This window comes from Scyliorhinus torazame, chromosome 14, assembly GCF_047496885.1.
Source record: "Scyliorhinus torazame isolate Kashiwa2021f chromosome 14, sScyTor2.1, whole genome shotgun sequence".
NCBI lineage: Eukaryota > Metazoa > Chordata > Chondrichthyes > Carcharhiniformes > Scyliorhinidae > Scyliorhinus > Scyliorhinus torazame.
Genome location: NC_092720.1, coordinates 55073494 through 55145582, shown reverse-complemented (window position 1 = coordinate 55145582; position 72089 = coordinate 55073494).

Below are 72089 nucleotides of genomic sequence, written 5' to 3'. Positions count from 1 at the left end.
AAGATTTTACAAATATATAAAAGAGGAAAGAAAAGCTAAAGTCAGTAATGGTCCCTTAGCGGATGAGACTGGGGAATTAATAATGGGCAACAAGGAAATGGAAGAGACTTTTGTTACGGACGCCAGACCAGATCCCAACAGTGGCTAAGATACTGGACCATAACCACAAAAGTTTGTTTTATTTTAAAAAATTGCGCGGAAAGAGCAATTCGCTCCAGAAGTGATTGTATGAGAAATGGGGCTTGGTTATTTGTACAAGCAAAACTTTATTATCACAAAAGAAAAATAATATGTAAACTTGAAAACTTTTTTTTTAAATAAACATTTATTGAGGTATTTTTTGATATTATAACAACAACACGGGGCAGCACGGTAGCCTTGTGGATAGCACAATTGCTTCACAGCTCCAGGGTCCCAGGTTCGATTCTGGCTTGGGTCACTGTCTGTGCGGAGTCTGCACATCCTCCCCGTGTGTGCGTGGGTTTCCTCCGGGTGCTCCGGTTTCCTCCCACAGTCCAAAGATGTGCGGGTTAGGTGGATTGGCCATGATAAATTGCCCTTAGTGTCCAAAATTGCCCTTAGTGTTGGGTGGGGTTACTGGGTTATGGGGATAGGGTGGCGGTGTTGACCTTGGGTAGGGTGCTCTTTCCAAGAGCCGGTGCAGACTCGATGGGCTGAATGACCTCCTTCTGCTCTGTAAATTCTATGAAATAACACAATAAACAATGTACATGAAACTATAAACATAGTGCAAAAGCCATCTCCCTCCCTTACAGGTCCCACCTTTACTAACCCCCTACTCTAAGATAAACTAACCACCCCCCTTCTGCTGACGATTAATTTTCCGCGAAGAATTCGACGAACGGTTGCCACCTCCGGGCGAACCCTAACAGTGACCCTCTCAAGGCGAACTTGATTTTCTCCAAACAGAGAAAGCTAGCCATGTCCGATAGCCAGGTCTTCGGCTTCGGGGGCTTTGAGTCCCTCCAAGTTAACAGTATCCGTCTCCGGGCTACCAGGGAAGCAAAGGCCAGAACGTCTGCCTCTTTCTCCTCCTGGATTCCCGGGTCTTCCGACACCTGAAAATCGCCACCTCTGGACTCAGTGCCACCCTTGTTTTTAACACCGTGGACATGACATCTGCAAACCCCTGCCAGAATCCCCTAAGCTTCGGACATGCCCAGAACACGTGGACATGGTTTGCTCATCCTCTCGCCCATTTTGCACACCTGTCTTACATCTCAAAGAATCTGCTCATCCGGGCCACTGTCATGTGAGCCCGGTGAACGACCTTAAATTGTATCAGGCTGAGCCTGGCACATGTTGTGGACACGTTGACTCTACTGAATGCGTCTGCCCATAGATCATCCTCTATCTCTCCTCCCAGTTCCTCTTCCCACTTGCGCTTCAGCTCCTCGGTCTGTGTCTCCTCTGACCCCATAAGTTCCTTGTAAATATCCAAGATGCTCCCTTCTCCTACCCGCCCTCTGGAAACTACCCTGTCCTGAATCCCCCTTAGAGGTAGGAGCGGGAAGATTGACACCTGTTTATGTCGGAAGTCCCGCACCTGCAGATACCTGAATTTGTTTCCCCGCGCCAACCCAAACTTCTCCTCCAGCGCCCTCATACTCGGAAAGCTCCCCTCTATAAACATATCCCCCGTTCTTTCAATCCCTGCTCTCCGCCATATCCGGAACCTCCCATCCATACTTCCCGGGGCAAACCGGTTATTATTACAGATAGGGGACTAGACCGATGCTCCCTCGGCTCCCCCATGTCTCCTCCATTGCCCCCAAACTCTCAGGGCCGCCACCACCATGGGGCTGCTGGAGTACCGTGCCGGCGGGCACGGCAGAGGCGCAGTAACCAACGCCCCCAAACTGGTGCCCTTGCATGAAGCCACCTCCATACGCTCCCATGCCGACCCCACCCCCACCACCCACTTCCTGATCATGGCTATATTCGCCACCCAGTATTAGTTACTAAAATTTGGCAGCACCAGCCCGCCCTCTCCTCGACTCCACTCAAGCATTACCTTCCTTACCCGCGGGGTCTTGCCCGCCCAAACGAAGCCAGTGATCACTTTGTTGAGCCGTTTAAAAAGGACTGCAGAATAAAGATGGGGAGACATTGAAACACGAACAGGAATCTCGGGAGGACGGTCATCTTCACCGTCTTCACCCTCCCAGCTAATGACAATGGGAGCGCATCCCACCGCCGAAAATTGTCCTTTATTTGGTCCACTAGCCGGGCCAGATTTAATTTATGCAGCCGGTCCCATTCCTGCACCACTTGAATGCCTAGGTACCCAAAGCTCCCCCCTACTAATCTAAACGGCAGCCCCCCAATCGCCTCTCCTGTCCCCTCGCCTGGACCACAAACATCTCACATTTCCCCATATTTACCTTATACCCCGAAAACCGGCCAAATTCCCCCAGAATCCTCATGATTTCTTCTATCCCCTCTACTGGATCTGATACATACAGAAGCAGGTTGTCTGCATCGAGTGAGACTCTGTGCTCCACCCCTCCCCGGACCAGCTCCTTCCAGCCCCTTGAGACTCTATGGCTAGAGCGAACAACAGTGGGGAGAGGGGACATCCCTGTCTTGTCCCCCGGTGCAGTCCAAAATAGTCCGATGTTGTCCTATTTGTCCGTAGGCTTGCCACAGGAGCCTGATACAGCAACCTGACCCAGTCAATAAAGCCCCCTCCAAATCCAAACCATCCCAGTACCTCCCACAGACAATCCCATTCTACCCGCTCAAAAGCCTTTTCTGCATCCATTGCGATCACCACCTCCACCTCCCTACCTTCCAGGGGCATCATGATCACATTTAACAACCTTCTTACATTGGCCACCAACTGCCTACCCTTAACAAACCCCGTCTGGTCCTCACCAATAACGTCCAGAACACAATCCTCAATCCTGGAGGACAAAATTTTGGCCAGCAGTTTGACTTCCACATTCAACAGGGATATCGGCCTGTAGGACCCACAAGGCTCCGGGTTCTTATCCCGCTTCAGAATCAGCAAAATCGCGGCCTGTGACATCGTCGGGGGCAGTACCCAATCTCCCCGAGAACCTTTTATAAAACTCCACTGGGTACCCGTCCGGCCCCGGGGCTTTACCCGCCTGCATGGCCTTCAGACCCTCCACTATCTCTTCCAATCCGATCGGGGCCCCCAGCCCTTCTACCAGCTCCCCGTCCATCTTTGGGGAATTCAGCATCCCCCCCCCCCCCCCCCCCCCCCCCAAGAGGTGCCTCATCCCCTCCGGCCCCATAGGGGGATCCAACCTATACAGCCTACTGTTGAAATCCTAAACGCCTTATTCACCCCCGCTGAATCTCCAACCAGGTTCCCAACTCCGTCATTTACTTTCCCTATCTCCCTGGCTGCCTCCCACTTTCTAAGCTGCTGAGCAAGCATTCTGCTGGCCTTCTCTCCATACTCATAAATCGCCCCCCCCTCGCCTTTCTCAGCTGCTCCACCGCCCTCCCGGTGGTTAACAAGCCGAACTCCGCCTGTAGCCTCCGCCGTTCCCTTAAAAGCCCTGCCACTGGGGTCTCCGCATACCTCCTATCAATCTGTAGTATCTCCTTTACCAGTCGGTCCGTCTCTGCCCTGTCCACCTTCTCCCTATGGGCCCGTATCGAGATCAGCTCCCCTCTGACCACCGCCTTCAGTGCTTCCCAGACCATCGCTGCTGAAATTTCCCCCGTGTCGTTGACCTGCAGGTAGTTCTGAATACATTTCCTCAGCCACTCACACACCCCTTCGTCATTCAATCGAGATCAGCTCCCCTTTGACCACCGCCTTCAGTGCTTCACAGACCATCGCTCCTGACCTTCAGGTAGTTCTGAATACATTTCCTCAGCCGCTCGCACATCCCTTCGTCAGCCAAAAGTCCCACATCTAACCTCCATTGCAGGCGCTGGTTACTGTCTTTACTAACCTGCAGGTCAACCCAGTGCGGAACATGGTCTGAGAATGTAATCGCCGAATACCCCATGTCCACCACCCCTGCCAGTAAGGCCCTGCTCAAAATGAAGAAATCAATCCGGGAGCACACGTTATGCACGTGTGAGTAGAAGGAGAACGCCTTCACCCTCGGCTGCCCAAATCTCCATGGATCCACCCCCCTCATCTGCTCCATGAACTCTTTTAGTTCCTTTGCCATCGCTGGCACCCTGCCCGTTTTCAAGCTTGATCGGTCCAAGCCAGGGTCAATAACTGTGTTGAAGTCCCCTCCCATGACCAATCTGTGTGAGTCCAGGTCCGGTATCTTCCCCAGCATCCTCTTTATAAACTCCACATCATCCCAATTTGGCGCATACACATTTACTAATACCACCTGCACCCCCTGCAGTTTCCCACTGACCATAATGTACCGACCTCCCACATCCGAAACTATTCTACCCATGTCAAACATTACCCACTTATTGATCAGGATCGTGACACCTCTAGTCTTTGAATCCAGTCCAGAGTGAAAGACCTGACTGACCTAGCCTTTCCTCAATCTAATCTGGTCAGTTACTCGAAGGTGCGTCTCCTGCAACATTACCACGTCCGCCTTTAGTCCCCTAAGATGTGCGAACACGCGTGCCCTCTTGACTGGTCCACTTAACCCTCGAACATTCCAGATGATCAGCCTAGTTGGGGGGGGGGCTCATTGCCCCCTTCGCCGATCAGCCATCCACTTTTTTGGGCCCGCCTCCTGCCCATGCTCCGCGCCTCCACCAGCCTGCCCCCAGGTAGCTTCTGCCCCCAACCTCCTCTCTGTCCCTTGGCCCAAGTCCCTCCCTCATCAGCAGAACATTTACCCCCCTCCCCCCCCCCCAGTAACAACACTCTGTAACCCAACCCCTTTGATAAACCGAACGTATGCACATCCCCCACTGCGCTTCCATGAGCTAGCCCTCCCAGCTAGCTTGGTGGCCCCATCCCTGGTGCCGGATGGTCTCCCACCTATTGTTCCCCCCTCCCCCCTCCCCTGAGAAACAAAAAGAAAAAAAAACATGAACGTTGCAGCAACGTTCAAAAGTTTTCAGTCCATCACCAGTCCTTTCCTTTTCACGAAGTCCAGCGCGTCCTCAGGCGACTCAAAATAAAAGTGCTGTTCCTCATACGTGACCCAGAGACGGGCCGGATTCAACAGTCCGAACGTCACCTTTTTCTTAAAAAGGATCGACCTAATCTGGTTGAAGCCTGCTCTTCTCCTGGCCACCTTCACACTCAGGTCTTGGTAGACCCGCAGGATACTATTGTCCCACTTCCAGCTCCGTGTCTGCTTGGCCCACTGTAGAATGCGCCCCTAATCCAAATACCTGTGGAATCTCACCACCATTGCCCTCGGGGGGTCTCCCGTTCGCGGCTTCCTCGCGAGTGCTCTGTGACCCCTGTCCACCTCCAAGGGCCGGGAGAATGCCCCATCCCCCAGTCGCTTCTCAAACATGTCTGCGATGTACGCCCCAGCGTCCGCTCCTTCAGACCCCTCCGGGAGCCCAACGATTCTCAAGTTCTGCCGGCGGGACCTATTCTCTAGGTCCTCCACCTTCTCCAGAAGCCTTTTCTGCTGGTCTCTCAGCATCCCCACCTCCAACTCCACCGCAGTTTGATGTTCCTCCTGCTCAGCCAGCGCCTTCTCCACCTTCTGGATTGCCCAATCTAAGCTCCAGCTGCTCAATCGTCTCTTTTATCGGGTCCAAGCAGTCCCGTTTCTGCTCAGCAAAGCCTTCCTGAATAACTTGCATCAGCTGCTCCGTTGACCGCTGGATCGGCAAACCAGAGGTCCGGTCCTCCGCCATGCTGTCTCCCGCTGCAGCTTCAGCCCAAGCCTTCTCTGTCTTTCTGTTTCTATCTTTACGAGCACTTCTAGTCCTTCTCTCCATGCACCAATGTGGGAATTCAGTACACAATTGCCTCTGTCTTTAGTTTTACAAGTCAAGTGCGGTAGAAAATCAGGGGAAAAGGTCCAAAAGTCCGACCCGAGCGGGAGCCACCAAATGTGCGACTTACTATTCATAGCCGCCACCGGAAGTCTCATAAACTTTAAAACTTTGAACCTAACAAGAACAACACATGATTTCCCATTAACCAGCAGATAAAATGAACATACAGCTCTCAACTCCCATTTACACAGGCAGACACAAAGAAACAGGGCCATGCTATCAATATGCAACTGACATCCAATTTATGGACAAAAGAGGCCATCAGACTCTAATGGGCTAATAGTTAGTCAGAGAAGAGTGTCCCGGAGGACAGTGGACCTCAAGTGAATCACCTCAGCAGAACAGGGGTATCCTGTGTATTCCCATTAATGAATTAAACCTGAATGGGATCATGTGAATCAGGCCAGGTGTGGGCATATACCTCTGACTCAGTGCTAGCAGTTTTACCCTCAGGATGTTAACCCCTAAATTGCCCACTCTACATCCTCAATCCAATTTTATTACATCTCCTAGGCCTCACACTTTGAACAAGTGTTATGTGTCTGTTGTCAGTAGAACAGACAGAAGATATCCTAGGAATATAAAATCAAGAGGAGAAAAGAAATGAGGAACTGAAAGCTATTAGTATCACTAGAGAAAGGTATTGGAATACTAATGGTACCAAAGACTGACACATCCACTGGACCCATTGGCCTGCATACTAAGGTCTTAAAGAAAGTGGCTTCAGAGATAATGGATGTATAAGCTGTAGCTTCCCAAAGTTCTAGAAAGTTCCCAGCCGATGAGAAAACTAAAAATATAACACCTCTGAAGAAAGGAGGAAGGCAGAGAGCAGGGAAATGTAGGCCAGTTAGTCTCGCATTGTCATTGGGAAAAGGCTAGAATTCATTATTAAAGAGATAGTAGCAGGACATTTTTTAAAAATCATAATATAATGAGGCAGAGTTAACTTGGTTTTGTGAGTGGAAAATCATGTTTAACATATATTTAGAGTTCTTTGAAGATATAACAAGCAGAGTTTATAAAAGGGAACAAGTAGATGTACTGTATTAGGATTTTCAAAAGGCATTCAATAAGGAGCCACATAAAAAGTTACTGCACAGGATAAGAGTTCATGGTGTTGGGGATGCTATATTAGCATGGGTAGAGGATTGGCTAACTAACAGGAAACAGGATATCAGCTATTGGACCACATCAAAGGTGGTTAATCACTTTCTTCAGAGAAAAGAGGAAGTGAGAGCACTTAACTGCCTTTGATGAGGTCCAAGAGCTGTCAATCAGTTAGATGCTTATAAATATTGTGGTTAATTTGACAGCAGGCTTCTTGAGAGCCACTCATGGGTGAAGGAAAATGAGACTAAACAATCCAGACAGCTGGTTGTGTGTCAGGTGCCTATCACAGCCTAGTAATCTTAACTTCAATTTCATGTGAATGAAAGCCTTACGGATCAAAGATTTGAGGCGGTTTAAACCCAGCTGATGCATTTTTTTACTTTCTAGGAATTGACCGCTGCTGCTTTTCTGTCTGAGCAACAGGTGGCTTTTAAAGCAATAATTTATTTTTCATTGTCTCTGCCTGGACTGCTGTCTAGCTTCCAAGCAGGTATCCCTGTAATGGGGGGCTTTCTGTTGGGTTTCTCTCTTACGGGTGGGCTTCCAGGCAGGAGACTCTGTAGTGGGAGGCTTACAGACAGGGGTCTCTCTTTATGGGGGGGTTTCTGGTGGGGATGTCTCTTGTGGGGATGTCTCTTGTGAGGTCAGGGTCTCAGTATTAGCTGCATTAGGAGGTGACTGGTCGAGCAGTCACTGCGGGTTCTCGGGTCAGCCTTGTGCTGGGGGGTAGTGATCCAGAAAATCCCATGATGGGGGTGCGGGATTGCATTGCGGGGGGGGGGGGGTGGAGCTGCCGGGTCGCACACTCAAAATGGTGACCCGATAGCAGGATTTGCAAGGGAATTCCTTGCAATCCCCGCTATGCATGCGATTGCTAGGCAAGGGATAGCGAATCACTTCTGGATTCTCGCTCACAGTGCAAGCGCAAATCTCTGGCGGGACAGCATAGTCTCCCGAATGGAGAATTTCAGCCAGGGTAGACACTGGGAAGACAATTTGCTCTCTTGGGGGAATCTGGAACTAGGGGTACAGTTTGAAAATAAGGGGTATCCCATTTAAGACAGAGATGAGGAGGAATTTCTTCTCTCAGAGGTTCATTGGTCTTTGTAATTCTCTTCCCCAGAGAACAGTGGAGGTTGAGTGATTGAACATATTCAAGGCTGAGTTAAGACAGACTTTTAATCAACAAAGAAGTCAAAGGTTACGGGACAGGCAGGAAGGTGGAGTTGAGACCACACTCAGATCAACCACAATAGTATCAAATGATGGACTAAATAATTTTGTATGATTTTATAACCCTGAGATAATTTTGGATCTGTGTTTCACTGTGGGTACGATTCTCCGGAAAGATTTCTAAGTGTGGTAGCAGCGGGAACTGCCACGAGCTTCCCGGCGCTTGGCCCAGCAAGGCTGGCAATGCTATTCAACGTTAATTAGTCCACTTAATGAGGCCTCACAGGCTTCTCGCCTCAAATAAAGGCTCGCCAGCTGATTCGCCAGCACCACACTCGCCCGCCCCCCGCTAACAAGGTCGAGCAGCACTTAAACAGCACTTGCTCAGCCAACCCCAGCCAGCTCGCAACAATGGCGTCCAGGAGATCCGCCCCAAGGTTCGGGGATACAGATTTGGACAAGCTCCTTGACGCAGTGGAGGCCAGGAGGGACGTCTTGTCCCCCCAAGGGTCCCGGGTCAGCCACAGGGCAGCCAGTACTGCCTGGGATGAAGTGGTGGCGGCTGTGAGTGCCGGGAGTGTGAGCAGGAGGACTGGCCTCCAGTGCAGACAACGCCCACCCCCGCCCCACGAAACCTTTCAACCCCAACGTAAGCATTCAGCCCCAACTCTGCATGTGACCCCCAACCCTCCCTTCTCCCCCCCCTCTCCCTTCAAATGCCCCAACCCTTCCTTCACAGACCCCTTCCCACCTCTGTGAACTATGCGTGTGGCTAATGATGCCCTCTCCGTGTCTCCTCAGGAAATGCTCTCCCACAATCTCCCAGAGAGGGCTCAGATTGGTGGTGGTGTTCCAGACATAAGAATCCTTACCACCTTTGAGGAGTGGGCCCTGGAGGTGATGAGAATGGCCAAAGACAGAGCGGTCACAATTGCGGAGGCTGGTGGATTTCGCAGAGGTGAGGAACTACCGGACCCCACCGGAGGACCTGTCAAACGTGAGTAATGATTGCCTTTCTGACTGACCCATCCTTCCCAATGGCCACATGTTCATTCTCACGCAGGTCTTCCTGCTCTCAGCTGGGAATGGCCAATGCACTTTGGACTTGTCCCAGTCGCTGGTGACCATTGTTGAGGCCTTGCAGAGCATGGGCCAGTCACTGAGGAGCATCGCCAAGGACGTGGACACGATGGTGCAGGCATCGGGGAACCACCAGGTTGGCAGAGTCAGATGATGCAGGAGCAGCCTGGTTTCGAACCAGCTGCCCCTCCGGCTCAAGGTGAACCACAGGGCCCTAAGGGCACCGAGCAGGATGAGGGGGCCCTGGGTGTCAACCCGGATCCGTCCCATGGAGTGGTGACGGTGGCCATCAGCACTCCCGCGTTCTACCCCTCTGATGAGGTCATGTCTCACCGCCAGCACACGGAACAGGGCGGCATGGCTGTACATGTGCTTCCGACAAGTGAGCCGGGGCCCTCCAGAGCCCCCAGAGGATGCCCGTCACGTGCACCGAGGGCCACGCAACATAGTAAGCAGCTGGCTGCCTCCACCTCTGATGTGCAACCTGGGGACAAACCGAGACGTAGTGTTAGAGCTAGAAAGGCAAAGCACATCGATGATCACTGCCTGTGAGCAAAGATGGCCACTCCCCTCCTCGGCTCCCCACAGAAGCCCTTCTACCAGGTCCATGTTTTTCATAAGGAGTACTAATCGCGCCAGCGTGACCACTTGCTGGGGAGGCTGCTGAATCACGGGAGGCCGTAGATTATGGGGTGGCTCTCGTTAATTGTATAGAAATACGGCTTAAGTGGTGATAATTGGTTTCTCGCCACACTCTTCTGAGCGGGCTGGTTGCATCACAAACTGTTTGCCGCCTGGCATGGTTCTCGTTTTTGGCTTCTCCCGCTATTCACTGGCCTCATTTTGCTTGAGGGAGCGTGTAACCGAGGTCGGAGAATTGCGCCCTGTATCTTCAATCACATTGACTTTGATTTTACTAACACAGACATTTATTTCTCAGTGGGAAAGGAGTGAGGTTAGAGTGAGCTACCAATCCGCTGTTCATGCAGGTTGTGTTGGCATTAGTTTGGGTAGTATAGACTTATTCCAAACAGTGACTAAAATGCTGCTCAGAGAGAGAAGCGATGGGAAGATACAAAAGCAGGAAAGACACAGGTTATCAGGAAAATGAATAGTTACTGAAGTGGGAGCTGAAGGGGAGGTTAAAAAATTGATCGAAATACGATTCATTGGGGAAAGGGAAAGCAAATGTTGCTTAGTGCTGGGGGATGATGGGGGGAGGTGGGAAGTGCCTTGCTAAACTACTGTTCAATGGGGAGAGACACACTGCAACAGCAGAACTCCTGCTGCTTGGGGGGGTTTTATAGAACGATTGTTGATCAGAGAAATTGCAATGCAGTTGGCATTGCGTATCACAGCAACAAAGAGCACAAGGGCAACGGGCCGATGATCGTACAAGCCAATCTCACATACTCTTTAATGAAATGTTCCACCAAACAATAAAGAGGATGGACAGGCAGGCTACCAGAACAGATATGTGAGTGAGGCGTCTGACAAATAGGAAGGCAGAGGCTGATGGGCAAAGCACCTGCCAAATGTACTGAAGACAGTAGGCTCATTGGGGGAAGGAGGTGTGGGTTTTTTTTTTAATTTAGAGCATCCAATTCATTTTTTCTAATTAAGGGGCAACTTAGTGTGGTCAATCCACCTACTGTACATCTTTGGGTTGTGGGGGCGAAACCCACACAAACACAGGGAGAATGTGCAAACTCCACACGGACAGTGACCCAGAGCTGGGATCGAACCTGGGACCACGGCGCCGTGAGACAGCAGGGCTAACCACTGTGCCACCGTGCTGCCCGAGGTTTGGGTTTGCATGGGGCAGCTACCAGGGGTGGGTAATTGGACTGCCAATGTATCAGGTCAAATAGAGTACAGACATGAATGTTAAAACAGAGGGTGTGGTAAAGTTGGAGAACTTCAGGAAGGGGCCGTAAAAGTTTAAACATTTATTTTTTAAAAGTACATTTATTCATACATCTTCTTTACTTATCTATACTGACAAGGGTGCTGGCTTTGACAACTGAGATTGAAATGTTAAAGCTGCTCCACAAAGACAGAAATAACCAGAGCATGCACCCACATATAAACTGGAATCCTTATTTTAATATTAACTCTCAATATGCAAAATAGCAGCTGTTGTTTTAACACATAACATTTTGAATCTTGTTGAAGCTCCTCATCTTGTACTCGTCAAGATAAATGCAAGAATGCCAAATTTCAAACCATCACAACAATTTGTACTACTGGAGAAAAGGGTGCTGATTGGTCGACTGTAATTGGCTTAGACATTGCTATGGTAAAAGCATCGGAGAAGTATTGGCTCTCCAAGCTCGCCAATGGCTCAAGAATGACATATATCTTGAACACGTTCCTTTTGTATTCAGAGAACAGGTTCCTGTGAATAAATTTATGTCACTTTGAGCAAGTATAAATGAGCAATGTTACTAGCTTAACTGATTATCTTAAATAGTTTGTTTAGTGTAGCTACAAGGTAGCTGTTTAACAAGTGCTGCCCAATCGCAGTCTCACCTCTAACAGTAGGCATTTGCTTTTGGGTTTTGCAAACATGGCTGGTTGCGTATAGTCTGTACTCTGCCTATTACAAACAACTGAGGGACAGGCTGTTTCATTCAAACTGTCAATCTCTGGGGTGCAGTCTATGCACTGGCATCGCACCGCCAGTGAAACTGATACATGTTTCTCAATTTTGTGTTAGGCAGAACATCGTTTGAACAAAGAACAATACAGCACAGGAACACGCCCTTCGGCCCTCCAAACCTGTACCGGTCATGATACCACCCTTGGCCAAAACCCTCAGCACTTCCTAGTGCCGTATCCCTCTATACCCATCCTATCCATGTATTTGTCGAGATGCCTTTTGAATGCCGTTAATATATCTGCTTCTACAACCTCCCCTGGAAGCGCATTCCAGGCACTCACCATGCTTTTTGTAAAAGACCTGCCTCGCACATCTCCTTTAAACTTTTCCCCATGGACCTTAAATCTATGCCTCCTAGTGACTGCCCCCTCTGCCCTGCGAAAGAGTGCCTGATCGTCCACTCTATCCATGCCTCTCATAATCTTGTAGACCTCTATCAGGTCCCCCCTCAACCTCTGTCATTCTAATGAAAACAGTACGGGTCCATTCAGCCTCTTCGCATAGCTAACACCTTCCAGACCAGGCAACACCCTGGTAAACTTCCTCTGGCAGCAACCTGTCAGCAGAAGATACATAACATTGCATCACATTTAGCATGGAATGTGCCATCCACAGGTATACAGGAAAATGTTAAGACTTTTAGGAGAAGTTTTCGCATTGATTGGATTGGATTGGATTGGATTTGTTTATTGTCACGTGTACCGAGGTACAGTGAAAAGTATTTTTCTGCGAGCAGCTCAACAGATCATTAAGTACATGAGAAGAAAAGGGAATAAAAGAAAATACATAATAGGGCAACACAACATATACAATGTAACTACAAAAGCACTGGCATTGGATGAAGCATACAGGGTGTAGTGTTAATAAAGTCAGTCCATAAGAGGGTCATTTAGGAGTCTGGTGACAGTGGGGAAGAAGCTGTTTTTGAGTCTATTCGTGCGTGTTCTCAGACTTCTGTATCTCCTGCCCGATGGAAGAAGTTGGAAGAGTGAGTAAGCCGGGTGGGAGGGATCTTTGATGATACTGCCCGCTTACCCCAGGCAGCGGGAGGTGTAGATGGAGTCAATAGATGGGAGGCAGGTTTGTGTGATGGACTGGGCGGTGTTCACGACTCTCTGAAGTTTCTTGCGGTCCTGGGCCGAGCAGTTGCCATACCAGGCTGTGATGCAGCCTGATAGGGTGCTTTCTACGGTGCATCTGTAAAAGTTGGTAAGAGTCAATGTGGACATGCCGAATTTCATTAGTTTCCTGAGGAAGTATAGGCGCTGTTGTGCTTTCTTCATATACTATGAAGTAGTACAAACATAGAATGGTACACAATAGTTTAGAATGGAATGTTACAATACACTATGATTACCTAATAGGTGACTAGAAAATCTCCTATGGTACTGCTTATTCTAAACCAGATGATACTTGAAGGACAGGAACATTACACAAAACATAATATTATGTAGTATTCTGCTGCTAAAATGGAGGTTGCCTGTCCCTTTAATGGCTATGGGGTATAATTGTCCTACATTCTTGAAATAAACGTTCATGTTAGTCAGGTCAGCTTACAAATCAGAATTCTGGCTTTGTTTGTGGGAAGGTCAATTATAATGCTGCACACTGGTATTTAGCTCTAGTATTAAGTGTGATTCAGATGTTTAAATTAATTTGGCTGCTGGAAACCCCATGACAAGAAGCATACATGTGATACCAGATTTGCATCTAGCCTTTTCTTATTTCTATTTCGAGATTCTGAAGCAAGGAACAATATTTTAAAGAACTTTCCCACTAGGAGAGCAACAATGAGGCACCATTACCAAAGGCTTGAGAAGAACATGAGACTAATCTGGAATCACAGTGGAAGTGAGGGAAGATCGTGTTACTCATGCAAGGTTTTGAAGAATAAAACTGCTAAATGATCTTTATCCTTGCAATTTTCTCTGGTTGGACAATGTCAATCCTATCACATGTGAAGAGATGAATAAGGAGGAATTTCTGTTTTGCTTATCCAGAACAAAAACCATAGTCCTCAATGTGACCCTACCCAGAGTCTATCTTGTGAAGAGCCGTGTGTGCCAAAGAACAGGTGAAAGTTCCTGATGGCAATGCGAGGCAAGGCTTGAAGCACTTTTATGATGACTCCACGATTCAAATGGGATGTTGCATATAAGGGCAATGCCCTTTAAAGTGGTGCATTGAAATCCACTTGTATTTATCTGCACTTATGCAATTTATCTTAAATTATGATAATTAGAACACAATTGACATCTATTTTTCTGAATTAACATTCTGAACTAACAATCTTAACTTATTGCTAGATATTCCGAAAACATTGCTAGACATTCTGAAAACTTTTAATCCAGCTACGTATAATGTAACTGTTCCTTTGGTAGCAATACAATCTAGAAGCCTATTTCATTTTTACACTCGGGGCGGTTGTTTTGGCAATAGCATTTGAGAATCAAATGTGATGCTGGAACTCAGTGTCGCAATAAGTCATAACAGGTATAAAGGAGTGCAGGAACAGACTTAGCTACATACTGCAAAGGTTGAAACTTGGCTAATATATTGTGGTTTCAGGATTTGTCAGGGATTAGATTTGCATTGCAATGAATTCACTTTCCTCATCTCTCTTGTGTATGTCGCATTTCGGTATAAAAGATGTAACACTGAGTCTTCTTAAAATGAAACAATAGAATATTAACTATTTAGCAGTTGTCAGGAAAGTCATGTGTTTCTCCTTTAAGAATACCTTTCCTGTGTGGCAAAGAAAACAGATTGAAATACATCACAGTCACAGGACATAAAAAAGCAAGCTTCCCCACACTTGCAGGTGTTTGGTTTCATTACTCCAATGAACTATAGCTGCTGATGAGTTTCTCTTGTACTTTTGGTTTCCGAGTACATGTCTGAATGCAGTAAAATTACTCAATTAAACACATCTGTCCCTTCATCAAGAAGTTTTGTTCCTCTTCGCTGAAAGCTGAGATTAACCTGCCGCTCTGAATCCACCTGGGCAATACACTGGCAGATTGTTTACCATGCAGCTCTGTCAGAAGTCAGAGGTCAAGCTGGCTTCACCAGTGTCAGTTTTTTTCCTCTATGCACAATTAGCTGTGGAGCAGATCACAAATACACTCTAATTACAAGTCAATTATTGTAAATGTTCAAGCTCCCAAAGGGAATGAAGGAAAAAACAACTCAGCATGAGTACATGAGTATTAGGAACAAGAGCTGAAAATGTGTTGGTTGCCAGAAACAAAACCAACAACCTTTTGACAGTCATTCTTGGTTGCTTCATACCTGTATAGCATCTTAAACTTAACTATGCGGATACTTATTTTATTGTACAATTATAGTAGAATCCTCAATCAACATACAACTTAATATTAACTAAAATAAAGAAGCTATGCATTAAACAAAGGCAAGACAGAAATGGTAAGACCGAGGCATCCCATTCTATTTACATACAACCTGGTGAAAGTTGCTCTCATATAAAACTGAATGTTTTGATTAAAAATGTCTATTACAGATTGCCTTCTTCAAATATTCTTTTTAACCTTATCTTAAGATGAAATTCATGCTCCATACTGTTGGTAGGGCTAACATTATATTAACTAAATGTTAGCTTACATTAGCCTGGCAGGATATGAACAACTAAAAACAGCTTGCCACTGGATGAGTTCATCCACTGTTGTGAGCATTCCCTCACGTTTTGGCTGATTTAAATAAATTAAATAAATTAAAGTTCAAAGATGTGCAGGTTAGGTGGATTGGCCATGCTAAAATTGCCCGTTGGAGTTCAAAGACATGCAGGTTAGGTGGATTGGCCATGGTAAAATTTCCCCTTAGAGTCCAAAGACATGCAGGTTAGGTGGATTGGCTATGCTAAAATTGCCTGTTAGAGTCCAAAGATATGCAGGTTAGGTGGATTGGCCATGCTAAAATTGTCCCTTAGTGTCCAAAGACGTGCAGGTTAGATGGATTGGCCATGCTAAAATTGCCCCTTGGTGTCCAAAGGCATGCAGGTTAAGTGGGGTTCCGGGGTTCCATAGATAGAGCAGGGGAGTGGGCCGAGGTAAGATGCTCTTCCAGAGGATTGGTGCAGACCTTCTGCATTGTATGGGTTCTATGGATAAAGTCTAAAGATCCTGCTTAAACCGCTGCATATAAAACAATAAGCTTATTGAATTTCAATATTTTGAATATAATGTACTTAATTCAGCAAAGAACTAGGGCTGGATTCTCCAAAAATGGGGCTATGTCCCTACGCCGGCATAAAAACGGTGGTGTTTCACGCCAGACTTTCGATAAAAAAATTTACAGTGATTCTCCTACCTGCAGGGGGCTTCAGCTGCGCGAACTGGCCCCTGCACTTCCGGTTGCGAGTCCTCGCATGCGCACGGCGGTGGCCTGCAGCGGCCGAGCCGAATGCGATGGCGGACTCAGCCAGCGGACATGGACCAACAAAGAAGGTCCCAATGATCTGCCCCGCGCTGCTCGATCTAACCCACCTGATCGCCGCCCCGGCCACCCATAAGGCCACCCCCGGTATTTGATCCCCCCGCCCCCCACCAGGGCGGCCGCGGACTGAGTCCGCAGCCGTCGCGCGTGAGTCCCGACCGGCCAGATAGGGTTAGAACCACGTCATCGGGGATTCGGCCGGTTGGGACTGGAGCATCGCTGGGAGGGCCTCTGGCAATGGCCGCCCAGCCGCGTCGCATAATTCACGCGATTCTCCGGGCCCAATCCTGGCACAAAAGTGGATTCTCCGCTCCGCGATTCCGGTGCAGGGCTGCGGAGAATCTAGCCCCTGGCATTCATAGAATTTACAGTGCAGAAGGAGGCCATTCAGCCCATCGAGTCTGCACCGGCTCTTGGAAAGAGTACCCAATCCGAGGTCAACACCTCCACCCTATCCCCATAACCCAGTAACCTCACCCAACACTAAGGGCAATTTTGAACACTAAGGGCAATTTATCATGGCCAATCCACCTAACCTGCACATCTTTGGACTGTGGGAGGAAACCGGAGCACCCGGAGGAAACCCACGCACACACGGGGAGGATGTGCAGACTCCGCACAGACAGCGACCCAAGGCATATAACACTTTGGCTGACTAATGATATTTTACAATCCTCACAATAGTTTCAGTAGCATTTTCATCAGATGCTTACAGCAAAGAAATTGACTATTTTTAAATAAGACAGCAAAGAAAAATGGTTCCCCATGCAGATTCTTTCTCCTGTCTTCAATTTTCTTTTCAGTAATTTTTAAGAAGCTATCAGTTTTTAATCCTTTATCGAATTTACCTTCCCAAAATACAGAATTAGGTAGAAAGGAAAAGATGGAACAAGCAATATTATGATTAGAGGCAGCATTTAATTTGCTTCAATTGGTTACTTTTGTTTTTCCATTTTATATGATTGGATTTTCTCACATTTATGAGCATGAACTTACATTCTTAGAATCAGATTATTTTTTCTTGTTTGGCAAAATTTCTATAGAAAACTAAAATACAAAACCCCAAAATAAAACAGCAAGCAGAAAAAACTCAAACCTTCAAGCAATAATTCATTTTTTCACTCAATCAAATGTTCAGAGTTATAACATAACTTTAGAATGATGGTTCTAAAGCTTAACTTCCATTCAAAGGAGTTTTGGTCAGATCTCAGTCCAACTCAGTTGATGAGCTTGTCAAGTTCTTGGCTGGGTCATTTTGTCGCAGCAGATTGCAATTCCCTCTCCGTAGAATTATACAAGTTGACCGATAATCATAGACGGTCATTTATGACGCTCACACCAAAATCTGCAGCCCACACTATTATGATTAAAGAAACTGAATAATAAATAAGTTTTTTTTTTCTTAATTTGTTCATGTGATGTGGGCGTTGCTGGCTGGGCCAGCATTTTTTTACCCATCCCTGAGAACATTTAAGAGTCAAACACATTGCTGTGGGTCTGGAGTCACATGTAGACCAGACCAGGTAAGGGCGGCAGATTTCCTTCCTTAAAGGACATTAGTGAACCAGATGGGTTTTTACAACAATCGACAATGGTTCCATGGTCATCATTAGAGCTTTGATTCCAGATTTTGATTGAATTCAAATTTCACCATCTGTCTTGGTGGGATTCGAACCCATGTCCCCAGAGCTTTACACTGAGTCTCTGGATTACTAGTCCAGTGACAATACCACTACTCCACTGCCTCCCTTATTCTGAGGAGGAAACTGAGATAAGGGAAAAATGTGGTGATACACAGTACGACCGGGACAAACGGTATAATGAATGGATGATAGCATACTGTAGGTCTCCAGGTCCTATTGTATATTCAGTTTACATCTTAATTTAATGCAAGTGTATGCCGCAGAAGCCTCCAGCTGTGGTCCATAATTCTGAGTTCTAGCTGTTGTTGGATGTCAACATTTATAAACCCTCCCCCCAAAATGCTTTCAATTGTGCTGAGGCATCCCCCTATCTTGGCTCACCTTTCAGTCATCAAAACTTCTGGGGGGCAGCCAGATAATACTAGCTTTCCATGAACACCCTTCTGCTGGAGTGCCAATTCATGGCAACCCTCTCCAAATGATGTAGAAGGGTAAGGGCATTCCTGACCAACTAATCACAATGGTTATGCTGACCTGTGCCTCCAACTGTTGTATCCCTTTGAGACTCCCACTAAGTATCAACAGGAGTTTTGATACGACCATTCCCTGTCCCTGAGCCTGTGAAAAGCTGATTGTCAGGTGCAGAGGAGAGAGAAATCTACTCTGCTGTAACTAATAGCTGTGGATGTTACCTAATAATTCCAGGCACTGACACCACGATAGAAAAGTAAATATTAAAATGTATTTTTGGCCTTTTACTATCACTGCCGCACAATAACAAAAAATAAACTTTGCTGTTCATTGCCTCTTTGATGTGTTGATGGAATAATATTGCTGTTTACTAATATCGTAGAATATTCCAGAGGTGGAAAAGGTTGTGGTTTTAAGTGTTCTGAGAATTTTGCATGAACAAAATTAATTATTCTACCAAAATATGTTCAAAGTTTATTTTTAAAAACACACCGACAATCTTTGTTTACAGACTATTTATTTGTTATTCAAATATTTTTTATGATTTACAGGCACCGCATTATTTGGTGTATAAGTTACTTAGGTTGAAATCTTTGGCTCAAGTATTACTCTTTGAACAATCAATAATAAAGTAAATCACCCATAAGCAGATGTTGTTAAAATAACCCGGATACTTGGCTCACTTCACTTTCAGTTAAATCATCTGTTGATGTCAAAACATGAAAACTTGTAAAACCCTAATTTTGATCTTGTGTTTTCAAAAAGAACACAAGCCATGTTTATCTTTACACGATTCCAACTGGATCTCCTTTTTTAGTGGGGAAATTTAATCATTTATTTTCCAAATAATCCTATTATGGAATGTAGAGTGGCTTAATAATTCTGCAGATCAAAATACACATTAAGTTCACAGGTTATTTTAACATAGATTTAAAGAAATAGGGCTGCCTTTGGTCAGGTCTGATGTAGTTCATTCATCTGGAGGTATGCAGTTGAGTCTGCCTCTGCTCAAGGTATTCTAGTGTCTGATGGATTAGTGCTGATCTGCACTGATTGCTCACACCTGCGTGTCTCAGTGGTTGACGTGGTAACCTGTGTTCCGCTCTGTGTGCAATCAGCCATGAATGGGTAAGACCCTCATCTGCGATGTCTTGTGCAAACAGACTTATCCAACAGGTTGGACCAGACACCTGCATGAGAAGGGGGAGTGGGGGTGGAAGGAAGAGATGCAATCATAGATTAGATTATCTATCCATATCACAGTCTTGCATCAGCAATTACAAGTCTGTTCTCATTAAACGAAACTAAATCTCTGTGGACGTCATTGTATTATGAAACTGCATTGAATCTCGGACATTATGATTCCGCACTGAAAAGTTTGAGTTCCAAAAATTACTACCTTGCCTAAATCGCACATCAAAGGTTGGATCAACTCTGAAATTGCCCACCATTTGACCTGAGTTGCAGAACTCAAATTGGCTCCATAATACATCAGATCCACTTCAGTGTTGCTTTCCGCCAAGATAAACTCAGTGTTTTGACATCAACAAATGATTTAACTAAAAGTCATGCTGAGTGTTTAGAACCAGGATATTCCCTTATGCTCTATTTGGATATTGACACTAGGCCAAGGCCTCAAGATCTCTGAACTCCTCCAATTCTGGCCTCTTGCGCATCTTTTAATTTGATTGGTGCCGTGCCTTCAAATACTTTGGCCTTTGTCTCTGGAATTTTCTCCCCAAGATGCTCTGCTCCTCTACCTTTCCTACCAGTTCCTTAAAACCTATTTCTTTGATCAAGCATTTTTGTCAATTATCCTAATAACTACTTATGTGGCTCAGTGTCAAATTTCCCTTGATTTGCTCCTTTGCAGCATAGATAGAATCATGGAGTGATAGAGGTCTACAGCACAGAAAAGGCCATTTGGCCCATTGCGACTACGCCAGTCAAAAACAACCCCCTGACAATTCTAATCCCATTTCCAGGCACTTGGCCCATAGCCTCGTATGCCTTGGCATGTCAGGATATTTTTGTTAAAAGTGCTATATCAATACAAGTTGTTGTTGTTGATTCACTACTGAGATATAACACTCAATTCACCAGGTACACTGGTGCTCATTTTTATCAACAGCTCTCAGCTAAATCAGTGGATGGGAGACAATTGAAAACACAGCTTAGGCCCTATCCCAACAGCAATAATCCAGAAGGCTTCAGTGTCCTCCCCATGATTCTAATTAGGGGAAAGTGCCAGGCATATGAATAATGATGTAGAAGGAAAATTAATATTAGTTTTAAGAAAGCATGGTGCAGAATAAATTGCCTTGGAAAAATTACAGCGCTTCAATTATAATTACACTCTCTGTACCATGGTTGATTCCTCTTTGGAGAAGCTTAAGCTGCCAACAAATAAAAGTGCTGCTCTGTAAGCAAAACATGTTCTTAGTTAAGTATCTATTTTTACATTTTTTAAATATTAACTTTTATTAAAACATTATAAAAATATCCCTTCATAACCTTGGCAGGGTTATTTTAACTTTTGGTGATAATGTGAAGCATAGGATATTAGAATGTTAGAGACCTTTCCAGTATTCCCTTTCTATTACAGACAATGGAGAACAAGATCAGAAGAAGGAATCGATCCAATATCTGTCATTTACCGAACCAGGCTCCAACGTTTGTTAAGATGCTGGATGAGAATCTCAAACAATTTTTGAATTTGTAAAACTGTGAGGAAAGGATACTTCACCCCAGGAGTGATAACTCTGACCAATAGGTATTGTTTATGTTAAAGCAAACTTTAATTTAAACACAGAATTAACTACATTAATATCAAAGAAATGGCTTTGCAATTATCAATTACACAGTTCGTAAATAATTGGAAAAACTTGAGCGTGCTATCTATACTTGTGAATAATTCCAATTAAGCAATCTAATACAGTTCAAATGCCACTTATAAAAAAAGTTAACAAAACAGGTTACTTGCTTAACATTGCAGACTTTTGGAGAGAGTTCCTTTCAAGAACAGATCCAGTATTCTTCTGCTCAACCTAACTGCATTTTGCAAAACCGTTCTTCAATGTACTGTCCTATAACAGACTGCAAAACTACAGACAGACCTGGCTCCTCCCACTAATTACATGATCTGTATCCCACTAATTCCCATGCCCTGCTTAGCTAGGACTAAATACAATCCTTCATAAATTATCTACACTCCAGAGAATCACATAAAACAAAACAATGTTCCATTAGCCCTTTATCTGTAACCAGGTAAGTTGTTGGAATGAATGATCACTTCACCTTTTACAATTCTTTAATCACTGCTTTACTAGAGACACTCCTGTATGTATTTTAAACCAGGGTTACTGCAACAGGATATAAAATATACTATATAACAAGGTTTACATTCATTTTATTAGCCCAGAATGTCTTATTATTTTGATTCCTTTTCCAGGCTTGAGCTTCAATTTTCTCCACTCATCTTGTAACACTTGCCTATGGCCAGGAATATCCAGGGCAAAAACACCTTTACAAGGTTCACAAACAACACTATGACAATTTGGCTCTCTGAGCAGAATTTAGTGTCATCCCCCATGATGCGTTTGGTGGCAGGCGGCATGTCGTCAAGTTGAGCATGGGAAAGCGACCCGCCACCTTCCTTCCTCTGCCCTGATTAACTCCATGGTGGGAAGGCTTGTAATTGGCCTTCCTACCCACCCGCAATTGAGGCCCTTATTTAGGCAATTAACGCCCACAAAAAGGCCTCATCTTTCCACTGATGGTATTCACCTAATGGTAGGCAGGGGACTCACCATGCAGGAAGCACAGCACTGGAGTGGGGCGGAAGGGTGGGTGGGGATTGGAGGGTGCAGGGTGTTCTCTGTCAAAGTCATTCAGTGCCAGACCGAGGGCTACATATTAAGAAGGGGATTGGAGGGCAGCACGGTGGCTCAGTGGGATAGCACTGCTGCTTCATGGCGCCGAGGTCCCAGGTTCGATCTCGGCCCCGGGTCACTGTCCGTGTGGAGTTTGCACATTCTCCCCATGTTTGCGTGGGTTTCGCCCCCACAACCCAAAGATGTGCAGGGTAGGTGGATTGGCCACGCTAAATTGCCCCTTCATTGGAAAAAATGAATTGGGTACTCTAAATTTATAAAAACAAAGAAGGGGATTGGAGGGGCTGCTGAGAGGCTACCCCTTCACCTTGCTGTTGGCCCCCTCCCAAACCTTTGCCAGAGTGCCCCACCCTGCAACTCCCCTCCCGCCATCACTCACCTATGACTGGGTGCATGACAATCCTAGGTCTCAGGTGGGTGTAGTACCAGCAGCAGCCACCATCTCTCTGGCGGCAGTTCTTGGGGGAGGGCGGAGTTTCCGCAATCGGTGTCTTGACCCAGTTAAGCTGCCTAATTTCGTGCCTGATTGACACTTTAAAAAAAATAAATTTAGTGCACCCAATTAATTTTTTTCCAATTAAGGGGCAATTTAGTGTGTTCAATTCACTTACCTTTGTGGCAGACCATCCCAAAATGAAGTGACGCGGGGTTCTCGCCCATTCTCCAGCTGGCAGGTGAAACCCTGGGTGCGATTCTCCAGAAAGATTTCTAAGTGTTGTAGCGAGCGGGAATTGCCACGGACTTCCCGGCACTCAGCCTGGCGAGGCCGGCAACGAATTTCAATGTTAATTGGTCCACTCACAGGCTTCTAGCTGCAATTGAAGGCTCACCAGCTGATTCGTCGGCACCATGCTCGCCAGTCCCCGCTAACAAGGTCGCGCAGCACTTAAACTGCACTTGCTCAGCCAACTCCAGCCAGCTCACAACAATGATGCCGAGGAGACAAGCCCCAAGATTAGGGGACACAGACCTAAGGAGGTTGGTGGATGCTGTGTAGGCTGGGAGGGATGTCCTGTTCCCCCGAGGATCCCAGAGGGTCAGCCATAGGGCAGCCAGTGCTGCCTGGGACGAGGTGGCGGTAGCTGTGATCGTCGGGTGTGTGACCAAGAGGACTGGCCTTCAGTGCCAGAAACAGATCGACAATCTACAGCGGGCAGCACGAGTGAGTAGTGGAAGAGGTCAACCTGGAGCTGATGGTGACGTTAGGGGCGGCCGGGACATTCAGAGGGAGATGTCAGCATCACTCCAGCAGATCCATAGCAGCTGGAGGAGTCCCAGAGGCTACGGGCTGCTGGAGCTGTTGCCGGCAATGAGTGGCACTGAGATCAATATTGCTAGGATGGCGACTGCAGAGGAGAGCCTGGTGCACGATGTTGGCAGCATTAGTGGAGATATCCAAGGCATACCACAGATGGTGACAGCCATGGCTGAGTCTTGGCAGAATGTGCAACTCGCTGGGGGATGTCACCCAGTACCAGGCTGACCTTGATGAGATTCTGCGGTACATGTACCACTCTCAGATGGACATGGCCGAGGTGCTGTGGAGCTTGTCCCAGTCTCAGGTGGGCATTGCCGAGGTGCTGCAGAGCATGGCCCAGTCACTGAGGAACATCACCGAGGGCGTCGACACAATGGTGCAGAGCAAGGGGAGCCGCCAGGGATGGCAGAGATGCAGTGGCAGCCGGGGTTCGAGCCAGCTGCTCCTCCCCAAGGCGAACCCCAGGGCCCTGTGGGCACCAACCAGGAGGAGGGGGTGCTGGGTGGCTACCCGGACCCGTCCCATGGATTGGCGACAGTGACACCAGCTCCCACATGTTCCACCCCTCTGATCACAGCCAGCACATGGGACAGGGCGGCACGGTTCTGCATGTGCTGCCGAAAAATGAGTCTCCGCACTCTGGCCTCAGAACCCCCGGAGGATGCCCGCCAGGGGCATTGAAGGCCACGGGATGAGGAAGGCAGCTGGCTTCCTCCACCTCTGACATGCATCCCGGGGATAAACCTAGTTGTAGTCGTAGAGCTAAGAGGACCAAGCACATTGTGGATCACTGAGGGCACCAGGGGTGGGGGTGAAGGTGCTTGAAGTGGGGGAGGGGGCAGCACCATCAGGAGGGTGGGGAATTGTATAACACGATAAACACCTTTGTGCACAAATAGTATGATGCGTCTGTCACTTTTTTCCGCAATGTGCGCTGACCTTCAAAACCTTGGCCCATCTCTCCATCCCCGTGGCGCTCACCCACCCTGCGGCCACGGACATGTCCCTTGAGCTGTGTCCCATCCCTTGGATGTTGGCTGCTGCATGTGTGGTGTTGCCTCTCACAGTTTTCAGGCTCAGTGTCTACGCATCAAGATGTGATTGGGATGCTTCCACATGCTACATGGCCCACCCACGGGAAACCACATGGGTTGTGTGAAGTGCTCACTTAACTACAATTGCCAATTCCCGATCAGCAATAGCCTTCAACCGCATGGCCAGAGGCGTTGAGGGTTATGGGTGGTCGGTGGGGCAGACGGGCAGGGACAAGGGTTGCCCCCAGAATGGGTACATGTAATTCAGGGTTTGGCATGGTGGTGCTGCGTGCAATTGACCCCCACAGTTGCCCCCCCCCCACCTCACCCCCTCAACCTCCCACGGCGGCCCACCCCTGCGGAGGGTTGCCCGCCCCTGCGGAGGGTCCCCCACCCCAGCCGAGGGTACCCCACCCCTCGTCGAGCACTGGTGTGGCAAGCCCAGCGCCCACGGGCTCTTTGCCAGTGAGCAAAGATGGCTACTCGCCTCCTCTGCTCCCCATAAAAGCCCTTCCACCAGGTTTACATTTTTAAAAAGGAGTACTAATATGCGTCAGAATGACCACTTGCTGGAGAAGCTGCTGAATAATTTAAAAAAATAAATTTCGAGTACCCAATTATTTTGTTATCCAATTAAGGGGCAATTTAGCATGGCCAATCCACCTAACCTGCACATCTTGGGGTTGTGGGATGAAACCCACGCAGACACAGGGAGAACGTGCAAACTCGACACGGACAGTGACCCAGGGCCGGAATTCAAACCCGGGTCCTCAGCACCGTCGGCAGCAGTGCTAACCACTGTGCCATATGCCGCCCGAGGCTGCTGAATCACGGGAGGCCTTTGGATATGGGGTGGCTCTAATTAATTGTATGGAAATAGGGCTTAAGTGGTGATAATTGGTTTTGTTGCCATGCTACGGCAAGATCCCGATTTTGCCTAGCGGAGCGGGCCGTTGGCATCGCAATCTGTTTGGCGCCTGGTTCGGTTTCCGTTTTCTGCCTCTCCTGCTATTCACTGGCCTCATTTCACTTGAGTGACAGCACAACGAGGCCAGTGAATCGCGCCCCCTGTTTCCCTCCATGAAATACAGCCTTACATTTGAACTTTGATCAGATTTTATTCCCACAAAGCAAAGCCCTCTTTCTGTAAGTTGTTTATCCCACTCACATCACCACATTCAATTCTGAATCACAAGCTGTCTAAGATTGCAATTCTGACCCAGAGCTTGAAAAGTTAGCATCTAATTGCAATGTAATAAGTATCTTTAATAACAGCTCTCTAATTCTTACCAAGCGGGTGACAAACCAGTTAATTGATATGAATGTCATTAAGGTAATGGGGATAATTTTCACCTTCTCTGTTTGGGCAGTAAACTGGGAGAGCAGATTGACTCCTGTAATAGAGCAGCTGGACTTTCGCTTCCATTATAATGGACAGTGATCTGCTCCATCAGTTTCCCACCCAAGGTGTGAAGGTGAAAATTTCTCCTCACTCCTACATTGCCCGAGTGCTGAATATTTGTAGATGCTGACTCAACGACAATCTATAACAGTCAACTGGGCCGTAGAGACACTGGTAATGTCTGGAATGGATTTTTTGGAGGTGAGTGTTGAGCAGCACCAAAACATGCTACGGATGCTGAAAGTGTGGCAATTTTTATCAGAAGGATTAATTATTTAGAAGACATAGCTGAAGGTCCACAATAAGTTGAATACCTTAAAAATTACAAAAGCACTGTCTAGCTATTACTAATAATAATTCAAATATGGGCAAAAACAGTTAAATTTTCAGTGTAGTGCAGGTTCTGGCAGATAATGTAGAAGACATGAAAGTAACGAGGTTGTGCAAGTTATGTTACAAACGCAATGATGGGAAAGACAATTTATTGCAGGCAAGACTTTGCATGAGCCAAATCCCTTTGTTTCAGTCACCCATATTCTTATGTTTAAAGGAAAACACTTGCTCATGATGGGAGGCCGAGTGTAGAACAAGTGTTTGCAAGAATCTAACTCCTTAGGGGGAAGCAAAAATCTATTTTATTCAGTAGGGAAGAGTTTGGAAGACATTGAAACTGGAAATTGGACGAGTACGCAGATATTGTGGCCTACTCCAAATTCATATGATCGTATACATAGTGATTTAATATTCTAGGATTTTCATGAGGCATTATCCCAATGTCCAAGTATACCCATGTTTGGACTAGCACAAATCAATAGTCGTGACAATACAGCTAGTTGGCTCAGTGGCAGTACTCTTACCTTTGACTCAGCAGTGTGTTTTTTTATTCATTCACGGGATGGGAATGTCACTGGTTAGGGCAGAATTTATTGCCCATGCCTAGTTGCCCTTCAGAAGGTGGTGCTGAGTTGCCTCCTTGAACCACTTGCAGTCCTTGAGCCATAGGTACACCTAATGTGCTGTTAGGCAGGAAATTCCAGGATTTTGCCCCAGCGACAGTGAAGGAACGGCGATATATTTCCATGTTAGGGTGGTGAGTGAATTGGAGGGGAACCTCCAGGTGGTGGGGTTTCAAAGTATCTGCTGCTCTTGTCCTTCTAGGTGGTCGTGGGTTTGAAAAGTGCTGCCTAAGGAACCTTGATGAATTACTGAAGTGCATCTTGTCGATGGTACACAAGGCTGCCACTGTCCATTGGTGGTGGAGGGTTTGAATGTTTGCGGAATGAGGAGCAATCAAGCGGGATGCTTTGTCCTGGATGGTGTCTTGAGTGTTGTTGGACTGAGTTCAAACACCACTCCAGTAACTTAAGCACATAAGGTCAGCCACCATTACAGCAATGGAGATACCATGCACTGATGTAGGTTCATCACGGTTTGCCTCTGTTACAGGCAGTAAGTGTTGTGCATATGTTAATCTAGAAAAACAGCAAAAGCTGAACAACAGCATTTTTAAAAAGCTGACACAATCCTAAGAACCTGAAACTCAAAATCAGCTCTCAATATCGCCTCAGACAACGATTCAAATGATGACTAGAGGGACACAGATAACATGAGCTGTAAGTTTGCCCAAAATTTCAATGCTTTTATTGCAGAACATAAATGGTGCAGAAATGGCAGTGGTGGTGATTTTGAATTATAGGAGGAAGATATAAATGCCTAAGGCATGGGAATTATTTTCGGGAGGGGGGTGGGGGGGTGGTCAACCTCCTGCTCCCCACCCCAACACAGTTTTTAAAATTTTGATTGACATCCTGGAGCCTCCTGTAATTCTGAGGGTGAATCTCACTATATTTTGTAATTACATAAACACTCCAAACTCAGTCCTTATTGTATTTCCAAACATTGGCAAGTACAGTAAGAGGAATTGTCAAAGGAAGTTACTTAATGCATTTACAGCAAGGAACATTCACATTATCTTAAAAATGAAGCAATAACTAGCATTGCACAGCATAAACCTTTATTTGAGACAAATATGTATTGGCAGTTTCTTTTAAGGACAGTTTTAGAAACTGTGTTTTTTGCACTTTTTAGTTTATATTAACCTCTTTAGAGACTAACACCAATAAATAAACCATAAATGGGTCTCTCAAAAACCAAGTTTGTACTCAACAATGAGGGAACATAAAAAGATTTCGATTTTAGATGCAGATTTATTGTTATGTGTACCAAGGTACAGTGAAAAGTCTGCATACGGTCCAGGCAGATCGTTCCATGCATAAAAAACATAGAACACACAATAAATACACAATGTAAATACATAGACATGGACATCGGATGAAGCGAGTGTAGTGCTACACAATAGAGAAGCTGCATAGAGAGATAAGTTCAGTCCATAAGAGGGTTATTCAGGAGCCTGGTTGAGGGGCGGCACAGTGGCACAGTGGTTAGCACTGCTGCTTCACGGCACCGAGGACCCGGGTTCGATCCCAGCCCGGGTCACTGTCTGTGTGGTGTTTGCACATTCACTCCATCTGTGCGTGGGCTCACCCCCACAACCAAAGATGTGCAGTGTATTGGATTGGCCATACTAAATTGCCCCTTAACTGGAAAACAATCATTGGGTACTCTAAATTTATTTTTAAAATATGAAGGAGCCTGGTAACACCAGGGAAAAAGCTGTTTTTGAGTCTGTTAGTGTGTGTGCTCAGACTTTTGTATCTTCTGTCCAATGGAAGAGGTTTGAAGAGAGAATAACCCGGGTGGGAGGGGTCTTTGATTATGTTGCCCGCTTTCCCAAGGCAGCGGTAGGTGTTGATAGAGTCAATGGATGGGAAGCGGGTTCGTGTGATGGACTGGGCTGTGCTCATGACTGCAGTTTGTTACAGTCTTGGGCCAAGCAGTTGCCATACCAGGCTGTGATGGAGCAGATAGAATGCTTTCTATAGTGCATCTGTAAAAATTGTTAAGAGTCAATGTGGACATGTCGAATTTCCTTAGTTTCCTGAGGAAGTATAGGTGCTCTTGTGCTTTCTTGAACATAGCGTATACGACCCTATATCGCGTAACAACTGTTTTTTCCAACCCCACTCCCTAATCCTAACTCTCAATCTGTCTGGTTCTGATAGGCACAAATCCTATTGTCTAAATGATCTAATTGATTGAAACCGGCAGCTTCCAATACCAGTGAAAAAAGCAGATTTTTCTTGTAAAATGTCATCATTTGGCTTGAAAGGCTGATTGATATCAGCTTAAAAGACATGTCCAAGCCTGCCCATTGGCTCTGTAACCCTAACCCCAATGAGAATTATAACTTAAGTACAAATGCATATACTAACGAGTAAGGGACATCAGAAACAACATGAAGGGGACTTCCGGTGACGGCGGGCGGGAGGCAGCCGCGCGTTGGAGGGCTCCTGTTCAGGAACGGCATTGTTGGGGAGTAACGCCCGGTCCGAGGGCCAGCGACGGCAGTAAAAGTCGGGAGACAGCGCACAGAGAGGAAGGATGTCAAAAAACACCAAAAAACGGCCGTGAAAAAAGCGGCTGAAAGTCCGTTGGGGAGTGGAAAGGTCACCGTGGGGTCAGCAAAGAAAACGGAGGCTGGAGCACCAGGGGAGGCCGCAGTTCTTACGGCTGAAGAAATAACTAAGGTGATGGCTGCGGAATTCGAAAAGCAGTTGGCGCAGATTGCGAAATACATGGAGACGGTGAGGAAGGAGATGAGGGAGGTTTTGAGTGCGCTGGTGGAGGCGGCGGTTTCCCCGGTGATGACGGCAGTGGCGAGCGCAGTGGCGGAGGTGCGAGAGCAAGGGGAGGCGCTGAAGGAAGTGGAGGAGACGTTATTGCAGCACGGTGATCAACTTGCCTCGATGGGGAAGGAGATGCGGAAGGTGATGGATACTAACAAGGATCTGCGAGGAAAAATGGAAGACCTGGAAAACAGATCCAGGCGACAGAATTTGAGGGTCGTGGGGCTGCCCGAAGGAGTTGAAGGACCAAAGCCTACTGAGTATTTTGCCGCGATGCTGGCAAAACTATTGGGGGAGGGGGAGGATCCCTCCCGATATGAACTGGATCGGGCTCATCAGTCGTGGAGGCCTGTACCAAAGGCGAGTGAGCCGCCAAGGGCAGTGACTCTGTGCTTCCGTAGGTACAGTGTGAAGGAGAAGGTCCTGAGCTGGGCCAAGCAGAAGCGGGTGGTGCAGTGGGCTGGAGCTGGTATACGTGTATACCAGGACTTTACAGTGGAGCTGGCGAGGAGGCGGGCTGCCTTCAACCGGATGAAGAGGGCACTGTACATTAGCAAGGTGCAGTGCGGCATTGTTTATCCAGCGAAGCTGAGGGTGACTTATAAGCTCAGGGACTTTTATTTTGGAACGGCGGAAGCAGCAGAGGAGTTTGCAAAGGCAGAAGGACTGTGGCAGAACTGACAAATTGAGGAATGGCCATGTGCCGATGTAACCTCATGACTGTATTTTCTTCCTTTTTGTATCACTGCGCGTGGGTGTAGAGGCTAAAGGAGCCAATGTTGTATATATTTGGACAAGGGAAGGGACGGGACTTTCACTCGAAATGAGGGCTCTTTGGGGTGTAGATGGATATGCGGGGTTTGTGTGCTGAAAGGGGATCTTTGGGCTTTCCTAGGGCCGGGCAAGGGGGAAAGGGACCCGGGCGGGGGCTTCAATGCTGGCTGGTTTAAGTAGGCCCGTGAATGGGAGTGAGGTGGGGGAGGGGCTGCAGCCATCGGAGCCTGGCAGAACAGGGTCCGAGTGGTCTAGCTGGGGTGGAAAGTTGGGGGGAGGGAACCAAGGTTGGGAGGAGGAGTTTTACAAGAGGCAGTGGACAGGAGGAGCTGGAGACTTGGGATGGGGGGGTACAACTCTGGGGTATCATGCATGGTACTCTCTCAGAGGCTGGATGGCGTTGGTTGGGGGGGGTGGGTGGGGAGGTGGGGGGGTGGGGAGCTGTGTAGATTAAGGGTGACTACGGGTAATCCCCGATTCTTTTTTGTCATTTGTTTATGTAAACATGCGGGTTGAGGTTTGGGGGTTGGTGGGCGGATGGGATCGTTGTTATTATGGGGATTGACATATCTTGCTGATTATTGTTTATTGTTGATGGGTGTAAATGTGAGAGAAAATGTGAAAAAGGAGGAGAATAAAAAAATTTATTAAAAAAAACACCATGAAGAAATTTTAGATGAGGGAAGGAAAATTTTGGACAGCACTGTGGTGCAGTGGTTAGCACTGCTGCCTCACGGCGCCGAGGTCCCAGGTTCGATCCCAGCTCTGGGTCACTGTCCGTGTGGAGTTTGCATATTCTCCCCGTGTTTGCGTGGGTTTTGCCTCCACAACATAAAGATGTGCAGGGTAGGTCGATTGGCCACGCTAAATTGCCCCTTAATTGGAAAAAATGAATTGGGTACGGTAAATTTTTTTTATAAAAAAAGGAAAATTTCAGGAGGCAAATGAAGCCAATTTGAGCACAAATAACACTATACAAATTAATATGCTAATCCATTTAAATATTTTTTAGACTTGTCATTTTCACACTGTGCAGAAAATAATGAGTTGTACCAAAGGAATCAGAACAAAGCAAATGCAGTTCTCTGTAAAAACAACGTAATTCCATAATTGCAAACATACAAGGGAAGTACCTCATTTTAAACCTCAGTGGAAAACATACCTGTTGCCCAGCATCAGTGGCTAGTCTATTGCTGATGGCTCCCCAAAACTCAAACCATCTGTCGGGATTCTCCGCCCCACAATGGGAAACCCCATTGACCAGCTGGTGAAACGGAGAATCCCAACGGCGTGCCACACTGGAAGTGTGGCGGGACGGAGAAACCTGCCCAATAATCCTGATCTTTCGAAGATGGTGGCTGTTCCTTATCTCATATTTCTGTTCATTGCAAATCTGTGGAATGCATTGATCTTCAATAACGTTGCACATGTATGTGAGTGCATATTATACAGCCCTATATAGACAATTCAAATATCTAAAACACAGCTTTAGCACACCCCTTGGGTCAGATTTTCATGTTGGAGGAGGGAATCGGAAGACAGAATTAATCCCACATTCCGTCCCCTCCTCCGTCACAAGACAGGATTTTCTGGGGGTCGAGGCCTTATGAGGCAGAACTAGCGGCAAGCTGATTCCGGGATGGGACAGGCCTGCTTCTATTCCTAAAAACTGGTTCTTCCGGTGCAATCTTTGGCTCATTTAGATATAATTGAACTTTCTGACCACTTTAAACCCCATCCACCCTATCTCCTCACCATCTCACACATCTCAAACCAGCACTCTCATCAGCCCTTCACACTCGCAACCATCTCATCTGCACCCCTTTCATCCCCTCACCCATTACCCACTTTATGAAAAGAATTCGCAAGCCTTTTTGTAACAGTTAGAAGCTGTTGAATAGCCCATAAAACACTCCAAGTTGACAAACTATTTTTTCAACACACTGAATAAACAAATTCAAGTATTTGTAAAATGAAGCGGCAGTTGGCATGCAGCCAGAAACCCAAAACGCTCCTCAATTAAACAAACTGACCTCAAAACCAGTATCTTAATAAATAGCTAGACTGAATACAAAAAAGCAATGAGAAACACAAACAATTAGACATTGTTATCATCCTAGGTTACACTTTCATCACTGTAAAATATACTCGAACGTTTCATCCATTTCATGAACTTGTTTAATTTGTCTGTAGACTTTTTCCTGTTTACAATGCTGATATTTTACTTGCGAGTTTGCCAATTGGCAGAAGTAACAATCTGCTAACACACCAGGCTGAATGAAGCACCATGGTCCTTTGTCCCTTACCCTGCCCCAGCTGAATGGCTAAGGGGAGATGCCCAGAGGAAGATTGGATGCCCCACAGTCATTCAAGCAGCCAATGTTAATGGGCTGCAGATGGGATTTCCACCCCTCAGAGACTGTATGGCCCACTTCAGAGAGCTGCTGATCAATCAGCTCTAAAATACTGACAGCGCCATCATGGCTACAGCTGTACTGCACTTGTGACTTGATGCAATGCTCAGTGACGGATTCGAACTTTGTAAAAGACAGCGAGGGAGTCGTGAGGGGACCGCGAGTTAAGATACAAGAGACCACCCCATCATCACCCCCTCAGCCTGCACTGGTAAACCTTCCAATCTGGCTGCTTGGCATAGGCCTGTCCCACTACCAATTTAATCCCAGTGGGGAGGGATGAAGCCATTGTGTGGCCATTAACTACCCACTTAAGGGTCTCAACCTGCCCACTGGTGGGCAGGCCACCCAATACCATGGGAAAATTGCAGGGGGGATAGGCAGCTCGGCTAGCTGGATTTAATGTGCCCCAGCCTTCAAACCCACCGGCGGAGAAGTGTTAAATCCGGCCCACTGTTTAATGGGTAGTTACATGTTCCAATCACAGGACTGTCATGAGACACCTTAATAAATGCTGATACAACTCATGTTACAGCATCCCATGATTAACTGTAAAGGAGGTAAAACCATTTTACTTACTTTGAAATGCTTCCCACCTCCAACTCTTGGTTCTTGCCTCCATGCAGCTGGTGTAAAGCACAACAGCTGTGTCTGGCCGCCTCCATTAAAATTTAAAACTTGCCGAAGGCAGGCTCATAATGGGTCTGCACTGCTGTTTACTGCCTCCTTAATATTGTCTCCAAATCCTGTTCTGGGGCCCACTCCCACCTGTGCCCCATGAAAATGGCCTAGGTGGGACCTCCAGGCTCATTGCCCAGTGGCCATTTTTTTCTAGGTCTACTTCCATTTGGTCCTGATTGGGACAATGAAAAGATGCTAGTTTTTCCATGTGCTTCCTTGTTTTTGTTTTCTGTTATTTAGAATGGTTGTGGATAGATGTATTCAAGCATTGTTGACCATGCACCCATATCTCATGAAAACCAGCTATCCATCTTTCTTGAGAAGTGTTATATCACATCCAATTGTTTTAGAATTAATACAAGTAATAACCCCCAACCTCCCCCTTAGGCCTCCTACAAAAAAACATGTTCTGAGGTTCATTGTTTTGTGGTAGGAATAACATAGCATTTTCATTTCGGTGGAGTAGTTACCCTTTTTGTTTAGGCATGAGATTAGATTATTTATTTAGCAAATGCAAATCCCCGAAGCCAAGTGATAGCCTCCTCATTTGCTGAGTTTAAGGTAATTAGTCCACCACTTAGTCTGTGGAGGGGATAATCAAATATGCAGCATTATTTGTATCTTTCCACAAGTCTCCAGCACTGGAGATTGCCTACATAGGGGCCCTGGTCTGTCCTGAACCTATATAGCAAGGGCTACTGTTGCCATGGCAATTCAACAGCTGGGGTTTGTCACAAGAAACACATTAGTGACTTTTTGGCTGCGGTTTTCCACTCTCAGTAGTGTCGGGCGGGTTCGGCAATGGGAGTGGAAAATATCACGACAAGGCAAAAGTTATGTTTTACATCGGCATTAAAGCTTGCTGTAATCATTCCCTCCCTCCGTCAGTTCCCCGGTCGTTCAATGCTGGTAACATAAGTATAATATATTTGCATCTCATTATCAGGCCCATACGCCAGAATCATAACCAGATCTTGCGAGATGTTGCGATCTGAATCCCGCTCACAATGGGCAAGATCTAGATTCACAGAGTTAAAAAACTCACTTAACTCTGCCTTTGCCAGATTGAATCGGCTCCCAGGAACTACCGGCCTCGGCGAGGAGACCCAGCCAGGCATGATTAGTACTCAAGCGGGGACCAGGCATACCAGCACTTGGTGGGTTCACCTAGCCGATCGCAGGCCCCGGGTGGCTGGTATCTGGGCTTGGCCGGACTCTGGCATGGCTGATACCACCCGGGCACCTTGGTACTACCAGCCTAGCATGCTGGCAGTGCCACCTGGACACCCTGGCACTGCCACCCAGGTGCAGCCTGGCACTACCAGGGTGCCCAGGTGGTACTGCCAGACTGGCAGGGGCACTGCCATGCTGGAAGTGCAAAGGTCCCCAGGTGGCATTTTGCCTGCACCGGGTATGGGCCTGGGGATGCCCTGCCTGTGAGGTGGGGTGTGAGGACTCAAATACATCCCAACAGGTGAGTTGGGTGGTTTGGGGAGGTCCAGGGGTTGCATTGGGGCTTGAGTGATCATGAGCATATTTTCCTCTGCTTGTCGGAGCTCCTCGGTGCAGGGAAATGCGGCTGAGTTAGATTGTGGTTAGATTGTGTCCAGTTCATTTAATTCATTGATATATATTGTGTATAGCTGGGACCCTAGAACTGATCCCTGCATTACCACATTAATCACTGCCTGCCATTTGGAAAAAGACCCATTTATCGCGACTCTGTTTTCTGTCTGCCAACCAGTTTTCTATCCATTTCAATACACTACCCACCGGCCCATGTAATTTAATTTTGCACGCTAATCTCTTATGTAGGACCTTTTCAAAAGCCTTCTGAAAGTGCAAATAAACCACATCCACCTGCACCCTCTCATCAACTCTACTGGTCACATCCTAGAATAATTTCAGTAGGTGTGTCAGCATGATTTCCCGCCATCCTGAATCTGTCCAAATCTGCCACTGTTTTCTCAGTGCTCTCTATTAAATATTTTATAATGACTCTAGCATGATCCCCACTACCAACTTCAGGCTGACTAATCTATAATTCCCTGTTTTCTCTCTATGTACCTTCTTACATTAGCTACCCTCCAATCCATAGGAACTATTCTAGAGTCTATAGAGTCTTGGAGATGACCACCAATACATCCACTATTTATAGGGCCAATTCCTTAAATGCTATGGGATGTAGATTATCAGACCCTGGGGGTTTATCAGCGCTCAATCCCATCAATTTCCTCAACACATTCCCCAGCATCTTTGGTACGTTATTTGTGTCCTCCTTCATGAAGACAGAACCAAAGTATGTCTTTAGTTGGTCAGCCATTTCTTTGTTCCCCATTATAAATTCCCCTGTTTCTGACTGTAAGGAATCTCCTACATTTGTCTTCACCAATCTTTTTTTCTTCAAATACCCATAGAAGCTTTTACAGTCAGTTTTTATGTTCCCCGCAAGCTTACTCTCGTACTCTATTTTCCCTTTCTTAATCAATCGTTTGTCCTCTTTTGTTGAATTCTAAAACGCTCCCAATCCTTAGGTCTGCTGTTTTGTTTGGCCAATTTGTATGTCTCTTCCTTGAATCTAATACTATCTCTAATTTTGCTTGTAAGCCATTGTTTGGCCACCTTTCCTGTTTTAGTTTTGCGCGAGGCAGGAATGAACAATTATTGCAGTTTGACCATGCGCTTTTTCAATGTTTGCCATTGCTATTCACCCTTGGTGTTTCTCAGCTCTACTCATCCAGATTCCACATCATCGGAGCTAATATCCTTCCTCTTTAACCAGCAATGCAACCTGTCATGTGAGAGTACCTTTAAGAAATGGGTGTTTATAAATGGGTGTGTATATAAATATCTGTAGTGAGAGTACCTTTAAGAAATGGGTGTTTACTACTGCAGTGATGTCAGAGAGTGGGTGGAGCTGGGCTGTCTGTCAGCTTTTTACTTTCCTTTTAGGCTGTTTGCTGCAGGGTGTGTTTTAGTTTCATTTTCAGTGTTGGAATTGATTCCAGTAACAGTGAGGGGCTAGCACCAGTGCCGACTGAAACTCCCGCCACCCGCGCTGAAAATGGCTGGAGAATGGCATGGTCCTGAGCCGCGCATCTGCACCAGTCGCGCCGTACAACATGGCGCCGGCCGTGCGCGACCCCAACCTGCTAACTGTGACCCCACAGCCTACCCCCTGGCCACCCCCCACCAGTTCTCCCAGCCCGAGCAGAAGCCCCCCCCCCCCAGCCAGCGGCACGGATCCCGGCCGAGCGTGGCGGCACTGGACACCGTCCGCAGCAGGCACGTCAGGTTCCTGCACAGTTGGGACCCGTGGCCTGCGCTGTCGGGAACTCGACCCATCGTGGACCGGTGCTGGCCCCAATTTCGGCGTGAAAATCCATTCTCTGCCCAATTGCCGATCACGATTTTGGCGTTGGGCTATGCAGAATCCCGCTCATCACCTCTACTCTCCTGCAGCACACTTCCCTCCATATCCTCACTCAGTTGATAAACACAAAGCTTAATAGTTAGCTCCTCTGTTTATGTGGGGATAGAATCTGAGGATAGGATTGTGTTCAGTTGTGGTACCTTTACTATCAAATAAATACTCAGCTGGCAGTGTGTCACAGTCTAAGCTCACATATGAAGCTAAGCTATCGCATGCTGACTATGTTTTTGCATCATCGCAATTCAAGCGTTGCAGAAAATTAGAATTGGTTTTATCCTTAATTTGTTTCCCATCAAGTTATGACTAGCAAACATTCATTTAAAGGAAACAAAAATTGGTTCTCCCTGTGTGGTCTGAGGTGTTCATAGGTGCAGGTGTTTATCTCTGTGACTTACAAGTTTGCTTCCTTTCTCCTCCTCCGCGATTATGAATCCAATCTAGCTCGAGGGTAACACTAATTTCCTGTTGAACTCCGAGGAAACGAAAATTAACCTACTTATTTATTCAAGAAAAAGGTATGACAACAGCAGCCGTTCAAACCGGCAACTATTAGTTGTTGAAATATTCCGTAAAAAATTGACTTCCTTTTGTACTATCAATTAGAAACATACTGGAAATGTAATTAGATAAAGTTTGCGTCAAGTTCTTTTCAACTGATTTGTATTTGATTGTTAGTGTCTGACGTTTTAGCCTGGCATTTTACCCTGTTTCTTTGAAATAAGAAAGATTAAGGCAATCCCTTGCACATTACCCCTAAGTTGCAAGGTGTTTAACAACAGCCAGCAGAGAGGTTTGCTTGGTGTTCATTAATCCAAACAGTTTAAGAATGTCGCCACACTAACTGCACCCACCTGGAAGATTGTTCAAAATCCTGACAATATTTCTTAGCTTTGGTGCTTTGATACTGTGAATAATGAGGAAAAAAATGCATTTCCATTTTAGTGTCCCATCAATCACTCATCAAAGCCAGAAAACCCTGTAAACCCCTTTAAACCTCTCCTAAAACAGCCAAGAGGAGCATACACTGCAGTCTTTCATATCATTTAGAAGGCCATGAGCTGGTTTCTCCGGTCCCCCAGCAATGTGGTTCTCGGCAGCGTGCTGTTCTCTACTACCCCCAGTGTGCAATGGAATTTCCCATCAAACCACCCCACGCCTCCCAGCGGGAACAGAAAATCCCAACGGCCAGAGAATTCTGACCCTTATGTCCAAATCCCTGAGTTTCCCATTACTCAAAAGCACTTGGCTTGTTGTGCAGTGTTATTACTCCCCCGACCCCCCCCCTCTTCTGCATGTGGAGGTGGAGAACCCGAGGCCGACCGCGTACTTTGCAAAGATGTTTGCTGAGTTGATGGGGGAGGGGGAAGAACCCTCCCACTACAGGTTGGACAGATCACATCGGCCGAAGCCTAGAGCGAATGAGCCACCAAGGGCGGTTATAGTCTGCTCCCACAGCTCCCACGTGAAGAAGAATTTGAGTTGGGCGAAGCAGAGATGAGATGTGAAATGGGAAGACGTTGATATACACATCTACCAAGATCGGACAGAGGAGTTAGCGAGAAGGCAGGTGGCCTTTGGACGGGTGGGTACGGCAATGGAATGAGACTTGGAATGGTCCACCCAGCGAAGCTGAGAGTGACTTATAACTCAAAGGACTTTTATTTTGAGATGCTGGAGGTGGCGGAAGGGTTCGTTAAGGCTGAAGGACTGGGATTGAGATGAGACTTGGCTCTTGGACTTGGTTGGACTGGGATTGTGTTTTCTTATTGAGGGTTTTCTATTTGATTAGGATTTTGTTTCTGTCTCCTAAATGGGGGGGGGGGTTATTTACATGTGTTGGTTTTTTCCTTATGGGTGTGGTTCTGTTCAGTTTCTTGGTTCGAGGGAGGTGTGCTGTGGGCAAGTGTGGCCCGGTTACTGAGGAAGGGGGGGGGGGGGGGTTCTGGCAGGGATCACCGCACTAGCCAACATAGGTTGGCTAGTGCGGTGATCCCTGCCAGAACACCCCCTCCTCAGTAACCCGGCCACACGTGTTGGCTAGTGAACGGGTGTGTGAGGAGGGAGGAGCCAAGGTGGTAGGAGCCTCATCGCGCAGGTTCCGATGGACCTGGGAGGTGTGAATGGTGGGGGGAGGGGATCGATACTTGGTGAGGTGTTTGGAAGAGGAAATGGATGGGGGGATACTGGGGTGGGGGGGGGGGGGTGGGGGGTGGGGAGGGGGGTCAATGGAACAAATGGATGGGGTGGGTCTAGGCGGATGGGCAGGGCCAGGGGCAATGGAGATGGCAGATAGAAAGGGCTGGGTGGGGGAGGGGTGGGTTGCGGTGAGAAACCACCGGTCAGAATGGTGATGTGGAACGTGAGGGGGTTGGGGGGACTGGTGAAGAGAGGGAGACTTTTGCGCATTTGAAGGCTTTAAAAGCAGATGTGTTACTGCAGCAGGAGACCCATCAGAGGGTGAAAGATCAGGTGAGGCTTAGGAAGCCAGGTGTTTCATTCGAGGTGTGATAGTAGGGCCCGGGGGAGGGGGGCGGGTGGCAATCTTGGTGGGCAAGCGGGTGAGGTTTCAGATGGAGAAGGTAGTGGCGGATCAGAGGGGCAGGTATGTGATACTGACGGGTGCATTGGAGGGGGGCTGGTGATGCTGGTAAGCATATATGGCCCCAATTAGGATGATGCGTGGTTTGTGAAGAGAGGGTTGGGGGGATGCCGATCAGGGGCAATCATGGGTTTGAGTAGGGGAGAGTGGATGCACATTTCCGGGGATGGGAAGAGGAGGATTATCAAGGAAATGAAGGATCTGTTTCCAGGAGGACGATTTGCGATCTGGAGGAGCTGGGCGGGAGGTTTGGGCTGGCGCGGGGCGAAGGTTTCAGGTATATGCAGGTGCAGGATTTTACAAGGAAGGCCATCCCGACCTTTCCGATAACGTCTGCCTCCTCATTGCTGGAGGCGCTGCTGTCAGTGGGGATGAGGGGGGGAGGGGGGCAGGGTGGGGTGGGGGGGTTTGGAGAAGGGGATCATCTAGGCGATTTACAGGAGGATTTTGGAGGAGGATGGTGCGTCCATGGAGAAGGTTAAGGAGAAGGAGGAGGAAGATTTGGGAGTGGCACTGGAGGAATGATTGTGGTGCGGGGTGCTGCGGAAGGTAAATGCTTTGACTTTGTGTGCGAGGCTGGGGCTAATAAAGTTGAAAGTAGTGTACAGGGTGCACCTTGCAAAGTCCAGGGTGAGCCGGCTATTCAAGGGGTTGGAGGATGTCGGACTATTTCCGGGGTTCTACATGTGGATGTGGAGCCCGGTCCCCTAGAAGTCACATTTGGGGTGTTGGACTGGCCCAAGCTGCAGGCAGGTGCGGGGGCAGATGTTTTAGCCATTGCCTCGCTGATTGCTCAGAGGGGGATCTTGCTGGGGTGGAGGTCAGTTTCTCCATCCTGTTCATCAGCATGGCGAGGGGACCTGATGGAGATTTTGGGAGAAAGTGAAATTTGCTCTAAGGGTTCTACAATTGTGAGGGTTTGTTTATTCTGCATTTTGGGGAGTTTGTTATCGTTGGTTGTTGAGGGTGGGTGCTGGGGGGGTTTAGGTGGGTTGGGATTTGTAGGGTTGTTGCAAATTTAAAAATATTGAAAATTTGTGAAATAAAAATACTTCTTTATTATTTTTGAAACTATATTATCCCACAAAATAGTCTCAGTAATCTGATTACATTTGTCAGATTACAAATTGAGATAGACAAACAAGGCTAATGGATTAAAAGCAGTTAGACTGACATCCCAAATTCTAGATTCATCAGAAATATTAGCAAAAAAATCAATGGTCAACAAGGGTTTGCACTCATCATTTTAGTGCAAGTAATTTTAACCCACGGCATATTTTCATCAATTTTGGTATTTCATATTAAAATATATCATGATGTGAGAATACAACTTGGAAAAGATTTAGCAGGTAGAGTTTAGTTCAGAATGAAATTAATTCCCAACTTTATTGAACAGGTTAAAACTGTATATAACTGTCGTCTCAGTCTTTCCAGAAGTAAAATGAAAACATGGGTTCTACATGTTGCTACAATAAAGACAATAAAATCCGATTTAGTTCAAGTCCCAAGTCCCAAAATGATATTTTAACATTGAAAGTTCCCTTGCTGCTTCCATGATATGCACCTGCTTCCTCCATGAGGGTATTGTGCTCCAAAGTCATTTGTAATAGGACCAACCCAAGCTCTATATACTAAAACCTGGTCAATCTCGGCACTAATTGTTTGCTCTATTCCTATTGCAAGCACCCTGAGTGTCCACTCAATCTATTCTACTTGCTGCAGTTACAAAGAAGATTACAAGGTGAACCTCTCCCAGGCCTCAACCTGTGTGCTAGAACTCCAAAATGTGGCACTTTACTGAGGCATATCATCTATCAGCTCAATAATAGGATTCTAGCCTTTGAATAAGGATTCAGGTTCAAGCTCAATTTAGCACATAATCTAGATTTACATCAATACTTTATAGAAAGAGTGCTGTGTTGCTGAAGGTGCCAACTTTAAACTAAGGCCACGCTCAGATGCACATAAAACATCCTATGATACTATTTGGAGAAGAGTTCTCTTGATGTCCTGGCTGATATTTATCCATCAATCAACATCACCAAAATTAATTGGCCATTTGTCTCATTTGCTGATTATGGGATCCGCTTGCTGGCTGCCATAAATGGCTAACAATAATAACTACACTTTTAAAATGAATATATTAACTATGAGGTACTTTTGGAAGTACTGAGGATGGGGAAGGTGTGATATAAATGCCTGTACTTTCTTCAATTCTCACCAATAAGCTGACAAACAATTGAACTGCAGATCAGGTGCATTTGCTATCTTCAAATTCAACTATTCCTGTATTCTGGCTGGCCTCCCATTTTCCGCCATTCATAAACGTGAACTCATCCAAAACCCCGCTGCCTGTATCCTAACTTGGATTAAGTTTTGTTCACCCATCATCCCTCATTCTCATTCTTGTGTTCAAATTTCTGCTGGATTTCATCCCCCTCCCTACCGCTGTAACCTCCTCTATTGCTAGAATGCTTCAAGGCCGATGTGATCCTCTAACTCTTGGGTTTTTATGCATCCCTTGTGAATGTTTGAGGGAGGGCGTTAATTAGAGTAGTGAGGTCAAAAATGGTAGGCTGGGCATTAAATAAGCATTAGATGCTGACTGACATCACGGTCTGCCAGCACACTTCTGGCATGCACATGTAACGTCCGCATTAACGCCTCAACAACATGGCGTACAGTATAGACTATGCCACGTAACGCATTGCACTGCACACCCACATGTTCTGGCACTGAAGATTTTTTCTTTTAGTGTGTGTCAATTTTCTTGTCTGATTATGCTCCAGTAAAAGTGTCTTGGGACATTTTACTATGTTAAAGGTGCTATTTAAATGCAAATTATTGCTGTGCTGATTACACATAAAATAAACACTCATTATTAAAAGTGTTCTCTCACCTACAACAAAGACAAAACAGTCTTATGCAAGATACTTTCCATAACTGTCATTAAAAATTAATAAACTTTGCCATAGGGTTGATTTAATATGGATCAGCATTTGTTGAGCATATGGCAAAGCTTGAAACAAAATTCTCCTTAAAACAGAATACAAAGATATTTGTTACTGTCCGTTTTGTCATTGGTTATCAACATTAAATGTTACCAACGACTGACAGATCGAACCCCAAGACGGGGGAAACCGCAAACATGGCAAGGGAACTCGGTCACTTTATGGAACAGACGGGAGCGGTGGACTCCTGGAGGTTTACCCACCCAGGGGAGAAGGAGTTTTCCTTCTTCTCTCCAGTACACAACGTATACACCAGAATTGACTTCTTTGTGGTGGGGAAAACGGTGCTTCCGGGGATAGACCAAGTGGAATACTCTGCAATTGTGATATCAGACCACGCTCCACACGACATGGACGTGAGGCTGGAAACGGGCAGGGCCCAACGCCCCACATGGAGGTTGGACATTGCCCTACTAGCTGACAAGGCCTTCAACGAAAAGATATCGCGGGCCATAGACACGGAGAACAATCAGAACGGGGAGGTCTCGCCCTCCACGTTCTGGGAAGCGCTAAAGGCCGTACTAAGAGGGGCAATCATCGCTTTCAAAGCGCGAAGAGATAGGGAGGAAAGGGCGGCTAGGCAGCAGCTGGTCGACTCCATACTGGAGGTAGACCGTAAATACTCCGAGGCCCCGACCGTAGAGCTCCTGGCGGAGAGGAAAGAGTTGCAAAGGAACTTTGATCTGCTCTCCACCAGGAAAGCAGTGCTTCAACTCCGCCAAGCACGTGGGACCCTATACGAACACGAAGACAAAGCCAGCCGACTGCTGGCACACCAGCTGAGAAAGCAGGCAGCCTCCAGAGAAATTGCACAAATCAGGGAGACTAGAGGCGCATTACAAACAGAGCCAGAAAAGATCAACAAGGCATTCAGGGCCATTTACCAAGGGCTGCACACCTCTGAGCCCCCAACAGGGGAGGCCGGGATGAAACAGTTCCTTGATGGACTGGACATACCAGTCGTAGGGGAGGGCAGAAAACGGGGCCTGGAAGCACCACTAGCACTGGGAGAGATCATGGACAGCATAAGCTCCATGCAGACGGGGAAGGCACCGGGACCGGACGGATTCCCGGCAGACTTCTACAAAAAATTTGCGACAGCACTGGCCCCGCACCTGCGGGAGATGTTCACAGATTCGCTAGCGAAGGGCACACTGCCACCCACGCTAGCACAGGCCTCAATCTCGCTGATACCTAAGAAAGATAAAGATCCAATGCAATGTGGGTCATACAGACCCATCTCACTGCTGAATGCAGATGCCAAAATACTGGCCAAGATTCTAGCCAAAAGGCTAGAAGACAGCGTACCAGAGGTGGTCGCAGAAGACCAGATGGGCTTTGTCAAAGGTAGACAGCTTACCTCCAACATCAGGCGCCTGCTGAACATGATAATGACCCCCTCCAGCGAGAGAACACCAGAGGTGATCTTCTCCCTAGACGCAGAGAGGGCCTTCGACAGAGTCGAATGGAAATACCTCATAGAGGTACTGGAGCGGTTCAGGCTTGGAACAGGATTCACCTCCTGGGTAAAACCCCTATACAACGCTCCCATGGCGAGCGTACGGACAAACAACACCAACTCCCGATACTTCTAGCTGCACAGGGGCACCAGACAAGGATGCCCACTGTCCCCGCTGCTGTTCGCCCTAGCGATCGAGCCACTAGCAATTACGCTCAGAGCGGCAAAAAGCTGGAGGGGGATCCGAAGGGGCGGCAGAGAGCACAGAGTCTCACTCTATGCAGATGACCTGCTCCTCTACATCTCGGACCCACAAAGCAGCATGGACGGAATGATCCCGCCCCTGAAAGAGTTTGGCGCCTTCTTGGGCTACAAACTCAACATGAGCAAAAGCGAGATCTTCCCGGTACACCCACAAGTAGGTGGGGCAGCACTAACGGGGCTGCCGTTTAAACAAGCCCGACTCAAATTCCACTACCTGGGGATCCAAATAGCCCACGACTGGAAAGGGATCCACAAATGGAACCTCACCAGTCTGACAGAGGAAGTAAAAACCGACCTGCAAAGATGGAACACACTCCCACTCTCCCTCGCGGGGAGAGTCCAGACGATCAAAATGAACGTGCTGCCCAGGTTCCTCTTCCTATTCAGATCCATCCCGATCTACATCCCCAAGGCCTTTTTCAAAGCACAAGACAAACTAATCATGGCGTTCGTATGGGGGGTGGGGGGTGGGGGGGGGGGGGGGGGGGGTAAGAATGCTTGGATCACAAAGAAGGTCTTACAAAAAACAAAATCAAAGGGGGTGCTAGACCTCACAAACCTAAAATTCTACCACTGGGGGGGGACAGCCGAGCGATTAAGGGGATGGATCAAGGAGCCAGAAGCCGAGTGGGTGCGCGCGGAAGAGGCCTCCTGTAAGGGGACCTCCCTCCGGGCCCTTGCCACGGCGGGACTCGCATCCCCACCCAAAAACCACTCCAGCAGCCCAGTGGTGATAGCCACCCTCCAGTCCTGGAACCAGCTACGGCAGCAATTTGGCCTGACCAAAATGTCAGACAAAGCTCCCATCTGCAACAACCATAGGTTCACACCAGCACTGACTGACCGACACCACCTTCAAAAGGTGGAAGCAGGTCGAGGGGATACTGACAGTCAGGGACCTATACACCGATGGCAGGATTGCGACACTGCACAAACTGACGGAGAAATTCCAGCTGACAAGGGGGAACGAGCTAAGGTACCTGCAGGTCAGAAACTTCCTACGAAAGGAGACAAGGACTTACCCACAACCGCCACAACAGACATTATTGGAAGAATTACTGGATGCAAGCATATTAGAGAGAGGAAACTGTAGCGACATGTACGACCGACTGGTAGAAGGGGCCGACACTGTACTGGACGCAACAAGAAGGAAATGGGAGGAGGGCCTGGGGATCGAGATAGGGTGGGAACTCTGGAGCGAAGAACTGCATAGGGTCAACTCCACCTCCACGTGCACAAGGCTCAGCCTGACGCAACTAAAAGTGGCACATAGATCCCACTTAACGAGAACCCGTATGAGTAGGTTCTTCCCGGAGGTGGAGGATAGATGTGAACGGTGCCAAGGAGGATGGCCAACCACGCCCACATGTTCTGGTCCTGCCCCAGACTTGTGGAGTACTGGACAGCCTTCTTCGAGGCAATGTCCAAAGTGGTGGGGGTGAGGGTGGAGCCATGCCCGAAAATGACGGTCTTCGGGGTTTCAGACCAGCCTGATCTATTTCTGGGGAGGAGGGCGGACGCCGTTGACTTTGCCTCCCTGATCGTCCGACGTAGAATCCTGTTCGACTGGCGGTCAGCAGCACCACCCAAAGCTGCAGACTGGCTGTCCGACATCTCGGAATCCCTCCAAATGGAGAAAATTAAATTTGCCATCCGAGGGTCAGATGACGGCTTCCACAGAACGTGAGAACCATTCGCCCGATTGTTCCGGGACTTGTTTGTGGCCAACAAACAAGGAGATGAATAGCCAGGTAGCCAGGAACCAGGGGACAGCAGCCAAAGCATGAGAGGGGGAGATAGAACAGGAGAAGGGGGGGGGGAACAACTCATTCTAAGAGGAAGGAAAGGCGCACCACGGGGTGGGGGGGGGAGGGGGAGGAGGGGGAGGGAAGAGACAGGGAACAATAGAGCAGAGCCAGGGAGGTAGGTGGGGGAGGGGGGAGGAAGGGGAGACAGGGAAACGTTAATCAACCTGACATCCAAGGAGCAGAGAAAAAGGAGAATACAGGCGGAGGACGGGAGGGCCGGCTGAAGCGGCAGCGTGCACGAGAAGACAAAGGCGGCGAAATCCGACCGGGAGAAGCGAGGGGCAACACCGTCACCAGACCCACTCGAGGATTGCCCTCCGGAAGTGCCTCACTGGCACGAACGGATGCCTACTTATATGTATATAGATATATCATATCCTGTGTACATTACGGCAAAAAAAACTCTGTGCAAAAATCCAATAAAAAACATTTTTAAAACAAAACATTAAATATTAAACATGTTTTTTTTCCAAACATGAATTTAAAATATTATAATACACATAAATATGTATGTTTTTCATAAATAGCAAGCAAACAACTTTTAGTTTCATCTGTACAGGTAAAATACTCATTAATACATTTAAAAAAATGAGGGTAACTTTAAATAATAATAATCGCTTATTGTCACAAGTAGGCTTCAATGAAATTACTGTGAAAAGCCCCCAGTCGCCACATTCCGGCACCTGTTTGGGGAGGCCAGTACGGGAATTGAACCCGCGCTGCTGGCTTTATTCTACATTACAAGCCAGCTGTTTAGCCCACTGTGCTCATAAAGAAATCACGCAAGAAATGTGTTGATGATGAACTCATCAGTTCAATCCTTTAACCCTTACTCTGCTAAACAAAAATGTAGGGATTGGGGCCTCTTATTTGGTGATAACAACTAATATAGCAAAAACTGTTCTGATCAAAACTGTGCAGTCACCCAGAGCGTAAAGGACAGCATAATATGAACGGGACTTTGAGGTATAAGTCTTAACTTTTTATTCCACTGGGTGAATTCTTAATGTGTTCCTCAGATATTAACCTTGTTTTAAAAAAAAATAGGCCAATGCCTCCATTAAGTACTCAGCCAATGGATATTAGGTAAATGTGCTAAATATTTATCTATTTAGTGTAAGTGTGAAGAAACCTCCAATCAAATGGTTTGCTATGTCGAACCGTACTATTTTCTGGATGAAAATCCATTGAGTTATTTGTCTTTAAGTAATTGCAATTTTCTGACAAAAAGATGATGATAGTTTGTTTCAACATTGACTATTTGAGTGCCTGCATATTAAAAATAAAGCTTAAGAAGTTGATTTAAACTTTTTAAACAAAATGAATTTATGTCAGAAGATAGGAAGGAACTCAAACTGTGATAGGTTTTGCCGGATAAATTACCTTTAAATAAAAACTAACTTCTAAATTCCATATCATTTAAGTTCTTCTGAGTCCCAAAGTTGACCATATATTCGATCCAATGGTTAGTACGGGCTCTGCTACGAAATAATCGGGGAAGGGAAGAACCTGTGGTTAAGTCACTGGGCTAGTAATGCAGAAACTCAGGCTAATGGCCTGTTGATGCAGTTTCAAAACACACTATGACAGTTGCTGGAATTTTAATTCAGTTAATTAATAATTTTGGAATTAAAAATTAGTCTCAATAATGAAATTACCATCAATAAATATCCATCTGGTTTACTGAAGTCCTTGAGGGAGGGAAATCTGCTGTCCTTACCGCGTCTGGTTACATGTGACTCAGACCTACAACAACTACAACAATGTGGTTGACTCTTAACTGTCCTCTTGAAATGGTCTTCACAAGTCACTCGGTTCAATGGCAATTAGAGATGGACTAGGGATTGCCAGCGATGATCTCATGGAATAAAAATACATGATTTCTTTTCTACATTGATGCGATTCAATTTACAAAAAAACCTTTGGTTAAATCCTAAGAGACGTTCTACATTCAATGAATATGGCATTATAATGCAATGTATGTGTTATTAATGGACGGCCTATTGTAAAATGGGATCAAGATAGGATTAAAGGGAAATACTGTATGAAAACTAAATAGTGTGTCCCAACTGACAGCAAGAGAAGAAAGCAAACCACTCTCATCGGCTATAATTTCATGTACTAGAATTAACTGCAGAGCTGACAATGAAGAGGGGAAATTAATATCATGATAAATGATATTATTATAAAAGACTTGAGAACTGATATTGTAGCTCCGAACAGTCTGATACCTTGATGTGACTAATTACTACTGCAACCTTACCTACACAAATACTAAAAATACATTTTAAAAATCCCAGGTAATAATCAAACTAATCAAACTAATATACACTCTAAGCATTTATGATAACTATGTCACAGTTTGTGACAACCACCTTGAATGTCCCATTTTCTGCGGAAAAGTGGGGAAATGGCATTGATGCGTAACTGCAATGAGGCCGGTAAAGCTATATTCTACAACTAAGTATTTCCAAATTATTCCACCAGAAATTGTTTGCAATGACATTTTTCTGTCTATCAAAAAAATTACTTTGCATTCTTTAAAGAGCTTCCCATGTACTAATTCGCAGGTGTAGCTTAATTTGCTTAAGAGCTTTAACAATTGAACTGAAAGTGAGAAAATGAAAACAGTGGTGTTAAGAGTGTAATCATCTTAAATATATCAATTTAAACAATTCAACTGAATATTAGTGAGGAGGTTAAGAGCTACTTTTAACCAACAGTTCACAGCAGGTGTGCAGTTTATTTATTTAATTAGTATTCCTTCTTACTCGAATCAATAGAAATGTTAAAAGAGAGGAAAAGGCTCACAAATATGGGGATGATTTTATATTGAGAGCTTTCCCAGACTTTGGCTAAACCTCATCTATTCTTGTCAGTCATGGTAGACAGTCAAGAGCAATATTAGAGGAGGTAATTACATGCATCAGTCAACATTCTTTGTCCCACAGCAACTGAGACTTACAGTAAAGTTGGTATCAGGAAGCACTGTACTAGATTAAAGGTGGAGAGCTTTCTGGAATTTCACTCAGTACGCCAGCTGTTGCTCGCACCCATAGTGCGGAAACCTCTGCCTATTTAAAAGAAACAAATAATCGCATTAATAGGGTTTATGAGCTGGAAAATTATCAGTATTTTTAATTCATTGATGCTTAAGGAATAGACCTAGAGTCTACATGATATCTATTAACTGATCCATTTGATGAAACAATATTCTCTATAAGGTGTGAAGAAATTGTTATTCCTGGTTTCCAGGATGAACTTTGTGCAAGCCTAACCCTAATGCCTCTGATATACTTTCTAAAACTTAATTTGGGGGCAGCACGGTAGCACAGTGGTTAGTATTGCTGCCTACGGCGCTGAGGTCCCAGGTTCGATCCCTGTTCTGGATCACTGTCCATGTGGAGTTTGCACATTCTCCCCGTGTTTGAATGGGTTTCACCCCCACAACCTAAAGATGTGCAGGATAGGTGGATTGGCCACGCTAAATTGCCCCTTAATTGGAAAAAATAATTGGGGACTCTAAATTTATTTCAAAAAACTTAATTTGGCGAAAGGCAAGGAATGTCAAATTGCAAAGGGCTGGAGACGATAGGTGCCCGGAATGCTAAGCAAATGCAAATGACACACCGAGACCCATCAGCATCCATTTGCATCTTGCCGCTGGCACATGGGTGGGAACCCCGGTTCCGCCGCCAGTGGGGGGCCGGAGGCGCCAATCCCATTTTTACCTGACACCCGTTTCTCCACCGCATCAGGAACCCCGCTACTGGCAGCAGGCAGTGGAAAATGTAGCCCTCGGCCTCATTGGTGAAAATAAAGCTTCGCTCCTCAATCCTTCCCCAACAGTTTATTTTTCTCCAAAGGAGCTGAATTTCATTTCAATGTTGGCAATAAATAGTTTTTCCACAAAGACCTTCCCCAAATTAAATAATACTTTGCCCTCTTTGCAGCATTTTGGTAAGATATTCACACCCATAATAATAATAATCTTTATTGTCGCAAGTAGGCTTACATTAACACTGCAATGAAGTTACCATGAAAATCCCCTAGTCGCTACGCTCCAGCGCCTGTTCGGGTATGCAGAGAAAGAATTCAGAATGTCCAAATTACCTAACAGCACATCTTTCGGGACTTGTGGGAGGAAACTGGAGCATCCGGAGGAAACCCACGCAGACACAGCGAGAACGTGCAGACTCCACACAGACAGTGACCTAAGCCAGGAATCGAACCTGGGACCCTGGCCCTGTGAAGCATCAGTGCTAACCACTATGCTTATTTGCCTCATTGAAATAGAATACCAATCTAGGAATGATCGTCTTGGATTACGCAGATTTCAGTTTATGGTGGGAACCCAGTATCTGGATTTTCATTGCAGATCAGAACCAAAGTTTAGATAGACCACAAGACATCAGACACCTATATAGCTCTTGTGCTGATATGCATCATTGTAAATACACAAAGTGTTAATGTAAATACACTACAACTAAATAAACACTAGAGGGAGCACCAGAGACGTCATGACATGCAGACATACAGCTAATGAACACATAGAATAGGACATGACCAATGGGCAGTCAAGGCACCCAGAGGTGACCCTACCACAAGGGGGCATTACACAACCCATATTTAAGGACAGGGCACACATGCTCTGGCTCTTTCCACAGGCGACACTTAGAGAGTAGGACAGGTGCAGATCAGAAGCATCACACCCACCACGTGGCTTAGAGCAGACTGGTTAGTTAGACTGAGTTACTATAGCAAGATTAGCAGGAGAGTCAAACTCATAGAGAACTGTGCTAATGGTTCAATAAATCACATTGAACTTACTTCAAAGTCTGGAGTATCTTTTGGTCAAAGCTACATTGAGTTGCAGCCTGTGTTATCGCAGAGTAAATAACGCAACAGCTCTGTCAGGTTTAGATATTTCAACCAGCCCAACAAGGGAATTTGGAAGCAAATACTAACCAATGCCATCAATTTAAGGCTAGGCTTGTCCTATATCTTTCCCAGTGTGTGCCAATAAGAGTGATAATGACCAGACCACGTCAGGTTAATAGCAGTCGAGGAAGCTTAAAGAAAGACTCTGACCCTGGAGAGGAGAACACAAAAACTTACAGAAGCGGATAAATGTGAAGATTTAATAATTTCAAGGTATGCAAACTGCATGTCGATCAGAGTCATGGCAGGGTCATACAGCCCTCACTCAGGCCTGTTGGTATTCAAGCTTGTTATACATTACCTGATCCAGAAATGAACTTGTATGTTTTAGTCTGTAATGAAAATCCCTTTGTTGACTCTCCATAGGATTTTCCACCAATTTTCCTCTGATGAAATTAACTCCCCATGGTTGGTCCAGCAGGATAATCTAATTCTAGCCAATCAGCTTGGGAACTGCCATTTACTTTACAAAGGAGAAAATGTATCTGCTGCTATGGTAACAATTGGCTGGGCTCTGAGCATATTAGGATACTTTGACATAATGAAAGCCACCAGCTTGCCTTTTAGATGATTAATCTTTTCCCTTGTGAATCTGGTAGAATACATTAACAGAACTAGTATGATAAATTTGTTTATCCCAAGACAATCATTAGAGAATTACCTGTGAACCAAATTCTCATTAGTGTATAGTTCATGAATGACTGACCATATGGTAAATGATACCAGTCAGACGTGATAATGTCTGTTTCAGCAACAGGCTGAAAATGTTCATGAGATGCCGCCAACACTTTCTAGATCTCTGTTGGAGCAGGTTAATTTCAGACACTGTACAAATGATATTGCTAGGACGCAGCTGGTACTTAATCCATATGCAGCCAATACCTCTTAAATGGATAACCAGGTTTTAATATTCCACTCATTTATCAGGAAATCACAAAACAATATATTATTAATAATTTTGATGCATAAATCCCTGTATATTTTTAATCATAAAGTATAATTTTCAAAATTGCAATTGATCTATGTCATTACCTTCACACTATCCTAATTGGGTAGATGGTAAAAATCACACATCAAGTAACATGTTACACCAAAGATAACTGTATAGCTTTTCTTGTAAACTTGTAAAATAATTAATCACTCCATTAATCACTTAAGACATGGCGACACATGAAGAAGTTATCAAAGCCTTTGATGCTTACTTTAACCTTCGAAGGAATACCATCATAAAGAGGTTAAAGGTCAATAGGCACACCTAAAGGCCAGGAGAAAGCATAGATTCCTTCATTAACGATTTCGGTGGATTAGCTGTGAATTGCAAATATGGAACACTGAAAGACAAATTAGTTTTGGATTGTATTGTAGTAGTCTTAGAAGATACTGGAAAAGACACAGGGTGGAATTTACCCATTTTGAGACTAAGTACAAAGGCAGACGGCTCCAGCGGTGCCTGTCCTACCGAGCAGAATGACGAGACCCCGTGCCAAATTCTGCACGAGGAAGTTCATTAACAATACACAAGTGAGTACCCTCTGACTCTCCGGGCAGCTGATTTGTCTGTCTGCACTCAACTGGCAGGTTGATATTTCAATACCAATCCGGGCCACTCATATCACTCTCACCGGCCTATCTTCACCTGTCTGTACAGGATGTCAGCAACCCAGAGGGAAAAGGCGAACAGCCTCAAGAAGTCTGGTGCTCGATGGAACTACCCTCCCCCCACCCCCCAACCCATCACCTGCGAGGTGCCCATGTCCTACTTGAACCTCTACTCCCTGCATGCGGAATGCTCACCATCCCCATCCAATAAACAGTGTGGTATCACTTTGGTCCCTTTGTTCGTGAGTTTTCATGCAGCCTTGTCAGGGTCCAGATTCCTCCGCCTTCCATTGTTCATCTTCTTCATGTCTCCTTGTCCCTCTACATGCCCTTGTGAGCCCCCTTCTCCCTATTCTTGCACAGGCCGTCTTCCACATTACCCCCTTTTCTTCATTTGGCCACACACCCTCATGCCCCGGGCCTCACCTCGTACTCCCCTCCCGGTCAAACTTCGGACATTTGTTGTGGTGACACCAGGAATCCTGCAGCACAGTCCTGTCCAGATGGACACCAGTATATGGCACCAAGGTGGAAGGAAACTGCTGTATTCCCCAATCCCAGGAACATAGGAACAGGAGTAGGCCATTCAACCCCTCAAGCCTGTCCCACCATTTAATGTAGTAGCTCTCATAAGCTGCTTTGTATCCCTTTACTGGTCTTTGTATCTATCCAATTTGTCCAGATCTGTGCTATGTTCTGCATTATTGTAAACCTTTCCTTTTAGTTTCATACTGTCCTGTAGCCATCTGGGATGGCCACTTACAACCAGGAACAGGGAAGGTCGCAAAGCTCAGCAGGAAAAATGGACAATGCGAGATTCAGGCAGGCTCAGAGCCTGAATGTATATTTGCGATTGGGGAATCCAGACAGTATCGAAACCCCAACCGATTAGCATTTGATGGCCCATCTCCGCCAGACAACGGACTGGTACTTGAGCGACCGGTACAGTCCCAGACATTTCGGCACCACTCCCTATACGCGAGAAGCATAAACAACAGGGTCAATGGCCGCTTAGGACATGCCCAGCCATCAAGGAACACACCTGTTTATTGGTTAGAATCGAACACAGTGATCAGGAATCACCCAATTAGTGGGGCCCCAAACTGAAGGACCGGCCAAAAGAGCACGAAAACCCCCAAAAATAGAAAGAGAGACCACCATATGTTCGGCCTCTCTTGGACCTGGCGCTCCGGCAACGTCCAGTTCCAAATGCAGCACCACCAGAGGCAAGTTCAAGTTCAACGCCCGCTACCAGACGGATGAGCCCAGCTGAACAGCAGTTACTTCTACAGACCCGATAGACCCAGATTCGAACAATGGCCACGGTTCCTCTGACCTAAGCCGGGTGCCTGAAGTTAAGTACATGTTTTCATAGTCGATAGGTGTAGTAAACTAGTAGTGTTTATGTTGTATGATTAATTGTGTGTGTAAATAAAGTACCCTTGATCTTGAACTAACCAACTGGTGTTTGGCTCTTTGATCGATAGCCGGCTGAACCTTGTGGTGGTATCGTTCGATATCTGGCGACTCTGAGCAATAGAATATTGATATCCAAAGGAAGGAGGGCCACCTCACTGACTGCCATATTTACAGTAGGTAAAAAAAGGCAACAGTTATTGGCGACTCCGCCGGGACTCGACCCAGAAGTGACTGTGTCACTCCGAGAGAACCCACAAAACGTTTGAATTGGAAATCCAAATTGGCAAAGTAAAAGAAACCACATGCGAGCCCAGTATCGATCAAAACCTCCAAAATTCAGAAGTGTGTAATTTGCATGCGCACTAACAAAGGGATATAAGGTAACCGCGATAAATTTTGTTGCGTGAAACTTTCGGGAGTTGCGTAAACCGGAAAATAGCTTGAGCCGTACCCGTGTTTGCACCACCGCTTTATTCCCCCTTGTTCCAAATTCCCGGTGGAGACAGAGATAATTGTAGGGATGGCAATGAAGGCAATGGAACGCCTTATGCATCCACAAGAGCCCGAGGTCGCAGCGACCAACAGAGCAGAACAGTGTCCCATATGCGAAGAAGAGATTAGGAAATACCTAAAGGGGAAAGGATGTCCCCTATGGTCAGAATTTTGCGCGAATTAGGAAACAGGTCCTGGCAGCATAGGACAGACTTGGTGGGACAGCCTGACCGAGATCCACAAAAAGAATTTGAGTAAGGTTCATAAGCCGATGGCAATCGTGTCCTGCTTGGCACAATTGCGAGGCACAGAGGAGGTCATGAGGACGCTCTGTAGACAGCTTGAGGAGAAAGAGAGGAGTAGAGAGGGAAATTATAGCGAATGTGAGAGAGTAAACGAGCAACTCCGGGAGCAGCTAGCGGTGAAGGACAAGGAGAGGATGATGTCAAGAGGGCACACCAATCTTGTCTCACCCACCTCAGCAGCTTTCAGATTCAATACGATAAGGCCTACCAGGACACGCAACGTGCAGTACTGGTAAGAGAGGAAACAGAGAACCAGGTAGAACAGTTGAGGAAACAAAGGCAGCCCTCCGAGCACTCCGCAGTTCCACCATGGAACAGAGGCAGAGTGAAAAAAATGAAATGAAATGAAATGAAAATGAAATGAAAATCGTTTATTGCCACAAGTAGGCTTCAAATGAAGTTACTGTGAAAAGCCCCCAGTCGCCACATTCCGGCGCCTGTTCGGGGAGGTTGGTTCGGTGGATCATGCCAAGTGCAGGCAGCAAATTGCAAGATTGCAATCACTGCTATCCGTTCAGAATGTGTTCAGAGATTCCTTTGGCCCACAGTTAGATCAGGAAGACAGCCCCAATTGGCAGGAACTTAGTGAAATGGCCCAACGGTATGTGAACGAAACAGAAAATCAGAATACAGTCCCCCAGACCCCGAAAAGGAAAGCACCCGCACCACCGACTGCACAGGCAACACCCAACCCAATGAATCCCATCACCACGCAGTGCAGGGTCACCTTGGAAGACCAACCCGATTTTGTGTACACCACCCCACTAACTATCACCCAGTTAAGAGATGCCCGCGATAAAATTGAGACTTTTCACCCCACGTTAGGCCCACACTACTTTTTCGAATGAGTTAGGCAACAGACCCTCATGTACAGTCTGGACGAGCAGGAAGAAGTACAGCTCATAGTGATGAGCCTTGACCCGTCAGTTAGTTCAGCCCTTCCCGACCCACAAAATGTAGGAGGAGGTAGCCTGCAAGATATGAAAACAGCCATTTTAGATGCCATTGGCTACAATAGAGGAGATCCGGTAGAAGGACTCAAACGGTGCAGACAGAAAAAGGGAGAGCATCCAACAGCATTTGCTGGATGCCTCTGGATCCACTTTACCGCAGTATTCGGTGAATTAGCCCGCGCCCAGTTATCGGTAGACAATACGGCCAAATGGACCCGTATTCTAGTCTCCCACGCCACGGAGGCAGGTCAAAAGGCATGTGCAAATTACGATCCCTCAGACCTGGCACACAATGAAGTGTGGGTACTGAAGCGATTATCGAGAGCTTGGAAACAGTCTCTACAGAGAAAGACAGTCCAAGAAAGAGTAGACGCCACCATGAATCCAGTAAGGGCACACCAAGACCCCGCATGGGTAAATGAAGGCAGAAGTAACATACAGCACCCTAAAGTGCAGGAATGCTACAATTGTGGACAGAAAGGACATTACGCATGAGAATGTCAAGCCCCCCTGAAACAACAACGGAACCAGCACACAAATATCTCCTCTCGGAACAATGCCAGATCCATCCACAGCGTTAGTGCCCGAGCAGATAATTTGGCCATAAATGACACCAATTGACGGTGTTTGGGCTCCCCAACTTGGGTCTGCAATACCCTTGGGATAAGTCTGGAAGACCGGTAATTGCAGGCACAGTCCAGGGACACCCAGTAGAGTTCCTTTGGTACACAGGAGGGTCCCGAACCACGTTAAACTCCTCCACGATGTACCAGCGAGATATATGGCCCACTACAGACACCATTACCCTTAGTGGCTTTACAGGTCACCTCCAGCAGGGACACATTACAGCCCCTGTGGATATCCAGATTTGCAACATTAAAACGAAACACTCAGTCGTTTTGGTAGATTTACCCCAGACAGCAGAGCACATCTTGGGAATAGATTTTATGAGTTCACACAACTTTTCTTTTGACCCCGTAAATAAATGTGTGTGGAAAATGGCCAGAGCAGCACGAGCCCCCGCCACGCTCACAGTAGGAGACTACGCACACAGGATTAGCTCAGTGGGAGAGTACTGGTTTGATCCACAAACCATTACCACAAACAACACAGTTAGAGAAGACTTGAAAAGACATAAAGCATTGTTTGCTCAGTACAAGCACGAGTGCGGCGAAATCCCAGGAGTGGTTAACATTACAGGTCCCGATCCTAAGCCCCAGAAACAATACAGCTTCCCCCAGCAAGCTGAGGGAGAGATAGCCAAAGTAATCCAGAGTTTATTGAACCAAGGAGTGATTCGGCCTGTAGCATCAACGAACAATGCCCCGATTTGGCCTGTAAGAAAACCAGATGGTTCATGGCGACTGACCATCGATTATAGGGAATTAAACGAAGTGACTCCATTAGCAGCCCCCACCGTTGCCACGTGTCCCGAGACCATGTTAAAACAGGGACTCCAGTCAAACATTTTCACGGTTTTGGACATTAGCAATGGCTTTTGGTCCATTCCATTGGACAAAACGTGCCAGTACAAATTTGCGGTCACTTTACAGGGACAGCAGTACACGTGGACATGCCTTTCACAAGGCTTCCACAACTCCCCCTCCATTTTTCACAGACAATTGGCGAACGGCTTATCAAAATTTTCCCGACCTGAATGCCTTGTTCAGTATGTGGATGACTTGCTCTTACAGACTGACACTAAAGAAGAGCACATTTCGCTTCTTTTGGAATTATTAGGACTCCTCAAATAATTTGGATGCAAAATTAACCCAAGAAGGTCCAAATTCTCCAGGAAAAAGTCACTTATTTAGGTACGGTCATCATGCATGGTAAGCGTGAAATAGAACAGAAACGGATAGATTCGATTATAAAATTGCCCTTGGCCCAAAACGTTACAGCACTCCGGTCATTTTTAGGACTGTTCAGTTATTGCAGGAACCACATAGATGGTTTCACCACAAAAGCAGCCCCACTTTCCGAGCTCCTTAAGAAACAGGCCCCATTGAAACGGCTTCCACAGCACACGGATGCCGTAGACACATTGAAACGCGCCCTAAGCACAGCCCCCACTTTGCAGGCCCCAGATCCACACTCCCTATACGCGATCGAGGTAGCCACCACCGACCGAACCCTTTCGGCCATACTCCTACAGGAAAGGCACAATCGTTTAGGACCCGTAGCCTGTGCCTCACGAGTTTTCTCAGCCTGCGAAAGGCACCTCCTAGCAGTTTCTGAGCGGTACAGTACTTGTACTTAACTGGACTCAACACCGTAACCATTTTGATCGAGCACACCCCGACACAGCTTTTATTAGACGGTAGATTAAAAGACGGCACTATAAGCCAAATTTGCGCTGGACCCTACTCCTACCAGGACGTGACATTACAGTAAAACGGACAAAAACGCACATGTATCTGGCTGACAATTTACAGGAACCCCACATGAGTGCGAGATCATAGCCCCAAGCACAGCATAGGCCCCTTTGTTCCCAAGTCGGTACCGAAAAAGACAGGCATCCGACCACAGACGACCCAGCCCACAGACAAAGCTCTGAAAATTTATGTAGATGGCTCCTCCACAGTTCTTGATGGAAAAAGAATCACAGGATGTGGGATTTATGTAGAGGACGCGCAGGGACGCGCTTTAGAAGAAATCACATTAAAATTGCCTGGACATTTAGGTTTGCAGGCAGCCGAGTTAGCAGCCATTGCTTACATCGTCCAGCACCCCGATTCATTCCCGACCCCAGCAGACATATATTCAGACAGTTTGTACGTCTGCAACAGCCTAACAGAATTCCTACCCCTGCGGGAATCTAGAGGATTTATATCCGCCAACGGAAAACCTCTACCCTCAGCCCCACTGCTCCAACATATCCTTCAGACAGCTAAAGGTAGTAAATATGGAATAGTCAAAGTTGGAAGTCACCATCGTTCCTCCCCACCCGGTAACGTGAAAGCTGACGCCCTAGCGAAAGCAGGCTCAAGATATGGCCACTTTTGGCAACCCCCCAAGAGTGCCCCAGTACACACGGTTCAGGTCTCACAGACCAACATCCAAGACTTAGCCCAAGCACAGAAAGAAGACGAGACACGAAAGGAAATTTTAAAAGGAAACTTCCCAGCTCCCTACGAAAAGTTTAAAGATACTTTAACGATCCATGAGGGAATCGTTTTAAAGGATGGTATTTATGTGGTCACCACCCAGAACATGAACGAGATTATATGTAAATTTCATGACAGACACGGACACCAAGGTATTGAACCCACTCTTGCCCACCTCAGACCTCTCTGCTGGTGGCCCGATTTAAAAACCGACGTGACCCATTACGTTGAGAATTGTTTGATTTGCGCACAGAACAATCCGGACAGATATGCAAAGAAAGGCCAGCTAAGACACACCCGCCCTGTAAATGGCCCGTGGACAAACTTGCAGTTAGACCATATTGGTCCCCTCCCCCCCAGCAGAAATGGATACAAATATGTGTTGGTTGTCATCGACACATTCACAAAATGGGTAGAAGCTTTCCCTTCACGAACATATACGGCCAAAGCCATGGCAAAAATTCTAACTGAGTAAATTGTCACCAGATGGGGACTCCCCCGTAGTATTGAGTCGGACCAAGGTTCGCACTTCACAGGCAGAGTCACGAAAAATGTCATGACGATTTTTGGCATGAAACAGAAGTTTCACATTGCCTATCACCCGCAGTCCAGCAGCATTGTGGAACGCATGAATCGGACACTAAAGGCCACACTTGGGAAGATGGTACAGCAGCATAATACGACATGGGACACAGTGCTCCCATTCGCACTGATGTTTATTAGAAACACGGTGTCAAGTTCGACAGGTTACACCCCCCATACCCTCATAACCGGACAACCCATGAAGGGTACCGAGTATTTATTTGGACTTGATTTGGCCAGCCCCGCAGTCACCGCCCTGAACCACGAGAAAATGATCCAAAACATGTTGGAGAATATTAAAGCAGCACAGCTCACTGTAGCTGTTCGATTAGGCGCTAGACGAAAGCAGAGTAAGGCCTGCTTTGATAAGACAGTACACCCAACAGAGTATACAGTCGGACAGCAAGTCATGATCTCCCTGTACAATCCTAGTTCATTCCTCTCCCCTAAATTTGCAGGATCCTACTCAATCTCCGACAAAGTAAGCCCCTCAGTTTACAGGATCACATATCCTAATGGAAAATCAGGATGGTTCCATGTAAACCAGCTTAAGGTTGATGGAACGCAGTGCAGCCACTCGCACCACCTCTCATTGGCGATTGCAGACAGCAGAGACCCGCCCACTGACAACCCAATCCCGCCCTCCCCCAGCAGCGACAGCACGTCCATAGACACGACCTTTACTCCGCCCCCAGAGTCCAATTTCACCCTCACACTTGATTTGGCTGCTAGCAACAGCGATAATGACAGCGACTGCACAACTGACGCCCTTGAGAGACCCAAACAATGGAAACACAGACCAGGTCCCAGACCCTACAGCTCCAGAGACACTGACCACGATATATTCAGCCCCTTACAGACAATTTATTTGCCGTTTCCGGAACCTGACCCACCACCCGATGATAGCGACACCCCCATTGCCCCTACCGCCCTACTGAACGCGAAACATTGGCACCGCGATAATTCCTGTCATCTGACAAGGAACGATGAGATGGACCCCACATCGTCCCACGCCGCATTGGCACTAAGACTCCAGGCACGAGTTTGGCATCCGGGAGATGGTGATGACTCCGACTCTGACTCCCACCATGTTAACCCTTTTTGGAATGGAACCTTGAGGTGTCTAGATGATGAGAGAAAGGAACCGATTGAGATTTACGGTGTCCTATTCCCTGATGCAACCTGCACGCTTTCTTCTTTAGTTTGTTTTTTTAATGTTGAATGTTCACTCTCTTGAACGACTTTGTGTGTCGACCTCAGACACATTTCTTGATACAGTAATGACTACTCTTCTGACGGCACATGGCAGTTAAATGCACAAGTTTGCTGAAGCCCATATATCCTCAAATTCTTACCGCTCTTGGAAGGTCACTCAGGCAGTGGAGTAACGGCACTGATCCCTGCCCTGCCTGAGGACCCCCTATGCATTTGGTCAGCCAAGCTCGGGTAGTGGAGCAACGGCACTGATCACCGCCCTACCCGGGGATTCCACCTATTCTTGCCCTGTCGAGGCTCATACGCACCCCATTCGGAGAATTATTTTTGAAACTCTTTTGCTGTTCCTTTTACAACTGTGGTTTAAAAAATGCACTTTTGCCACAACTTTTGTCCCCTTTCCGGAGACCCTTCAGTTGCTATCCTCCCACTTGCTCTTTACATGTTCAAAGCACTTGATTGAAACGAGTTTGCAGAGGACGGAGAAATTGTCCGCCCACTCAGCCCATCAAACCCAAGCTGTGAGAGTGCTCACACTGTGACAGAGGTTTTTTTTCGGATGTCTTGTCTCCCAAATGGTTCTTTAAAAAAAAAAATGAGGGAGTCGCATATGGAGATAATTCTAAATGGGAAATTGATTAAGGAGAAACAGACAGACAAACGAGATATTAAGCAACAAGATAATAACAGGTATTATGCTTGTACCTCCAGGAAGATACGGATACCTGAAGACTGAGAAAGACACGGACAAGATATAGTTGAACCTGATGATCTGCATCATGATCATCGTTGGATCAATATAGTTGCACGCGTTAGCGGACCCTACACCCCTCACCACACAGACCCTAAACATGACCACCCAACATGACACCCCTAGCCCAGACACTACACCGCACATAGACACAGCCACTGATACCCCCACATGGTGTGAGAATATCATAAAATGGTACTCCCTGTCATAAACAGTAGAGGCCCTATTAATTATAGCTATACTTTGCAGTGTCATCCAGACGATCAGTCTTCAGAAATGGAGGAGGAGAGTCTCCCGCCCTCCAGTATACACACTTAGAGCCCCTTTCCTCGGACTCCAGCAAACCCCACACTCTTTCTGAACCCTTCCTCCCTAATAAATTCTGCGGTTGTTGTTATTTTAATAAAGTTACTTTTTTTGTACATGGACATTAGTGATAAGTAGGAATGTGATGCTGCTATTGGTTATTTTGTATGTAAGATAAGTTCCTTGGTTATTGGATAGCAGCATGAGTGTAGTTTAGTTCAAGACAGTTAGAGGTTCCCCTTTTTGTGTAAAGAGACTGAATAGTATGTTTGAATGTTAAGTGCCCCGTTAGAATTCTTAGAGATAGGTGTTGTATTAGGGAAACTTAGGTAAATATTTTGACCATAGGACAGAGTAGGATAGAACCTGTCCTTGATTGAGGGTACCCGGCATGCCAGAGAACAGGAGAAGATCCAGTAGTGTGATCCTTCATGCTTCGCGTTGAGGATCAAGAGGACGTAATGTAGCCATCTGGGATGGCCACTTACAACCAGGAACAGGGAAGGTCGGAAAGCATAGCGGGAAAAATGGACAATGCGAGATTCAGGCAGGCTCAGAGCCTGGATGTATATTTGCGAGTGAGGAATCCAGATTAGTGGGGTCAAACTGAAGGACCGCCCAAAAGAGCGCGAAAACCCCCAAGAATAAAAAGAGAGACCACCATGTGTTCGGCCTCTCTTGGACCTGGCGTTCCGGCAACGTCCAGTTCCAAATGCAGCACCACCAGATGCAAGTTCAAGTTCAATGCCCGCTACCAGACGGATGAGCCCAGCTGAGCAGCAGTTAATTCTACAGACCCGATACAGATCTGAACAACGGCCACTGTTCCTCTGACCTAAGCCGGGTGCCTGAAGTTAAGTACAGGTTGTCATAGCCGATAGGTGTAGTTTAACTAGTAGTGTTTATGTTGCATGACTAATTGTGTGTGTAAATAAAGTACCCTTGACCTTGAACTAACTAACTGGTGTTTGGCTCTTTGATCGATCGCCGGTTGAACCTTGTGGTGGTATCATTTGATACCTGCCGACTCTGAGCAATAGAATATTGATTCTTTTTTTAAAAAACGCATTTTATTCAAACTTGTATCGAATTAGTTGCAGCAAATAAACACCCCGGGAAACATTCTTCCCAACAATCAACTATACAGTTTGTACAGATTTTCCTCCTTTTTCATCACCCACTCCCCATCACCGCACCACCCCCCCCCCCCCACCCGCCCCCACGACAAACAGCTCCTCAAACATGGTCACAAACATCCCCCACCTTTTCTCAAACTCACCTGCTGAGCCCCTTAACTCATACTTTATCTTCTCTAACTGCAGGAAGTCGTACAGGTCACCCAACCAGGCTGCTACCCCCGGTGGCGATGCCGACCGCCACTCCAGCAAAATTCGGTGCCGTGCAATCAGAGAGGTGAAGGCCATGACATTGGCCTTCCTCCTCTCCATGAGCTCCGGCTTCTCTGAAACCCCAAATATCGCCACCAAAGGGTCAGCTCCACCTCCTCCTCCACTGTCCTGGCTAAGACCGCGAACATTCCCGCCCAGAATTTTCCCAATTTTTCACAACCCCAAAACATGTGCGCATGATTCGCTGGCCCCCGCCCACACCTCTCACACTTAACTGCTACCCACTGAAAGAACCCACTCATTCTCGCCCGAGCTATATGCACCCTGTGCACCACCTTAATCTATATCAGGCTCATTCTTGCACAAGAGGAGGTCCCGTTTACCCTTCACAGTGCCTCACTCCATACTCCCCAATTGATCTCCTTTTCCAACTCCGCTTCCCATTTCTCCTTGATCTTCACCACCCGCTCGCCCCCCTGCTCCCCCAGCCACTTTTATATATCCCCAATTCTTCCCTCCCCTTCCACATCCGGAAGCAGCAGTTGCTCCAGCAGGGTGTATCCCGGCAATCTAGGGAACCCCTTCCAGACTTTTCGTGCAAAGTCCCTAACCTGTAGGTACCTGAACTCACTACCCGTTGGCAGCTCTACCCTCTCCCTTAGCTCCTCCAGACTGGCGAACCCTTCCTCCAAATACAAATCCCTCACCTTGACCAGCCCCACTTCCCTCCACCCTGTATACACTATCCATCCCGCTCGGCTCAAACCCATGATTCTCGCATAGTGGCGTTAGCACAGACATCCCTTTCACCCTAAAATGCCTCCTCAGCTGATTCCACATCTTCACCGTGGACTGCACCACTGGGCTCCCTGAATACCAACTCGGAGCCATTGGCATTGCCGCCGTCACCACAGCCCTCAAACTAGACAACTTACAAGATTCCTCTTCCATCCTAGCCCACTCTACCCCTTCTCCTTCCCACTACCGCCGCACCTTGTCCACATTCGCCATCCAATAATAATGAAGCAGGTTTGGCAACGCCAACCCCCCCTGCTGCCTCTGCCTCTGTAGCAGGGTCCTTCCCACCCTCGACACCTTCCCCGCCCATACAAAGTCAGTGATGATTGTGTCCACTTTCCGAAAAAAGGCCTTTGGTATAAAGATCAGGAGACCCTGAAAGATAAACAAGAACCTCGGCAGAATATTTATTTTCACCACTTGGACTCTCCCCGCCAATGTTAAGTGCAGTGTACCCACCTCTTAAGATCCTCCCTGGCCTCCTCCACCAGCTTTTTAAAATTCCACTTATGGAGCCCCGTCCGTTCCCTCGCTACCTGAATCCCCAAGTACCTAAACCTATCCCTCGCTACCGTAAATGGCATCCCCCCTAAATTAGCCCGCTGTGCCAGCTCATTCACCGGGAATACCTCGCTTTTCCCTACATTCAGCTTGTATCCCGAGAACCCTCCAAACCTCCCCAACAGGCCCATAATCCTTCCCATGCTCTCCAATGGATCCGAAACATACAGCGAGAGGTCATCGGCAGAGAGCGACACCCGATGCTCCCTCTGTCCCCTCATTATCCCTTGCCACTCTGCCGACCCCCTGAGAGCCATCACCAATGGCTCTATGGTGAGCGCAAACAGCAGCGGCGACAGCGGGCACCCCTACCTCGTACTCCTGCCTCGTACCCCTGTGTAAGTCAAAGCTTTGTGAGCTCATATCATTCGTCCTCACCCTCGCTCTTGGCGCCACATACAGCAACCGCACCCATGCCACAAATCTCGGCCCAAACCCAAACCTTCCCAAAACTTCGAACAAGTACCGCCACTCCACCCGGTCAAATGCTTTCTCCGCGTCCATGGACACCACCACCTCCGGTACCAGAGCTCTCGACGGATTCATCATGTTATGCGTCAGGGTTTAGAGAATCCCAAAGTGTATCATAAGAACATAAGAACTAGGAGCAGGGGGAGGCCATCTTGCCCCTCGAGCCTGCTCCGGCATTCAATGAGATCATGGCCGATCTTTTGTGGACTCAGCTCCACTTTCCGGCCTGAACACCATAACCCTCAATCCCTTAATTCTTCAAAAAACTATCTATCTTTATCTTAAAAACATTTAATGAAGGAGCCTTTACTGCTTCACTGGGCAAGGAATTCCATAGATTCACAACCCTTTGGGTGAAGAAGTTCTTCCTAAACTCAGTCCTAAATCTCCTTCCCATTATTTTGAGGCTATGCCCCCTAGTTCTGCTTTCACCCGCCAGTGGAAACAACCTGCCCGCATCTATCCTATCTATTCCCATCATAATTTTGTATGTTTCTATAAGATCCCCCCTCATCCTTATAAATTCCAACGAGTACAGTCCCAGTCTACTCAACCTCTCCTCGTTATCCAACCCCTTCAGCTCTGGGATTAACCTAGTGAATCTCCTCTGCACACCCTCCAGTGCCAGTACGTCCTTTCTCAAGTAAGGAGACCAAAACTGAACACAATACTCCAGGTGTGGCCTCACAATACCTTATACAATTGCAGCATAACCTCCCTCGTCTTAAACTCCATCCCTCTAGCAATGAAGGACAAAAAAGGGTACTCTCAGGTGACAACCACCACATTCAGCAGCCGTCTTATATTACTCGCGAGCTGCCTGCCCTTCACGAAGCCTGTTTGATCTTCTGTAACCACCACCAGGATACAATCCTCCATCCTCCCCGCCAACAACTTAGCCAATACTTTCGCATCCGTGTTCAATAGTGATGTCGGTCCTTACGACCAACATTCCACGGGATCCTTCCCTTTTTTGGGGATTAGTGTGGTTACCGCCTGCTTCTTCGTCTCTGGCAACTCCTCCTTCTCTAGTGCTACATTAAATGCCCCCAACAGATGTGGTGCCAGGTCCGCTGCAAATTCCTTGTACAATTCTTCCGGGTACCCATCCGGCCCAGGGGCCTTCCCCGTCATACCCAGCACCTCCCTCAGCCCAGGGGCTCCTCCAACACCTGCCTCTTTGCTTCCTCCACCTAGGGAAATTCCAGCTCGTCCAGGAACCGCCCCGTGTCCCCCTCCTCTCCTCCTGGGTGTGCCTCATAAAGTCCCTGGCAATACTCTCTAAATGCCTCATTTATCTTCCCTGGCTCCGACACCACATCCCCAGCCCCAATCCGGATCTTTAATCCTTAATATCTTTAATAAAGGGGGCCTGCCTCAGCAGCTGGTGCGCCAGCATGCGGCTCGCCTTCTCCCCATACTCGTATTGCACCCCTCTTGCTCTACGCAGTTGCCCTACCGCCCTCCCCATTGTCAGCCTGTCAAATTGCCCCTGCAACTTTTTCCTCCTCGCCAATCCTTCCAAGGTGGGCACCCTCGAATATTCCCTGTCCACCTCCACTATCTCGCTCACTAGACGGTCATGTTCCGCCCTCCTTTCCTTATTCGCACGAACCGTAAATGAGATAATTTCTCCCCGGACCACTTCCTTCAGTGCTTCAAAAAAATGCCCGCCGACACCTCCCCATTCTGATTGAACTCCACATAATCCCTAATCAGCAACCGCACCTTATCACAAAAACCTCCATCCGCCAACAACCCCAAGTCAAACCTCCACCCCGGCCTCTGCTCTCGTAATGTACTGAACCGAATATCTAGCCAGTGGGGTGCATGGTACTCCTGCAAAAAGACCACCCCCACTTTCAAGCTCCTGAGGTGCGCGAAGACCAGCGACCTTTTAACCGGCCCATTCAGTCCCCAGACGTTCCACGTTACCAACCTTACCGGAGGCTTGCACCTCCGATTGCCTCTACCGTCCATCATCTTCCCCATTTAACTCCTGACCCTTTAATTCCACTCTGTACCTAGCCTATCCCAGATGGCCCCTTTCTTCGCCCTTGACCATGTCATCTCTCACCACTGCCGCATCACGGAAACCATGCCCCCCCCATTTATCCCCTTCCCCTTCTTCCCCCCCCCACTTCCCAATTTCCCCCTCCCCCGGCCACCCCTCTTGGCCTTCGCCCCCACCACCTCACTTCCGTTCACCAGCATAACCTGCTAGCGTGGCTGCCCCTACCCAAAGGCACATCCTAATGACCTCTCTTTCCCCCCCCCCCCCCCTCCTCAGCTACAAGAAGAAGGCCTCCTGCTGGCCTTACACTCCCCCACCCAAACAAGGACTTCTCCTGAACTCCAGGTAGCCTTCGCCAAAAGCAAACAAACAGATCTTAAACACAAACAGTCCCATAAAACAGGAGGGGGGATGGGAATATCCATCCGCACATAAACTTTTCACCCCTACAACTCCTTACAATCTCAACCTTGAACAGAAGCCACCCCCCCACAAAAAAAGGTGAAAATCCCCCAATCCCTTTACCCACTTCAAACATGCTCCCGACTATTACATAGTGCAAGCACCCCGGTTCCCAAGCATTGTCCACTCAGTTCTCCCCCAGTTTATGCTTCTTAATGAAGTGTTCGGCTGCTTCTGGGGTCTTGAAATAATACTTCCGGCCTCCGAACGTCACCCATAATTTCGCTGGGTAGAGCACCCCAAACTTGATCTGCCCCCAGTACAGCACTGCCTTGGCCTTGTTGAAACCCGCCCGCCGTTTTGCCAACTCGGCTCCGATATCCTGATAAATCCGGACGTTATTTCCCTCCCAGTCACAGTTATTTTCTCTTTCTCCACAAATTTATGGAGTCTCACGATCACCGCCCGCGGCGGCTCCCCAGCTCTAGGCTTCTGCCTCAGAGACCTATGAGCTCGGTCCACTTCAGGTGCCTTATCCAGCACCCCTTCTGCCACCAGCCCCGCCAACATCTTCGAGACGTACCTCGTGGCACTCACACCTTCCACTCCTTCAGGCAGGCCCACTATTCGCAGGTTCTGTCTTCTCGAGGTATTTTCCTGCTCCTCAACCTTTGCCCTCAGCATTTTACAAAGGTCACCTAGGAGCCTCACCTCCGCCTCCAGAGCCACCACACGATCTCTGTGGTCCAAGATCACTCCTTCAATCTCCCGAGTCTGTGACCCATTCACCTCCAAACACCTCTCCATCCACTCCAAAGTACTCTTCAGGGATGCCACAGCTTCTGCAATGTCCTTTGCATGATCCTCACGCATTTCTTTCCTCTGCTTATGGAATTCCTCCTTGATAAAAGTCATCAATTCCTGTATCTGGGGCCTTAGAGCTTGTCCGTCCCCCGCCTGCATGCTGGAAGAGACTTGCTGCAGCATCAGACTGTTTCAACTTTCCAGCCAAATCTCTCACTGCTTTCTGCCGGGTCTGGCGATCAGAAGACTTACCATTCCAGGGGTAAACTACTCCTCTAACATTCACCTATGCCTTTTCATCAAAATTCCACCCGGATCTGCGTGAAAAGAGCCCTTTTCTGTGACTTTAAGCAGGAACAGCCCTGTATGTGACCACTCACTCCATGGTCACAACCGGAAGTCCGAATATTGATATCCAAAGGAAGGAGGGCAACCTCACTGACTGCCATATTTACAGTAGGTACAAAAAGGCAACAGTGCTGAACTGCTTTAGTTGTCCATGGCTGTTTCTTTTGTTAAGTGGAGCTTTTCCTCGCAGGGGTATATACTCGCTCTGTATATTGCTAAATGGTGTTTTAAATATCCTCCACTGACCTTGAGCCATTTGACCCATTAACAAATCTCCCCAGTTTACCGCGGACGGTCTCTATCTTATTCTGTTAAAGTCAGCCTTACCCAGGTTTAAAATTCTAGTGTCTGAATCGTGTTTTTTACTTTCAAATGCTACATAGAATTTAATCATGTTGAGCTCACTATTTGATAAATGTTTGCGCGCAGTTAGGCTACTAATTAAATTTGGCTCATTACTCATAACTAAATCTAAAATTGCCTGTCCCCTTGTTACACCTAGAACATATTGCTGTCGGAATCGATCTCAGACACATTCCAGAAATTCATTACCTTTCTGAGAGGTGCTTGTCTGCCTCTCCCATGTGTTAGTTAAAATTCCCCGTTAATACCACTCTGTGTTTGTTACACACTTGTCTAATTTCTGCATTTATACAATCTAACACCTCAGAACTGCTATCAGGGAGTCTATACACAACACCAACACCCGTTACAGTTTCAGATCCTTCTTTACTCCTCAGTTCCAACCATTTGGTCTCCACTGGATGCTTTCCCCTCATTATATCCTCCCTCACCATTGAGGTGATAGTATTTCTAATCAGTAAGGCTACTCCACCCCGTCTGCCATCTTCCGTGTCCCTCCTGTAAACTTTATAACAAGGGGCAGGATTCTCCCCTACCCAGCGGGGCGGGGAGTCCCGGCGTGATGAAGTGGCGGGAAGCACTCCGGCGTCCGGCAGATATTTAGGGGCCAAGCCCTCACCTTGAGGGGCTAGGTACGCGCCGGAGTGGTTCCTGCTCCACCAGCTGGCGTGGAAGGCCGTTGGCGCCAAACCAGAAAGGGCCGAAAGGACTTCGCCGACCTGCGTAAGTCCACGCATGCGCGGGAGCGTCAGCGGCTGCTGACGTCATCCCCGCGCATGCACAGGGGAGGGGGTCTCTTCCGCCTCCGCCATGATGGAGGCCGTGGCGAAGGCGGAAGAAAAAGAGTGCTCCCATGGCACAGGCCCGCCCGCGGATCGGTGGGCCCCGATCGCGGGCTTGGCCATCGTGGGGGCAGCCACTGGGGCCAGATCGCACCGCGCCCTCCCCAGGACCCCAGAGCCCGCCTGCGCCGCCTGCTCCTGCCGGTAAGGTAGGTGGTTTAATCCACGCCGGCGGGAGAGGGTTGACAGCGGAGGGACTTTGGCCCATCGCGGGCCGGAGAATCACCGGGGGTGGGCCCGCTGACCGGCGCGATTCCCGCCCCCGCCGAATCTCAGGTGGCGGAGAATTCGGGAGACGGCGGGGGCGGGATTCACGCCAGCCCCCGGCGGTTCTCTGACCCGGCGGGGGGTCGGAGAATCCCACCCCAGGTATATTTAGTTCCCAGTCCCGACGATATTGCAGCCATGTCTCCGTAATAGCTACTACATCATAATCTTCAATTTGCATTTTCACCTGCAGCTCAGCTAGTTTATTCCTTACACTGCATGCATTAGTCTATAGAACACTTATTTGGGCGATACCCCCTAACCTGTCCCTCAGCACTGATGCTTTATTTGCTTGTTTATTTTTTTTCGCCTTTGGTTTAACCGTATACTTGTAGTTTTCCCATTAGCTGCAGTTCCTGAAGTTGGGTCCTGACTATTTCTTTACTCTCTGCCCTGCTACTTGTTTTTGGAACTTTATTGACTTCCCTTGAGACCTCACTCTGCTCCCTATTTGCTGTAAATTCCTGCTAGTGTGACACAAGATTGAAAGGCCTGATGGGATGCCGGCAGGCAACTGTTTAAATGAGCATTCATGAGATGGAAATGCATGGAAATATCACCTGAAGAGCGCCCCACCATTAACCCACCATTGGGAGAATTACAAAATGATTTTACACCATGGCCTTTTGACTCCCACCACCGTGAGTAGGTTGCGAAGGTTCCACAGAGAAAACAAATATGAGATATTGGGGAGATTGGTGAAACTACCACAACGCTTATCTCTGTGAACCAGAGAGCTAAATTCTCTGCCTCGCAACGTCGCAAATGCGAACCACGATCGGGCGGAGAATCGGTCGACCAGCCAAAATCAAGGTCTGTGCCCAGGAGCCATGCTCCAGTCCCTCCCTGGTAATGATAACAAGGTTTGCGACCCCACCAGCAGAATCATGCTAAACCAAAATGTTCATTAATTTAAATGTATTTAGTGCATTTGATCCAGTATGCTCTGGACCTCCACAATGTCTTGCCCTCTCAGGTGGAAGTCAGGCGGGCGTGATTTATTACAGTATTTACAAATGTGGACTGGGTGCCATGGATGCTGAGGGGGGAGAGAGGAGATAAGCCAAGTTTGAAAAACTGCTAAAAATTGCAGCACTTGCTGGGGTTGGCTGCCAGGACCAGGGGGATATCAGGAAGTGACTTGGTGATGAACCGTTGATTCGTGGTGTCCCCCTTGGGATTGTGGTGTCCTGGCTCAGGCAGCTATTGCTGCAATATCTGTTTTAAACCCACCCATTTGGTACAAGTGACAGGCCTCTGACTGCTCACTCTGCTGACTGCTCACTCAGAATCACTGAAAAATAGTGCAGAAAAGGCCCTTCGGCCCATTGAGTCTGCACCACCTCGTGAAAGGCACGATGGGCAAGATTCTCCGATCCCCCGCCGGGTCAGAGAATCGCCGGGGGCTGGCGTGAATCCCGCCCCCGCCGGTTGCCGAAGTCTCCGGCACCGGATATTCGGCGGGGGCGGGAATCGCGGCGCGCCGGTTGACGGGCCACCCCCTGCGATTCTCCGGCCCGGATGGGCCGATGTCCCGCCGCTAAAATGCCTGTCCCGACGGCGTAGATTAAACCACCTACCTTACCGGCAGGACAAGGCGGCGCGGGCAGGCTCCGGGGTCTTGGGGGGGGCGCGGGGCGATCTGGCCCTGGGGGGTGCCCCCACGGTGACCTGGCCCGCGATCGGGGCCCACCGATCCGCGGGCGGGCCTGTGCCGTGGGGGCACTCTTTCCCTTCCGCCTTCGCCACGGTCTCCACCGTGGCGGAGGCAGAAGAGACTCCCTCCACTGCGCATGCGTGGGAAGCTGTCAGCGGCCGGTGACGCTCACGCGCATGCGCCGCCCGGTGATGTCATTTGCGCGCCAGCTGGCGGGGCAC